The sequence below is a fragment of the Arachis hypogaea genome, chromosome 16, assembly GCF_003086295.3.
Source record: "Arachis hypogaea cultivar Tifrunner chromosome 16, arahy.Tifrunner.gnm2.J5K5, whole genome shotgun sequence".
NCBI classification, from domain to species: domain Eukaryota; kingdom Viridiplantae; phylum Streptophyta; class Magnoliopsida; order Fabales; family Fabaceae; genus Arachis; species Arachis hypogaea.
In genome coordinates this window covers 133,663,838-133,735,926 of record NC_092051.1, presented here as the reverse complement: position 1 = coordinate 133,735,926, position 72,089 = coordinate 133,663,838, and the positions used below count along the sequence as shown (strand labels likewise).

Here is a 72,089-nt window from a genome sequence, read left to right as displayed (position 1 = left end):
GCTGTTTTAAAAGGTCAATGAGCTAGTCACTTTCCCACCTGCATAATTAATTTGACAAACATGGCATTGGTCTAAAATTTAAACTGGATATTATAAGTATACAAAGATTTAAATTGCCATTGGTCACAACCTAATCACTTATCAAAATTAAAAGTTAAGTAAGTTGAAAGTTAATGCTTCTGCAGTAGGAGAATATAATTTTCTGCAAAAATCAACAATTTTCAAAAATTCATTCCTCTCAACCTACTTATTGATAAGCCATGAAATTTTTATGCGGCATCCAAGACACAACAAAGTTTCATAGAAAAATAATTTCATCCAAAATGGTGGTTTGGATTGCTTTCTATCCAAAATGGTGGTTTGGATTGCTCCCAGCATTTGATTCACCTTGCTGCCAGTTATGTAGAAATTCTGCATTAAGCAATTTTAAGAACTTCATATGTCAAATTATATATCTAAGATTAGAACTCTTCTAAACCCATAATTCTATCTTTTTTTTTATTAAACACAGTTGTTAGAATAACTAGTACAGTCCAAAAAACTCAGAATCAATAATTCACAATTTTACAAGTGCATATACATAATTGAACATTTACTTTTCTGCATCATATTAAAACAGAATTTTCATATGCACTTATCATCAATCAAACACATAATGAATCATCAATCCATACAAGCAAACACAGCAGCAAATGTAATATTCTATCTATCCTATCCCTTACTTGGTTGTACCAAAAACTGAGGTGCTTTGCTTCCAAGCTCACCTTCTCGGCTACAACACCTAATGCATTATCATTCAATTTTGTTCATCATCATCATCATGACCATGATCACAAGAAGGAAAAAGATGAAACACTCACCTTCTCTAGTTGCATGGTTCGGTGGTTCAGAGAAACTAGAAGAAATGGCCTTGTTTTTCACAAACTAGAAGAAAGAACAAAGGTTGGTTTGCATGGTGAAGTTAGGAATCGAATTGAAGAAAGAAGAAGGAAACGAAGCTAGCTTACCTAGTGAGAAATTTCAGGACAGCAAAAAATGATGGAGAAAGATGAGAACTACATTCTTCAAGCTTCTATGGAAGTTGAAGAATAGAAGAAGATTGCATGCTAACCGTTCTCTCCTCTTGGGTTGCTCTCGACCTTCTCTCTTTCTCTCTTCTTTTCATAATCAATTCTCTCTTCTAATTCTATCCTAAGTTAATTCAAATTATATATAAGAAATTAAGTAAGTGAAGTGAGAGATAGGTATAAGCAAGCATATGTTTTCGTGGCTCATGCATGAGGATAGAGCAACACATGTACTTAGCATTAATAACTAAGTACTTACTAGGCTAATTAACCATGTGATGTAACCATGGTTTGGGTGTGTTGTCCGTGGTGATTAAGAGAAGAAAAGAGTGGGTTTTTTTTTTCTTAATCATGGTTGAATTATGATTGGTTTGAGTGAGCTAATAGATCGGTTAACTTAAGATTTCATGCAAGGGTGGTTAAAAATTTAATTTGGCTTAACGCATAGCATATATAGGTATTTTGGCCCAAGAATAAAAATTGTGATCATGTACTAATTGATTGATGATACATCTGGAGTTGTTCCTCTTCTAATTCATCATTTAATGAATTAATGAGATGTGGCTAATTTGAAAAAAATTAACTATAGCGATAATTATCTAATTACCAAAATTCGTCATTGGAAAAACTAAAAAATTTTAATGCCACGAGTTACGATTCTAATATATTATCTACACTCTATATATATATAAACCTATGCGTATCGATAGACGTTGTCAAGAATAAGAAGTCACAAATTTCGTGAGGTAGGATTTTTACAAAGACAAACTTTAAATGTTTGAAGATGTTACCTTCTCTTCTTTCTGATTAAACAGTTACTCAAAAGAAAAGTGTAACCTAAAAATTCTCTTGGTCAAGATCCAACCAAGTTGAAAAAAACCAAAACTAAATAAAGTACACATCCATTAATAATAAGTGTTATAGTAACTTTGACTTAGTGTTTCCACCTAAATTTATGCCTCATAGTACATTCACTCTACCATAGAATGAATTTAGTTTATATTTGTCTCTATAGTTGAACATTATATATCATGGCATATTGAATATTCTGTGAGATATAATTTTAAATATATAAAAAGTCATGTCTAAAGGATTGCATTTGTCTATAAATTTGTAACTTGTTAAAGAGTTATATCCTTTTAAAAGAATGTTTCTCTTCGTGAATCTACATATATATAGTAATCTACATACTCAAGCGTATGTGTTTCTGAATACCATCCATAATTAGAATAACAAGAGTCTATCCAATTTTCAGATTTTTAATCTTCTCTATCTTAACACTTTTTCAATTTAGAAGAAAAAACATACACAATATCATCTTGTAAAGTATCATTGGTATAAGAATTTAGTGTGTGATTAAAAATTAAAATCAAGTAATCTTCATTACGTACATGCATTCATTAGAAAATTTGCCTGTGACTCATTTACACACCTCAATTTAGATTATTGGGGAAAATCAAGCCTAAAAAAAAATTGTATATCACGTCCATGAAGGTGCACTATTCTCTTTTCTAATATTCCTATTGCAGATTTGTTCTGCCATTCTCATCTTCCAAGACTCACTACAAAAAAGTTTAAAAATAGTGACCAATTTTAGCGATCAACAAAATTGGTCACTGATTTTGTGACAAATAAAACTTTTCTAGGATTTAAAAAAATCGGTTGCCAAATCAGTCGCTAAATTTCAATTAGCGACCGACTTAGTGACCACCCACTCTTGATTGCTAAATTAATTGCTAAAATAAAAATTAGTGACCAATTTAGCTACCGATGACAAAGCTAATCTAGACGGTCAGTAAAATCAGTTGATATTTTTTAACTTAGCGACTGAATTAGCAACCAAAATAAAAAAAAAAGCTTTTGGGTATGTTGGTGGCTAAGTCGGTCACTATTTTTAATTTAGCGACTGATTTTGTGACCAATAAAAAAGCAAGCTTAATAGTGGTTGGTCGCTAAATCGGTTGCTAAGTGTTAAGATAGCAACCAATTTAGCGACCAACTATAAAATGCTAGTTTTAAAACAGTCAGTCGCTAAATTGGTTGCTATTTTATAATTTAATGACCAAATTAGCGACCGACTTAAAAATAGGTGGATAAAATAGTTGGTCGCTAATTCGGTCGCTAAGGTAGCGGTCATTAAATCGGTAGCTAAGGGTTAATATAGCGACCGATTTTAGTGACCAACTATAATATCTTAGCATTAGAGTAGCTGGTTGTTAAATCAGTAGCAAAACCAACTAAAAAATAAAAGTTAAAAATTAAGTAGTTGCTAAATTGCTCACTATTTTAAAAAACTAGATTTCAAAATAAATTAAAAAAATCCATCACTTTTCAACCCTAATCCTAAGCTTTCTCTTCACACAGTGTCCCTCTCGCCTCATGATAAACTATAATTTGATGGTTTATTTTGTATTAAAATGAGTGGATTTTATCAACTTATCCTACATCTATTTATTGAAATAACATGGTTTTGTGAATTCCTCCTAAAATTGTGCTTAAGATTAAAAACATACTTTTTAAGCTCTTAATTTGCTAAATTTAATTTACTTTAATCCCATTCGATATCTTGATGTGCTTGTTAAGGCAAGGATGGATTGTAGAAGTGAAGAAAAAAGCATGCAAAAGTGGAGAATTCATGAAGAAATAGAGTTTGGAGCATTTCAGGGTCATGAGTACGCACGCCTCATGCGTACGCACGTTTTGGAAATTCGCAAATTCATGTGTACACATGTCTCATGCGTACGCACGATTGCCAGCACGTGAGTTCACTTAAGTGAACATATGGGTCACAATTTCATGTTTTCTTGGACCCAATCCAACTCATTTCTGAAGTATTTCAAGCCAAACTCAAGGAGGATGAAAGGAAGAGCAATTAGGATAGGTTTTGTTATGTTTTAGGTTAGATTTCTAGAAAGAGAAGTTCTCTCTTCTCTCTAGAATTTAGGGCTTTAGGTTTATTTCTCTCCATAGATTTAGGTTTTAAACTTGTTTTGATCTAGTTTCATTTATAATTTCTTGTTTTAGCATCTTAATTCTCTTAGTTTATTTGTTAATTTCATCTAATTTGTTGCTTTTATGTTCATGAACCCTTGTTAATTTTGATTCTATTTAATGCAATTTGATGTCTTTATATTTATTGTTGCTTAATTGAGGTATTATTATTATTATTATTATTATTATTATTATTATTGTTATTGTTATTGTTATTGTTATTGTTATTGTTATTGTTATTGTTATTGTTATTGTTATACAATTGGTAGTTTAGATTTTATTATTTAAGTAATTTATCATGTTTTTTATTTTATGCATACCAAGTGTTTGATAAAATATCTCTTTTAATTTTAGTGTAGTTTTTCATACTCTTGACTTGGGATTGAAGACTTAGGTGACCTTGAGTCATTGATGTCTAATATTAATTGGTAATTTAGGGTTGTTAGTTGATTTGGTTTTCACTAACGCTAGTCTTTCACTAAGTTAAATAATGAGTTGGCTAGGATTTGTGGATTGAGATCAATTATGCCTATTTGACTTATCCTCGATATTAGGATTGACTAATTGGGATTAAGTCTTCATAATTGTCATGTTTGTGGTCAATGACTAAGATAGAAAACCTTGACTCTCATCTCTTGCCAAGAGGTCTTTTAGAATTTTGATTTCTTTAATTGCCTTAGTTTAATTGCTTTTGATATTTAGTTATTTTTCGCTTCTTTAATTTCTTGTTATTTACATTTCTTATTTATTTCAACCAAAATCTCTGATTTTCTTATATCCAATAATTGATCACTTGATTGCATTCCAAGGGAATGGTAACTTCAATGCCAGTTTGAATTATGGGACGGAAAATCAATTGAGGGAGGAGCCGCATGCTTATGCATAACCTTCATGGCAACAACCTCCTCCGCTTCACTATGAGCACAATCCTTCCTATCGTACGCACCAATTCAATGGATATGGTAGATCCTCTATCAACCACCACCATATGCCTATAAATCATACTCTCAATATAGCCTTTAACCACAACATTCTCAAGTCCCATTCTACTATCAATCACCTCCAAATGAGCTTAACCTATATCCACCATGCTACAAACCTTATGTATCTCATGAACAACCGTATGAGCCACCCTTAGAACCACCACCCTTCCAACACCAATACCCTCAAAACCCTTTTGGACACATACCTCCATACTTTCCACCTCAAAACTCTTACCAATATCAACCACCTTCTACATATGAAGACTTTCTCCCAATTGATGAACCTTCTTTCTCTCCATAACTTTCAACGGAGGAATCACTTCAATTATTCCTTTAAGATCAAGAAGAGTACCAAAAGAGGCAAGAAAATATCATGGCTACCTTAGTCGGAGCTCTATCTCACTTAACCTCAATACACTCTTCCAACAATTCAAGCACTTCCACGGATAAAAGTGAAGAACCAACTTTAATTGAAGCATGTGAAATGGGAGAAAGCTTGGAACTTTAAGGTAAAAAAGAGGAGTTGAAGCATGAATGGCAACAAGAGGAGGAGGTTGAGACCAAGGAATTAGAAGTGGTTGAAGAGTTTGGAGAAGTTGAACAAGGAAACAAGCTTGAGAAAGCTTGTCAAGAGTTGGAGATCATACAAGAGAAGCAAAAGGGAGTGGAACTCACATTACTAAAGCCATTGGAAGTCTCTCCTCCTAAGTCACCATCCATTCCTTCATTTAAATGGGTAAAACTCTTAACCTTAAGCTTTATTATCCCGCTTGAATATGGTTTGCTTGAAGCGGATAGTCAACTTAGGACTCTTTGTGGATTTTGGAAAGTAAGAGATAGTTAGGTAGTGGTTAGAAAGATATAATGCAAGACTTATTAAGGTTAAACCCCTAAGATTTGGTTTTCATGATTGGCAGAATACCGAATTGATGGATCTCGGAGGATGTTTGGGTGCTTAAGTGAGAGTTTTGAATGTTTGCCACCCGGATGGAATCTTATGAGTCAACAAGAAAATGGGTATAGAAACAAGATTTGGGATCCCAATATACATCATGTGGATTAATTTTGGGAACTCAGAGCTTGGTTTAACTTTCATCAAAGCCTGGTGCATTTACTTGAGAATCTTGAATATCATTGGAAGTCCAAGCATTGGTGGAGGCTTAAGGATGAGTTCAAGCACAAGCCTTCTTGATAAGATCTCACCAAAATATCCAACTTAAGGACTTTAAATAAAAGTGCTATGTGGGAGACACCCCACCATAGTAACATTCTTCTAACTCTTCTCCTCTTTTAGCATTTGTTTGTGGAATTTTTGTTTTCCTTGGTTATCTTAGTTTGGTAGAATTTTAGTTTTAATAATGTGTTTTTCTGGTAGGATAGGTTTGGGGGTTGAAAACCATGTTGAATATCATGTTTGTGACTTTAGAGTCTTAAAATTTTGCAAAAATAGCATTCTGTGCGTAGGCACACTGTTGTGCTAATAATTTTCTCAAACCATTCATCATAACTACTTCATAAAAATTATTATTGTTATTCTTGCTACAACATTTAAGTTCATAAACACTAAACCAACTTCAAACTATTTCATAAAACTAACAAATCCCAAACAAGAATCACCCAAGCCAATGTGTTTAAAACGGAGAAGAAACAAAACCCAGGTACAATTTAAGAAAGGAAACATCAAATGCCAATTGCAGTTTAAGAAAATAGAATAAGAACTACTCACAACCGATTTGATTCAACTTCAATTTAGAACAATGAATTGGTGAGTCTCTAGTTACCTTTGATTATAAATTTCTAGTAATGCGCTAAGATCAGGGGTGGTAATGGGGCAGGTAAGGGCGTGTTTTTGCCTTACTCGATCCCGTTCCGTGCTACAATAACCTACATAGAATTTGCTCCGCTCATATTCGCGAGTAGTAAAACGTTGAATCCTAACTCGTCCTGCTCCTATAATTATTAAAATCTAATAAATAAAATTAAATTTCAAAATTTATATAGCCATCATCACATACATAACATAAATTAAAGTAAATACAAGGTGAATTTTACCAAATCCTCCTAATTTTAAAAAGTAAGTACCTCTTGCTATATGTCACAATATTATTGGTTAAAATAGCTTAATTTATCATGGTTAAATTTAACCTTTTATTTGATCTAAGTTTTGATAACCCAACTAATTAACTATGGTATAATTCTTTTTGCAATTTATAAACATCATTAAAAAATCTCATTTTGTAATTTATTTTTTCTCAAACCACATATTTATTAACCATTTCCAACAAAAAATTCAAAAGATAAAAAAAAACAAATATAAAAAATTTTAAGAGACATTAAAAATTCTCAAAACACTATATTTTGATCATTCTCTCTTGCTTCCTTCATCTTTTTTAAAAAATTATTCATATATAATATATTTGGTAGTTAGTAGAAAATCCTGCTTTATAATAAAGTTTATTTTCAACTATAGTTCAATTAGAGTCATGTATGTTGAATGAATTTACTGAATAAATAAATTGAGATATATACAAGCACGTAAAATCATAAAATATTTTGAGATAATAACACATTGTATAAAATAAACCTGTTAGAAAATTATTATATGCAATACATATATATTAATTATAATCTCAAATTATACTATTTCATATTAAATGACTTATATAATGGTGATCTCATTTATTGTCATAAATATTGAGTTAAATAAGTCATTATTATTTTTTATTTGGAATTAAATGAGAATAAAATTACGGATTTTAGGGTTTAATAGGTGCCACACTCAAAATATAAATAGTGATTTTAGGATTTTGATTCCCAACGCATCAAAGCTGCTTCCACTCTTTTTCCATCAGAGGAGTTGCGATTCAACCTTATCACGATACAGAAAGCTTTGGTTGAGGGATATCAAAGAACCAAACTCTCTCAATCATGCTCATGAATTGGGGATGGTTCCGCACTCTTAGCTATATTTCTTAATGATTTAACATGAATGGTCTTGAAATTGAAGAAACAAAACATTTCTAACAAGTGGTATCAGAGCCATCCATAATTGAGTCATTGAGAATTTTGTGTGTTTTCTTTATTATTTGAATCTTTGTCATGGATTCAATTTTGGATTAAACAAAAAAATTTGCATTTTTCATATGCAAATATATGTATAACTAAGGAGGTCACACAATATTATGTGATTGTTATATATTGTCACCTATTGTTTTATTACTTTTGTGCTATATAAGCATTTGATTTTGTTACGTAAGAAAATTAGTAATAATTTGGATTATTATACTCATATATTTCATAAAATTTGGTTTTCGAATAAATTGGTTGAACATTAAACTACCAAAGTAGCCTCTTTTGTGAAAACTGATTATTAGGTATATAGTGATATGTAATTCATGCATATTATTAGGTGTTATATATATATATATATATATATATATATATATATATATATATATATATATATATATATATATATATATATATATATATATATATGTTAGAGGGGGAGAGGTCAAGACCCTTGGTATCGTGCACTAAAATTGTCTCTGAGATTCAAATGACACCAATTACGTTCTTAAGATTGACAAAAGTGTATCACATTAGTCCCTGACCCATTTTCCATTAACAACGTGAGAACATGGCTTTGATGACGTAGGCTGTTATTTACACGTGTCACTCTATGATTTGACTAGGTGTAATGATATAATGATCTGTTAACCGGTGACACGTGGCATGCTGATGTGGATGGTTGTGCCACGTGTCACAATGCTAATTGGCCACGTGTCCGTTTGTGCCATGTGTCGCAACAGTATTCATCCACGAGTCATCCGTTATGTCATCATTGTAGATGCACCAAATTAGTCCCTCACTTTGCATTAAGTGACTCATTTTAGTCTCTGAAATTGAATGTCGTGCACCAAACTAGTACCTTCACTAGTTTTTTCTTATTTTTTTCTATAAATTCAAAATTTTCAATATCTTTGAATGCATTAATTTTAATTCTATTTTTTCACATGTTATTTAAATACAAGTGCTTTTATAAAATATTTTTTTCTTGCGGGTTGAAAGAACTGGAAGATTGATGGTTTAGAGGTTATAGTAAACTCTCGTTGCAAATATAGTTACTAAGCCAAGCAATCAACCTTTCTTACAAACGTTTTGGTTGTCACAAGTAACAAACTCCTTTAAAATTGATAACCGAAGTATTTAAACCTCGGGTCATCTTCTCAAGGAACTCCAGGGAAGTATGTTCTTATTATTGGTTATGAAGATTGTAAATCGGGGTTTTGAAGATGAGGAACAAGTAATTTAAATTGCAATTAAAATAAGTAAAAGACTGTAAAATAAAAAAATAACTGTAAAACACACTTTTGGCAAGGTATGAGAAATTGGAAGTCCTATCCTAGTTATCCTTATCAATGATGATGAAAATTGAATCTTAATTCCACTTAGTTAACCTTTACTAGAGCAAGGGAAGGTCAAATGACTAATTAGTTTGATCTTCAAATCCTAGTTAATTCCTAGAAAAAGATTGGGATTATTGAAGTTCAATTCAATTAGCAAAGATAACAATTATCGATCACGTTGAGTTTGATAACTCCTGAGTTACTGATTTCTTAACCAAGACCAAAAGGGAAAAAGTAAATCTACTGGAATAAAAATGTCTTCAGATTGGAAGCAACAGTAACATAAATAAAAGAGAGCAATAATAAACTGAAATACCTCAAATAATATTAATTCAAAGAATAATATGTAACATAGAAGAATTCATAAACTAAATTGAGAAGATAAATAAAAAGGAATGTTGAATCTGATAAAAAGAGATAATCCTGAAAGCAAAAGAAATCCTAATTCTAAATCCTAAAAGAGAGAGGAGAGAACCTCTCCCTCAAAACTACATCTAATTCATGAATACTAACTAATTGGAGACTTTCTTTTGAATGGATGCATTCCTCCACTTCATAACCTCTGATCTGTGCCTTCTGGACTTGGATTTGGGCCAAAAAGGGCTTCAGAAATCGCTGGGAGCGTTTTCTGTAATTTCTGGTGCGTGGCCTCTGTCACGCGTCCGCGTGGGTCACGCGGTCATGTCATTTGGAGTTTTCCTTGTCACGCGGTCGCTTCAGTCATGCGTCCGCGTCAATCACGCGGTCGCGTCACTGCCAGTTTTTTCAAAAACTCCATTTTGTGCTTTTCTTCCATTTTTGTATGTTCCCTTTCCATCCTTTAAGTCATTCCTGCCTTAGAAGATCTGAAACTACTCAACACACGAATCACGGCATCGAATGGAAGTAAAGGGTAATTAAAATAATTATTTTTAAAGCATAGGAAACATGTTTTTCACATACATCACATAATAAGGAAGGGAAAGTAAAACCATGCAATTAACATGAATAAGTGGGTGAAAGATTGAATAAATCACTCAAATTGAGCACAATATATATCATAAAATATGGGTTTATCAACCTCCCCACACTTAAACAATAGCATGTCCTCATGCTAAATCCAAGACAAAGAGTAAGGTAAGGTTAAAGTGGTGGAATCTCATGCAATGCAATCTATTCTAAATGCAACTACCTAAATGAATCATGCAATTCTAATTTGTTATTCCCTTGTGTATAAAGCTTACATGTAGTTGAATTAATTCACATTCTCAAGGAATCTTATATATATATATATATATATATATATATATATATATATATATATATATATATATAGCCAAACCTTAGATAATGATACAGTACCTTTACAATTGAGATGGGAGAGAAAAATATTTTACAATTTTGCAAGACAATTAATAATTTTAGCAGAGATATATGTTGATGAGCTATTGAACCCTCACTGAATTTTGTGTTTACTCTCTAGTCACTCGGTGTTTATTGGGTTAATCACTCTATTCTTCTTTTTATCCTTACTTTCTATAACTTTGTTCTTCATCTAACCAATCAACAATTATAGAATATAGGCATACAAAAATCATGAGGTCTTTAATTAAGGTTGTAATGGGGCCAAGGTAAAGGTAAGGGTATATGTATAAGGCTAAGTGAGCTAATTAAGTGAATCCTTGATTAGTCTAAGATCTCACCTAACATACATATTTTGTAAAGCAAAGCTTCTTTACCTATTTTCCCATATTTTTCTCACTTTTTATGTTACATGCTCATATTTTAATTTTTATTTATTTTTATCCCATGTGCATCGCTTTTTGCATTTGGGGAATTCTTTTGCATTTCCTTTATTCAAATACTGAAAAATAATTTTTTTTTTAAATGCACATGGTAATTAAATTATTTTGATTTCACATGAGCATGCTTCCCAAAACTTTTAAAAATAAAAATTTTTATTCTTTTTAGCTTTCTACCCTTTTGTTTCTATCATCCATGTTCCCATAAGGTTCCCACACTTACACAATACACAATTTCTATCTTAAGCTAACCAAGGATTCAACTTGGGATTTTTATTTTGTTTTTCTGCTTAAGGCTAGTAATGTGGTTATAAAACAAGAGGGGATTTAAAGGCTCGAGGGGGCTAACAAGGGTGATGTAAAAGGTAGACTAATTTGGGAATAGTGAGCTAGAATCAAACAATGGCCTCAATCACTTTCTTGGTATGTATCTATATTCTATAATCGGACATATAGATTAAAACAAAGTAAAAAACACCAGAATAAATAAGAAGGGCGGACCACACAGGAATAAAAATTATGATTTGAATGTAACCATACAATTAAGCTCAAAACTCACAGGCTGTGTATTCTCTAACTCAAAAATCATATATCAGTTATATATGTCATGCAAGTAAAAATTAAGAGTTCCCATTATTCTCAATGTAAATCTTAAGGTGGCTTTAAAGTTCTAGTGTTTTTCCTTGATGAAATGTTGTTAACTAACTAACATGTAATGCTATATATACAAGGTGTGGGTTGTTTTTATTCTGTTAAAGTCTATAGTTTACTTCCTTTTTATATTTTTAATTTAAACTAAGTTATCTTATGCTAAAAAGGGTAAACTATACTAATTAATCCACATTTTCTATAACTAATAAGTTAGAATTACAACTAAACTAAATGGCTAAAATATGAACTAAAGTACAACATGCAGAAATATAGTAAAAATACATGAAAATAGCAATGTATAAGTACTGAGAAAATAAAAATAAAAATAAAGAGAAAAATACAGAAAAATAATAAAGTAAAAAGAGTCTGTAGTGGTTCACCAAAAAATATACGTCAGAGATGGCGACCTCCCCACACTTAATATGAAGCATCGTCCCTGATGCTCACTCAAGCAGGGTGTGAAGGGGTGTCATCACTGGAAGGATGGGTAGCCAAAGTCTCTGTGGTGGTGGTCTGAGGATCTGCCTGCTGCAGAGGAGGTGCTGACTGAATAGGAACCTCTAGGTCTGCAGCCTGAATCTGATGCGGGGCCTCCTGCTGGGGCGCAGCCTGCTCCGTGCCTGCCTGCGCAGCCTCTCTCTGTGGATGGGTCTCCGCCTCGTGATCATCCGCCTCCTCCTCAGATGGTTCTGATGGGGTGTCGGGCTCGAAGGGGATGTCGCTGCCAGAACGGATCATTAGCTTCAGGTGCTCATAGTGTCGCTTGCTGCGACGCTCAGATCTCTCGTATCGCCACCGGTTGCGGCGCTCTATCTGGTCTAGCTGCTGAAACAGGCGGTGCACTAAGTGATAAACTGGCTCTGAGGCATGTGGAGGTGCAGTGGTGGTAGTAGGGGTGGCTGTAGAGGAAGAGGGGCCGGCAGATGGTGTGGCTGTCTTATCAGTAGGAGTGAGGAATGGAGGTCTGTAGCCCAAAGCCAGAAAGTTCCTGCTGTAAGGGATAATTTTCTTGCATTCTGCAGCAGGTGGCTTCACATCAGCATCCTCCCAAGGCACGTCAGCTCAACGGCCAAGCTGTGTAATCAGATATGGAAAGGGGAGAGTGCCTCGGACGTGGACCCTGGCCATGTAGTACCGAATGAAACGTGGCAGGTACAGGTCCTTACCCTCCATCACACACCATAGGAGGGTGATCATAGCGGCAGGTAGCTCCGTCTCGTGAGTACTTGGCATAATAAAGTTGCTTAGGATCTGATGCCATAGCCGAGCCTCATCGTTCAAGTATGCCCGCTTGATTCCCTTAGGCATGGTGGTGTTCTGACCCATGACCCATGGAACAGTCGGGTCAAGGGCTATCCTTACCTTGACGGCATCCCAGTCAAACTTCATGAAGCGCATGTCCTCCTCAGCCTTTTGATAACCATTTGGCTGATCAGATTTAGGCAGGAGCTTCAGAACATCCTCTATGGCCTCTTCAGTGACCAGTATCTGCTTCCCTCTTAGGTGTACTGCATCTAGGGAAGTTTTGAAGTAATTGCAATAAAATTCCCTTACCCAAGATGCATTGACCTCAGTCAGGTTTCTCTCCAGGAAGAACCAGCCTCTTTGTTTGATCTGATCAGAGGTGTATTGCTGGAGTTCTTCTGGGATCTTCAGAGTCCTCTCCAGGTACAGGTTCCTGGAGGTTGCAAACACCGGATACTTCAGCTCGCAGTATCGGTTTGCAAACTTAATGGGATCAGTAGCAGGGAGTAGCTGGTCAGCCTTCTCCTGCGGGGTAAAGTGTTTCTCCCGCCAGGAGTCATCATGCATGATGTCCAGGATGGACATGGAGGATTCTCCTCTTTTCCATTTGCCAGTTGTTGCCTTTCCCTTTCCTTTTCTTTGGGTGTCAGATATCCTGAAAAACAGAAAACCAGGATATAATAAAAATAGGAAAAACAAGTATGCAAATCACAAAATAAGCATATAGTGGCAAAGGAGCAGTGGAGTAATGAAAATGAGTTAAGTAAATGTGCATTAAGGATTGAATAGGAGTTAAAAGTCCGAGAAGAAAAATTAACAATCCAAAATGTATTAGAAATCATGTTAATTAGGAAAAATTATCATCATGCCTTGGTTAGAAGGTTAAAGAGAATAGTGAAAAACCAGAAGAGATGTTTTGAAAGGTTAGGTTGGTTAGGAATGAAAAAAGAGTTTAGGAAGTTAAAATTAGTGAATTAGTAAAAAGTAGGTTAGAGTAAGTGGCATGATGATCATTTTCTAAGTAACAAGCATTCTCAATTAGAAGCTACAGTTAACTCATATCCAAACAAGGGAATCAAGTTGATGATGAATCAAAAATTGGAAGCTAAACATCAAAAATGCAGATTATGAACCATGAAATCAAAAAGAATAAGAAAGCTTGCCCTGGTATTCATGAATTGGGTTGGTAAAAGCAGAGTAAAGCAGAGTTCAAAGTGCCAAAACCAAGGCATGAATGGAAACAAAACAGTTTACAGAAAATTGGGCAGCATTCTGGCTAAAATTGGGTGTTCCCGAAAAATAAACAGTAAGCAGGACAGTTCATATGAATTAAAACAAACTGTAATTAGATATAATTAGCGTGAACAAGAAAGAACATTTGCAATAGCAGCATGAACAGTAAGAACAGCATATGAACAATACTAACATCACAGCAACAGCAGAATTGTGAAAATTATAAAACAAGAAGCACGAACAGCGCAATTAATCAGGCCTAAATCCACTAACCACATCCTAGGCTACCTAACCACCTAGAATCCACTACAACATGCATATCTAACTAGCCTAATTATGAAAATAAACAGAAAAATATGTAATTAACTGGAAATTGAAAGAAGGGTGGCGTTCGGCGGAACCTGGTAGGCGGATGAATGAAAGTGGGGCAGAGAGATGGCTGGGGAATGGTGGTGGTGGCGGCTGACGCGGTGGTTGAGGGTGGCGCGGTGGTGTTGTCTGTTCGGAGGCAGGGGGTTTGGGTGGGGTAATGGGGGTAGGGTAGGGGGTAATGGTGAAGAGGGGGGTTGGAAGAGAGGGAATTTGCGGCGGTGACGGCGCGGTGGGCGGTGGTTGTCCATGGTGGTGGCAGCGGTGTTTAAGGGAAGAAGAGAGAGAGAAAGAGAAGAAAGAGAGGAAAGGGAGAAGGGGGTGGCGCGGCGGCGGTGGGGTCTGGATGGTCGACGGTGGGGCGGTGGTCGGTGGTGGTGGCTGGAAGTGGGTGGTGGTGGTTGCAGAGAAGAGAGGAAAGAGAAGGGGGTTGGGGGGCGCGAATGGGTAGGGTTTCGCGTGGCTGGGGGGGTTATCGAATTTGAATCCACGCGATCGCGTGGGGCACGCGGTTGCGTGGCTGGGGTGGAATGGGGGTTGACGCGATCGCGTGAGTGATGCGATCGTATGGAATGGGTAAAAGGATGAATGACGCGGTCGCGTGAGGCATGCGACCGCGTCGCTAGAAATTGTGCTGAACGCGCAATTCCAACGTCGTTTCAGCGCAACTCTCTGTCTCCTTTGGGGTGTTGTGCAATCCATGCAACGCAATCACGTCGCTCACGCTGTCGCGTGGGATTGGTGTTGTACAAGTGACGCGATTGCGTCATGGATGCGACCGCGTGGATCGTTTTGTGCGAAACGCACAACAGCCGCACGATTCCAGCCCAACTTTCTGGGCGTTGGATCCTTACGCCGATTTCCAGGTCACGTGGCCGCGTGAATGACGCGGACGCGTGGGGGGTTGTTTTTCGCAACTGACGCGATCACATGAGTGATGCGGTCGCGTCGCACGCCTACTCTCTTTTTTTTTATGCAGGTATGCAATTATGCAGTATGCAATGCAAATGAATAATATTCAGGTTCAATTGAAAAGGAAAACAAAAATAAATAACACAAAATAAAACTGAAAAAGAAACGACCATACCATGGTGGGTTGTCTCCCACCTAGCACTTTTAGTTAAAGTCCTTAAGTTGGACATTGGATGAGCTTCCTGTTATGGCGGCTTGCGCTTAAATTCGTCCAGAAATCTCCACCAATGTTTGGAATGCCAACAGCCTCCGGGGTCCCAACTAGGCATGTAAAGCTTCTGAGTATTTTCAAGCAGATTGTCAGGCTCCCGGGGTGACGAATGTCAGAATAGATTCCAGGATCCCAAACTTTGCTTTTAAATCCGCCTTCGTCTTGATCTATATTTTTCCATCCGGGCGGTTTAGAAAGTAGATTTTCACCAAGATGACCAAACGTTTTCCGAGATCCATTCGATTGATCATGATGCCAATCTGTGCACTTCAAATTGAAGCGTGGAACCTTATTGAACCTTGTGCACCAGCTCTGAGTGCGAGCCATTTTCCTCTTACTCTTAAAGCCGCAGAGAGCTCTAAGCTGGCCATCTGTTTCAAGCAAACCATATTCAAGTGGGAAAATAAAGCTAAAGGTTAAGGATTGTACCCACTTGAAGCTTGTATTGGATGGTAATGGCCTTGGGATAGGTGTTTCTAGTGGTTCTGTAAGATCTACTCCCTTGTGCTCTTCGGTGAATTTCTTCACTTCCCTGCAGACTTATTCAATTGCATCCATGTCCTGATCAAAGCCTTCTATGTCTTCCTCGTCACTTAAGTCATAAACGGGAGGTTGAGAGAAATCTACCTCCGCATCATCTTCGTATTCACTTGGGGAAGATTCTTCGATCTCAGAGAATTCACTTGCTGATACAAGTTCATTACTGGGAGAACTTGACTTGAGATTATCATCATCAAGGAAACTTGCTTCTTGGATTATTCTGTCTAGTTCTTCATAAAAGACTTGCTTTGGGAGTTGTGCATATCCTCCTTAGCATCAATTGTAACGTTTTTGACAGAATTCTCCATAACTCTGGATTCCCATGGAAGTTCAGCGTCTCCTAAGTCTTCAACCAACTCTTCTTCGTTTACAATGACAGCTTCCTCTACTTGTTCCAGTATGAAGTCATGCCCTGTTCTGTCCACTGGAGTTTCTAGTATCTCCTTCATGCTACGCTCTTCTTTAGATTGTCCACATGGGGCTGTGGGAGGTCCTTGAATGTTCGAACATCTAGAAGATAATTGACTTACAGCTTGCTCCAGTTGAAGAAGGGTTGCTTAAAGTTGATCTACTGTTTCCTTGAGGCGAACCTCTGATTCTCGGAGTGATGAATTTGGACGTGGTACATGGAAAAGTGGTGGTGTTTGGGAGTAATTGGATTGGAATTGGAGTAAATGAGGATCATATGGTGGTGTATGGTGAAAAGGAGCTTGTGAGTGTGGTGGTTCGAAGTTACGTTGAGAGGATGGTCTATAAGCACAGGGTGGGACTTGTTGGTAACTACAAGGTTGTCCACCATGTCTATTGGCTTGGTATGCATTGTAGAATGGTCTTTGTCCATGATATCTTGGAGGGTGTTGTTGCCTAAAGGGTTGATCAGATCCTCTTAGCTCCATCCATCTTTCATTGCTCTGACCTTGATGCATGTTCCTATTATAACTTTCACTCCTTTCAACAATATTAGAACCAAACTCAAAGCGAGAGGGGTGAGAATTCATAGTAGCTAATAAAAATAAAAGGAGAAAATAAGAATAAATAAACAAGTAAAAGAGAAATATTTACAATAACCAATAATAAGGCACACGATTGCAGTTTCCCGGCAACGGCGCCATTTTTGAAAGAACTGGAAGATTGATGGTTTAGAGGTTATAGTAAACTCTTGTTGCAAATATAGTTACTAAGCCAAGCAATCAACCTTTCTTACAAACGTTTTGGTTGTCACAAGTAACAAACTCCTTTAAAATTGATAACCGAAGTATTTAAACCTCGGGTCATCTTCTCAAGGAACTGCAGGGAAGTATGTTCTTATTATTGGTTATGAAGATTGTAAATCGGGGTTTTGAAGACGAGGAACAAGTAATTTAAATTGCAATTAAAATAAGTAAAAGACTGTAAAATAAAAAAATAACTGTAAAACACACTTTTGGCAAGGTATGAGAAATTGGAAGTCCTATCCTAGTTATTCTTATCAATGATGATGAAAATTGAATCTTAATTCCACTTAGTTAACCTTTACTAGAGCAAGGGAAGGTCAAGTGACTAATTAGTTTGATCTTTAAATCCTAGTTAATTCCTAGAAAAAGATTGGGATTATTGAAGTTCAATTCAATTAGCAAAGATAACAATTATCGATCACGTTGAGTTTGATAACTCCCGAGTTACTGATTTCTTAACCAAGACCAAAAGGGAAAAAGTAAATCTACTGGAATAAAAATGTCTTCAGATTGGAAACAACAGTAACATAAATAAAAGAGAGCAATAATAAACTGAAATACCTCAAATAATATTAATTCAAAGAATAATATGTAACATAGAAGAATTCATAAACTAAATTGAGAAGATAAATAAAAAGGAATGTTGAACCTGATAAAAAGAGATAATCCTGAAAGCAAAAGAAATCCTAATTCTAAATCCTAAAAGAGAGAGGAGAGAACCTCTCCCTCAAAACTACATCTAATTCATGAATACTAACTAATTGGAGACTCTCTTTTGAATGGATGCATTCCCCCACTTCATAACCTCTGATCTGTGCCTTCTGGACTTGGATTTGGGCCAAAAAGGGCTTCAGAAATCGCTGGGAGCGTTTTCTGTAATTTCTGGTGCGTGGCCTCTGTCACGCGGTCGCTTCAGTCATGCGTCCGTGTCATATGCGTTTCGCTTATGGCGTGTGATCGCGTCAATCACGCGGTCGCGTCACTACCATTTCGCGCTGGCATGCGGCCGCGTCGTCCATGCGATCGCGTCACTGCCAGTTTCTTCAAAAACTCCATTTTGTGCTTTTCTTCCATTTTTGTATGTTCCCTTTCCATCCTTTAAGTCATTCCTGCCTTAGAAGATCTGAAACTACTCAACACACGAATCACAGCATCGAATGGAAGTAAAAGGTAATTAAAATAATTAATTTTAAAGCATAGGAAACATGTTTTTCACATACATCACATAATAAGGAAGGGAAAGTAAAACCATGCAATTAACATGAATAAGTGGGTGAAGGATTGAATAAATCACTCAAATTGAGTACAATATATATCATAAAATATGGGTTTATCACGGGTACCCCTAACCGTCGTCTTGGAGTTGACGTGAAGATATTTCAAGCATCTCCACTATCATCTCCGACCTCTTTCGTCTACCATCTCCGACCTCTTTCGTCGACCTCTTTCGTCTAGACTGAAAAGGTCGGAGATGGTAGTGAGGGTGCTTGAAGTGCCTTTAATTTGATCCATTTACACACAACGAAGTGTATTCCATAAGAATCGAAAAAAAGTGTATTTTAATTCTTGATTTCTTGTTAAAAACACGTTTTTTAATTAAAAAATGTGTCTAATAAATCATATAATTCTTTTTTTATAATAACATATTTATATATTAAAAATTTACCAATATTAAATTATTATAAAAAATTATATAATTAAAACTAAAATCTAAAATTTTTGTAAAAGCACTTGTATTTAAATGATATATGAAAAGATAGAATTGAAATTAGTGCATCCAAGATAGTTAAAATTTTAGATTTTTAAAAAATGAGAAAAAACTAGTGAAGGGACTAGTTTGATGCACGACATTTAATTTCAGGGACTAAAATGAGTCACTTAATACAAAGTGAGGGACGAATTTGGTACATCTACACTGATGACATAGCGGATGACACGTGGATGAATATTGTTGAGACACGTGGCACAAACGAACATGTGGCCAAATAGCATTGTGACACGTGGCACAAATAGACACATCAGCATGCCACGTGTCACCGGTGAACACATTATCATACTATTACACGTGGTCAAACCATGGAGTAACATGTGTCACTAACATCCCACGTCATCAAGCCATGTCATCACGTCGCTAATGGAAAATGGGTCAGGGACTAACATGGTGCACTTTTGGCAATCTCAGGGACATAATTGGTGCAATTAGAATCTCAACGATGATTTTAGTGCATGATGCCAATCTCATGGACCATTTTAGGGTTTAACTCTAAAAGGGGACTTAGACAGAACCCTTTGTCCTAACAACACCAATGCAATATGAAATTAGAGAATAAACTATAGCAGAAGGATGGGTATCATATATATGAATTTTCATAGGCAGAACCTGACCCTGCTTAGCCAGACAATCTGCCACCAAATTTGATTCCCGAAGATTGTGATGCCAAATAATCTCCTGAATGCGACGAGATAGAACGAGGATATCCTGGATGAGGAGAGAGCATGGATGATTTGAAGAGCGCCCATTCTTAATCATGTTGATAGCCATATGAGATTTCGATTCTATAATAATGTGATTTAACTTATTTGCCACAGCCAATTGTAGCTCTTTAATCATTGCCCATAATTCTGCATGCATTATAGAACAACTTCTCAGGTTGCAGGAGAATTCTTTCACAAATCTTTCTAAGGAATCTCTAAAAATACCACCAAAAGTCACATTGTTGTGAGTATAGAAGGACCCATCAACAATAATCTTAATGAACATTTCTTGAGGCAATTCCCAACCAATCAAACACTTTGACTGATTTTTGAGCTCCTGGGTTTGAGCAACTTAAACGAGATGCTTTCTATCTAATTCGATCGAGCCTGGATGGAGTGAATAACCACATCATGCAAGGTGTATTTCCCATAAAAAATCAACATATTTCTTGCGTACCAAAGGGACGGAACAACAATACCAAAAATCCTCTCCCAAACTGTACAATTATTGGATAGATTAGAAGACAACCAAGCATAAAGATTAAGGGTAAAGAAATATTCCTGTGCTCATGTGGGATGAGACATTCCCATATCCCTTTAGCAGAAAAACAGTCTGGAAGCACATGCAGAGTGGTTTCATCTTCAACATTACATCTCGGACAAGTAGAGTCCATAGTCATATGTCTTCTTCTTCTATTATTATTTGTTAAAATAGCATCATTTGTCACAAGCCACAGGAAGTATCACACTCTTTTTGGCCCTCTCCATCTTCAAAAAGGTTGAACATAGGGTTAGAAAGGGAGGAGTCTTCGCATAAGGCATTATATGCTTATTTCAGGTTAAAAGACCCATCGTTCGAAAGACCCCACACGATCTAATCATCATCTCTCCAAGGCGAAGGAGGAGCCATAGCCATTATCCTTATTAGTTTTATGAAATAGTTTGAAGTTGGTTTAGTATATGTTGGACTTGAATTGTGTAGTAAGAATATTAAAGATAGTTTTAATGAATGAGTGATTTGAATGAATGGTTTGAGAAATTTGACAGTTATATTATTGATGGATTAAGGAGAGAGTACAAAGGCTAGTGGAATTTGATAGGTTTGTTAGTTGATTACAATGAGTTCCATGATGGCTTATTTATAGGCCTCACAAGTTGGTTCATTATAATTTCTAGATATTTCTAGATACTAATCTTAGATATTTCTAGTACTTGATTTATTTACTTGACTTCTAGACTTCTCTATCATAATATCTACATATTTATTTTTATGAAAAAAGATCATGAAAATTCTAGAAAATTTCACAAATGTGTAGCATAATCAACACTCCTCCTTGAGCACATTTGTGTAACTCCAAGCATCTCTCCAAATAGTTTAAACTTTGATCTTGGTAGTGCCTTGGTGAAGATATCATCCAGCTGCTCATCTATGTTGCAATACTCGATCTTTATCTTCTTCTCCAATATGGCTTCTCGTAAAAAATGATACTTAATAGCTATATGCTTGGTCCTACTATGATGGACTGGATTGTTTGCCATTGCTATTGCTGACTTGTTGTCACACAACATAGATGTTGATTCTTCTTGTTGCTCTCTTATGTCTTCGAATATTTTCCTTAGCCATATTACTTGACTAGTAGTATTTGCGACTGCAACATACTCAGTTTCAGCAGATTATTAAGCCACAGTTTTTTTTATGTCTAAGATAATACTCCTGATCCTAGTGTAAATGCATATCCAGAAGTACTTTTCATGTTGTCAATTGATCCTGCCCAATCACTATCGGTATATCCAAGTAGTTTTGGATCTTCAGTATTGTGAATGCTATAATCCTTTGTACGTTGTAGATATCTTAAGATTCTTCTTACATCCTCATAGTACTTCTGACTTGGCTTTTGCATGAATCTTGATAGTAGACTTGTTGCATACATGATGTTGGGTCTTGTAGTAGTTAGATAAAGGAGACTTCCAATGAGACTTCTGTATTGTGAAGCATCTGCCTCTCCAAATCTATCTTTTTTTTTTGTAATTTCTCATTTTGGACTAGAAGAGTAGATACTACTCTGCAATTATTCATCTTGAACCTTTGTAGCAAATTTTGACTATATTTCTTTTACGAGATAAAAATCTCAATGCCAAGAAAATAGTGCATCAATCCTAAGTCAGTCATCTCAAATGTCTGCTTTATTTCTTCTTTGAATTCTTTGATCATGGTCTCACTGTTTCCTTTGTAGATAAGATCATCCATGTACAAGAAAACTATCATAGTGTTTGAATTACGTTGTTCTTGATGTAGAGTGTAGGCTCAATTTTACTCCTCCTGAATTTATAATCAATGAAATATTTGTCAATTCGATTGCACCATACTCGCGGAGCTTGCTTGAGTCCATAGAGCACTTTCTTTAGTCTTAGCACCTTGTCTTCATGTCCTTCTACAATGAACCCTTGTGATTGATCAACATATACTTCTTCCACCAGTTCTCCATTTAGAAAGATAGATTTCACATCCAGTTGATAGATCTTCCATTGCTTTTGTGCAGCTAGTGCAATGAGCATCCTCATTATATTTAGGCGAGCTACGGGTGCAAATGTCTATATAATCTATCCTAAAAATTTGTGCATATCCTTTAGCTACGAGCCTTGCCTTATGCTTCTGAATAAATCCATCGAGATTGAGCTTAGTCTTGTATACCCATTTGACTCCAATGATATCTTTATTTGAAGGGCGATCTACCAGTTCCCCGATCATCTTGATTTCTTCTTCCATAGCATTCCTCCATTCTTCTTGCTTTTCTGCTTCTTCAAAGCTTGTAGGCTCGATCTTGACAAAATCACATATTTCATATACATCTTGTAGAGGTTTAATTTTTCTTGGAAGAGAATTAGTGGTTGTTTCTACTGTTGGAGTAGTTGTGTTTACTTCTTCATGTTCTTGTTCTTCTAGTCTTATAGGTGATTGTTGTGATACTTCAATGCTTCCTTTCTCGACTTTTTCATCTTTCCAATTCCATGAAGCATTTTTGTCGAACTCCACGTCTCAACTGATTATGAGTTTCTTTGTTTGCAAGTTATACACATGATATCCTTTTGATTGTGTACTATACCCAAGGAAGATTCCTTTTTCTATCTTTTCATCGAGCTTGATTCTTTCTTGTATAGGAATGTGGGCATAGCATATGCATCCAAAGACTCTTAAATGCTTTGTGAAAGGTTTTCATCCACTCTATACTTCGATTGGAGTTTTACTTTCTACTGCCTTAATGGGACAACGATTTAGTAGGTATACTGTTGTGTAAACAGCTTCTGCCCGAAGTTGTTTGGTAGATTTTTCTCCTTAAGGATTGAGCGTGCCATCTCTATCACAGTTCTATTTTTCTTCTCAAATACTCCATTTTACTTAGGAGCATATCCCACTATGAGTTGACGCTTGATACCCTATTCTTTGCAAAATTTATTAAATTTTTTGGAAGTGTATTCAGTTCGTCTGTTGCTACAAAGTACCTTGATGTTACAACTACTTTATTTCTCCACATGTTGCTTGAACTTCTTGAGGATGCCACAAATCTCTGATCTTTTACGTAGAAAAGATATCCACATCATTCTAGTATAATCATCGATGAAGAGAATGAAGTACTTGTTATTGAATGATGGAGTCTTCATCAGACCACAAACGTTAGTGTGTACTAATTCAAGCATCTCCTTGACTCGCCAAGCTCTTCCAAAAAAAATAGTTGACAATGTTGCTTGCCAAGTAAGCATCTTTCGTAAGATTGATTAATCTCTGTGATACTTGGTAGATCTCTCATTAGTTGCTTTTGATGTAGCAGCTTTAATCCATGAAAGTAAAAATGGCCAAATCTTTGATACCACAGCCATGAATTATCTTCTTGTGCCTTTAATGTAGTTTTTATGATATAACTCCATTTTAGTAGAAAGCTCCTATTCTTCATTTTGACTATTGCTAGAAACCTTTTAGTTTTTTTTTTTTTTTAAGTTATGGTGCATGAGTCTTCTTCAAAGTATAATACATAGTCTTTTTTCATCATTTGGCCAATACTAAGTAGATTTTGAGGTAGTTTAAGAACTAACAAAATGTCATGAATATTCTTAGTTCCTATCCTGGTGTAAACGGTGATTGTATCTTTACCATTCACCTGTGCGATCGTTCTGTCTCCAAGTCTGATGCCAGATCGAATAGATTTATTGATGTCACTAAATAGGCTTTGATCACCTATCATGTGATTACTGCAGCCACTATCAAGATATTATATGTCATCTTTCTTCTTGCACTCTTCTTGTGATGATGCATAGAAGAGGCACTCTTCTCCCTGCTTTTTTTCAGAAAAGTTTGTGCGATAATTGATCTTCATCCTACAGTCTTTTTTCATATGTCCAATTCTTTTACAATTGCAGCCCTGTGATTTTCCACGATGCCAACAATCTTTTTTTAAGTGGTTAGTCTTCTTGCATATGTCATATGAAAAATATTTTTTTTCTATCTTCAGTTTTTTTTCTAGAAGTGTCTGAACTTCTAGAATTTTCTTGTCTTTTTCCTCCTCTTTTATTTTGATTATGAGATTTTATATTGAGCTTAGACCGAAATGTATTTTCTACTGAATTTTCATCATCTCGACTTGCCAGTCTTTGTTCAAAAGTATGTAATGAGCTTATTAACTCTATTAGTGTTAACATTGACAAATTCTTAGTTTCTTCAATTGTAGACACTTTAGGATCAAATTTGGAAGGCAAACTAATAAGTATTTTTTTTACTATCTTTTTATCGGGTAAGTAGTAGTCCTCCCCATAAGCTTTCATTTCATTTACTAAACTCATTAATCTTGTATAATAACTTTTTATTTTTTTTTTAGAATCTTTTATTTTCATATTTGCTATTGCTTCCTTAGAGATTGGAGGAGGATTGTGCGTATCTTTGTGTCGCCTCTGAACTCTTGTTCCAAGTTTTTCCAAACTTCTTTAGTTGACAATATTCCTCTTATCCTTGAAAAAATTGTCTTCCTTACAGCTTATTGGAGGAAGCATAGAGCAATATAATTTCTTTGTTACTCTTTTATCAATTTTTTCTTTTATGCAGTGAAAAGTGTTGCTTGATTCTCTGGCATGATGAACCCTTCGTGGATACCATCGCACAAATTTTGAGCTTGTAGAAAAGTTTTCATTTGAGAATGTCAGTTGTCATAATTGTCTTCTGACAATATGGACATGAAAATATTTATAGTTGAGATAGTTATGGTTATGGAAAAATTTGTTTGAGTGAGTTATAATGTGGTGGATTTGTATAGTTGATAGGTTAAGAAGAAAGATTCTACACCCAATAGATGATTGAATGTAGCTCTGATACCACTATTAATTTTATGAAATAGTTTGAAGTTTGTTTAATATATAATGGACTTGAATTGTGTAGTAAGAATACTAAGGATAGTTTTAATGAAGGAGTTGGATGAATGGTTTGAGAAATTTGATAGTTATATTATTGATGGGTTAAGAAGAGAGTACAAAGACTAGTGAAATTTAATATGTTTGTTAGTTGATTACAATGAGTTTCATGATGACCTATTTGTAAGCCTCACAAGTTGGTTTATTATAATTTTTAGATATTAACTTAAATATTTTTAGTATTTGATTTATTTACTTAATTTCTAAATTTTTTTATCATAATATCTATATATTTATTTTTATGAAATAAGATCATGAGAATTCTAAAAAATTTCACAAATACATAGCATAATCAATAGTCCTTTTCACGGTGTCTTCTGGCAACTAGTCACTTAGCTTCCTTTCATCCTACGTACCTGAAACTGAGAGAAAGTCATTAAAAGATAAATTAGAATTAAAATCATAACATACCTTAATAGCATGATGTTTGAAAAATCAATTTTTGAACTATTCCAAAACCTCCAAATCATGTTGCATTCCACTTTATTCCAAGAAGAAGAGCAAACTCCCTTCCATAAATTCGAATCATTGCTCCTTCTTCGAACAACAGGAAGAATATTGTTTCCGCACTTGTATTTGGACCTAAGCACCTTGGCCCAAAGACTATTATTCTTCTCAACTAAACCTCACCTAATTTTCATCATGTAAGCCGCAGGTTTAACTCCCTTGCATGGTGAACTCTAAATCCCCAGAATATATATTACTGTCAATTTGACATGTAATGATGATCATCTATAATCCGAGGCGGATTTAAGGGGGGTCTAAGGTGGCCATGATCCCCCAAATTTTTTTTAAAATTAATATTATTAGTTTATTATTATTATATAATTAATATATATATATATATATATATATATATATATATTATATACTAAAAAAAATTTATATGTTAATAACTTAATATATATAAATTATAATGTGTATTATACTATATTAGTAACAATTAACAAATAGATTTAATAAACAATGAAAGTGTATAAATATATAAATAATTGAAAAGTTATTGAAAAAAATAGGTTTGGATTAATGTAAAAAAATAATAACTATAAAAAAAATTTCTTGTTTTGATTTTTTTATGACAACAATAATAAGTGAATAGACTTTTTAAATAATAAAAATTATTAAAATAAGACTTTAAAAGAAGATGAAAGACGAATTTTTAGCAGATTATATAATTGTATATGTTAAAAAAAGAGAATTCTTCAAAATTTATTTCAAATGGTAAATTGATATTTTAGTTATATGAAATATCACAAAACAAATTTAAAAATACCAAAACCCTAAAGTATATAGTTAAATGTTGATTTCTGTATATTAATTTTGATCTATATACTATAAATTATATTTTGTTAATTTTTTATCATGTTATATTTAATTTATTTTATATTTAATTTAGTCCTCCTCTTCTAAAATTTCTGGATTTGTCACTGTCGATAATGTGAATTTTTTTAAATAAAAAAAAGCTCAATACATACAACACTTTTATGATAAAAGAACAATAAAAATATTAAAACTTATTTCTTTGTCATTTTTTATATTATTATCAACAACTAAATTTCACTCTTTGTAATTCTTAAATGACTTATCAAATAATTCACTATATTTAGTGTTTTATATTAGAATATCTTTTTATTTTTATCCAACTAAGTATTTTAAATAATAAAAAAGAATTTAATCAACTACTTTTTAAACTCTTCTTTTCTCGTGTAAAAGCTGATATTTAATTCTTAAAATATTGCTTAATTGTACTTAAAGTAATCCAAGGTCTACCAAAATCAAATATCTAAGCGCACTGCAACGGACAAATAAACTCACAACCAACCAACAAGCAAATGTTGAATGTTTCAATACTGTGAGCTCTTGACCTTTTGTTGTGTCAGCTATGGTAGGATTAAATGAAAATAATATATAATACAATATTCTGAAAATTCCTTTAAAAAGAAGCAAATTGAAAGTTGTGCTATGCAATATTAGCAGAATCCAGCAGTAGTATCATCAGAACTAAAAGAAGGTGGGATAACAAAGTGCCAAAGCTTATTAACAACGCTAACTCTGTATTTCATGCACAGAAACTCCTGCGCGTATTGCTGCTCAACCCTCCCATCCACGTCATGGAGGAACACGTGCGTCACGCCCGGCCTCTTCCTCTCACGCGCCATCACCGCCACCGAATATATCACCGCCATCTTCCCCGGCGACGGATCCTCTGTCCCTCTAGGCGCGTCGATCATGATCATATCCCAATCACGATCGTACGCCTCTTCCGGCAACCGGCTCAGGGCAAGCGGACAATGCTGGTTGCCCTTGAGCGTTAGCTGATTCCCCATGCATTGCGCCTTGTACGTGGACAAGAGCGTGTCTGCTTCGGAGATGCGCGTGGAGTAACGCACCGTGTGGATGTTTAGGATTGGAAATCGCTTCATCGCCGAGAGAGTCCACCTTGGATTCTCCTCGATGAATAGCGTGTTGCCACGTGGATTTAAAGCGTCCCACATCAGCGAGTCATGACCAACGCCAAAGATGAGGAAGTTGCATGGAGTGAGATATTGTATGACGTCGACCAGCTTTTGGATCTCGTTAGGGGATTGTGGGGGAATAGTACGCGCCGTCGCGAAGTGGAGGATGCTGACGAGGGGGCTCGCCGTGGAGCTGAACTCCTCGGCGATTATTACCTCGTTTTTCGTGAGTGGCACGAAGGTGGGCTCTCGGTTTTCAGGACAAGTAGTGGTGTTTTTGGATTTGAGAAGGGTCCGATGGAAGAAGAACAGGAGGACGATGGCGACGGCGACGAAGGCGCAGGCAAGGATGGGAAGGACGTGCGGGTTGCCGGAATTTGGGTATCTCTTCCTGGCGTCCCTTCTGTTGTAAGGTTGGTATAAATTGAAAAACAAAGGTTGCATGATTGTTGTGCTATTGTTTTTTTGCAAGGGAGAAACCTAATTAATTAATGAGTACAAATAATACATTTCTCTCCACTATGTCGTGGGACACAGGTCTGGTGTGATTGATCTTGAATGGATGTGTCGTGGAGAAAGGTTCATGGAGATGATGAAGTACGATGTTGTACTTATTCAAGTTTGACGTGGCACTCCTTGGTTGATTGGCTTGACCCATTGTTTTCTATAATTAGCTTGATCTACAGAGACATTTGTCACCCACCTGTGTGTTAAAAATAAAATGTGAATCAATGTTAGATATTGCTGCATCTTCTTTCAAAATTAAAAAAACTACAAAATCATCGAATGTTGCCTTGCTTATAGGCACATGTCTTTTAGAAACGTTTTACCTGCTCCCAGTAAGAGAGAGATCATTGTTCCAACTTCAAAATTTTAATGTACAACATTGGCTCATGTCTCCAAAATGTCAATGTGGCTGTTGCATTCACCTCAATAATCAGAAACGCTTGGTTCATGCAACGTATCGGTAGATATACAACTAATAATGTTTTTAAGATAGGATTCATCACTAAAATTCTTATTTAAAATATATTTATATTATTCTCTTTGAATCCACAGTGCTCTAGGAAGTAGGATTTAGGAACACCTACAATTTCTCATAAATTTTATATTTTGCTAATCAGTCCATATTAACTCACTGTTTATGGAAGAAATTTTGGGGAAAACCCAAAAAAGTAAGTCACGTTTCTATGTAAAAATAGTTTTAGTTGTTTTATAGTGGCAATCACTATATTTGGGAAATATAATGGTCATCAAAAGGTGTAAAGGTTTTGTAAAATTCTTCTCAATTAAATATTGGTTTAATTGAAAACCTAAGACCTCATCATCTTATGAAACATATAGTTGCATAAGCGCATGGCACAAATTAGGCAAAATGTGTTTATGAACATAAAACGCAATCTAAAAGTGCAAATTTGAGTTAGAAGGGAAACCACATCAAATTCCAAAAGATAATGAAATGTAAGTTGTCCATATGTACCCAGATTTGATGTAGAAAAGTCATTATCTTATGGGGGCCCAACGTGAACTTCAACTTAATCAGCTTCTTCAACCTTTTAGCCGAAGAAAACCACGGATTTTATAAAGGGGCAACATATCAAGAATTAAAGATTGAACATTTAGCAATTGTTAATTCAAATTGGTTTAAAAAAAGCTAATTATCTCTTTGCTGGGTTTTTTGCTGAACAACTCGAGGAGCAAAGGTCAACCCTTTGTTGCGGCGACCAAAGCTGATAGAGGAAGGAGTAGAGTCAGAAGTGCTCATTCTAGAGACTGCTGAAGTGAGGTCATCTATGGCTGCATTTTCGACTTCCATTGTTTCTGATGCATCCTCCTTCTGAACAGATTGCTTGCGCTGAGACTTTAACCTCTGTTTCTTTGATGGTCGAGACTTCTTGAAAAAATCGAATGAGGTTGGGAATTTGTGCTTGTCAACCAGATGCTGCTGCCTGCTACTGTAGGTTTTGAATTTCAAACCACAGCCTTCCACTAAGCATTCATACTGTTAAGGGGGGAAAAGAGTATTAGATAGTAATGAGATGATCCTATAAAAGAAAATAAAATAGATCATAACAAGCTAACTATGAGCTCTAGAAAAGAAATAAGAGACATAAACAAGCCAGAAAGTTCACGTGCAAAGCCCAAAGAAGATTTAATCATGATCTATTGTATAAAACCAAATAGTACATGAGGCTTCCCTGTTGACATTTGAGTTTATAAATTTATGTAAGAACAACAAGGTGCAATGCGATGCTTTCTTAAAGAAGTTACATGTCATTGTTAAAAGAAACATAAACAAAATGAATATCTCATGATGATGAAGCGAACATAATTGTAATAATTAGTCAGTTGATAAACAGAGAATCATAGTGTCAGATAGTTGCAAACTGCAAGGAATCATTTCATGCTACCATAATGAGTGACAGATGCCTATACCACATCATAGCCGCGTGCAAGTTTCGCCTGGAAGAAAGAATCATGAACTTCAGATAAGTGTATGCTGAGCAGACGAGAAGTTGGGTAGACTCTGGAGCAAACTGAACAGGATGCAGTATGCCTTGCATTATAGTGATTTTCAAAATCCTCGATTGAAGTCAGGCGTGTTCCACAACCAACAATTGGGCAAAAAACTTCCCTACACAAAAATGACAGCTTCAATAAAATATTCAATAAATGACAGTTAACCACGATCTTATTGCAAAATGCATGTTCTTCAATAAAAGTAACGTATTGAGTTTAATACAAATAAAAACAGGAGGAGAAAAAAGGTAGAATTAAAAGGCAAGGAAAAATATTTAACACTGAGAAGCAAGTAAAGAACCACAAAGAACACAAAATACATCACTCGCTGCTCAAAAAAATGACTAGTTTCAGCTGCTTCTAATCACATATGTCATGCACATTGTTCTTCTTTCTTTTTTTTCTTTTTTTTTTTCACTACCTTTTATTTTTATTTTTTAGCAAATGGATGCTTTAATTAAAATTGGTACATGATGCCACATATTGTGAAACATAGGGAAGGAAAAACAAGTATAAGCACTTAAAGGATCAATACCTTCCATCTTGGATGCAATCCTCAAGTTGTTCATTCTCTTCCGTTAATTCCAACGCAACCTTTTAAATTAAAGACGAAAAACGAAAGAAAGAAAGAAAGAAAGAAAGAAAGAAAGAAAGAAAGAAAGAAAGAAAGAAGGAAAAGGAAATAAGAATTACAGTTCAAAACTTGGAACTCAAGTTCACAATCATAAATCATATGGACAAAAAACCTAGAGCACTGTTAAATAAATTCCAAAATTGTTATTTTAGAATAATAACTATTTCTTCTTTCGTATCCCTCATAATCTTATATGATCATTGTCAATGGCGAACACAAAAATGCTGATGAAATGGAAGCAGATAACATTGGGCAATGAAATTCTGTTAGCAATTAAAGAAAGCTTGATGCAAGCTCATCACTGCCTTACATGTAGCTACTACAATTACAACTCATATCTAATTGTCCAAGTGAAGTGCAAGTTCGATTCCCACTTGAAAGTCACCACCATTGATGAGAGCAAGGTGCTGGAAGATTATAGAAGTTCCAATGTTACTACATACACATGATTAACCGGCAAGCATGTGACACGTCAAAGAAGTTGGATTAACCCTATCAAATAACAGCTCATGTTTGAAAGTCAAGAAAACCGAATCAAGTGATGCACCACCATTTGACTTGATCGCCAATCCATATATAAAGGATTTGAAGATTCATGGTTTGATAAGTGAAGTTCATAAATTGACATGGGTTTAGATTAAGTCTCTTCACTTCCTCTCCCATTAAGAGAATTAATAGAAGGAAAAGTCTAGGGAGCCAGCAACTTTTATATTTTCTAGCCAGCATTTAACCATCAAAAGAAAAGTGAGTGATTTCTCACCATTGGATGTAATCTGCCATTAAAAACACTATTGATGACCAATTGATGGTTACAAAATACAAAAATTGCTGGCCCCTTAGCATTGTTGTCCCTCTTCCTAGTACGTTGTTATGTTATTGTTTAGAGAAAATTATATTGAGATCATCTGGCAAATAAATTGTGCGTTTTTAAACTTATAAGTTCAAATTTCCGAAAATGAAAAATAAGGGAGATGAGAGAGAGAACCTGTTTGGCTAGCAGTTCACGTTGGAGGTTGCCAGAAGCGAAGAAAGGAGAGTCAGGGTTGAACCTACGACGAAGGGGTTTCCAGAAGGAGAAGGATGTTAACTCAAGATTAGGGTCAACCTCCATGGCCATCGCTGCCTTTCTTCCTTTCCTTCTTCACTAACAACAAAAATCAATTCAATAATTCAATATATCACATGTATATGAGAAGAAATCGCATAGCAGAATCAGGGATTCAATCATTCTGGACTCATAACAGAATAGCACAGCGGCGAATTGAGGATGCCTACCTGAACTGACGCAACGGAAGCACCAAGACAGCGGCGTGCCGGCGATGACGCCGTGGAGACAGAGAGAAAGAGAGAAGAATCTCGACGAAGGCGACACTCGAGAACAGCGACGACGAGGAACTCCGGCAACTCGGCGAGAGCAGAAGAGAGGACCAGAGGCAGAGAGAACCCAGCCATCCAGGGTTTCAGTACAGAAAGGGGCGAATATGGGGCAAATCCCGGTTTACGGGTGCACCGGTTAATTTCGGGTTGGGCCTCCGTTTCATTTCTTTGAGTAAGACCCGTTAAGCCTTTTTTTTTGTCATGACCCGTTAAGCCTGAATATATCAAAAAGACAAAAAGGTATTACTTACGAACTATAGATGTGTTCGTTTGCTTTTTTTTTTTTTAAGAAAAATATAGATACACAATGTAACTTTTCTCTCCTTTCTTTGTGAAACACCTGATCTCAGCCACCGTCATGAGGGGCGGCTTTGTCCGTGGAGGACACTCACGGTCCCATGAACCTAGAAAATTCACTCGGAAAGAAAATGATCAAGTGCAACCGAACGTTAAGAAAGTCAGAACAGAGAGTGACGGATGTGAGTTCATAGGGGAAGAGCTGTTGGTTCCCAGGGAGGAAGATTGGATGGTGGGAGAGCAGGAGGGAGCACCAGCAACCAACCGTCCTCAGCGCTTGTTTGTTGATGCAGTCAAAGGAGGTAGAAGGCCATCGGCAGCAATGGAAGCAGAGGACCAAACCCAAGAATCTGATGATGTGGAAATGAATTCAGAAAAGGAGCACTCTGAAAGAAGCAAGACACAAGGCCAGAGTTCTAAGAACGTTGAGAAAGACACTCCTGAGATAAGAGTAGAGAAAACTGATGGAATCTGCAATGTAGTGATCAATGAAGCGGCCTTGAAACAGTTAAGACACCCATGGTGGGATACACTGATAGTGAAGTTGTTGGGTCGAAAAATCTCTTTGGCAGTGTTAACCAGGCGACTGGAGGCCATGTGGGGAAAACAAGGCAGTATAGAAGTTATTGATCTTGGAAATGACTTTTTCATTGTGAAGTTTTACTCCCAAGAAGATCTCGATTTTGCGCTAACAGGAGGCCCATGGAGAATCTTTGATCACTATCTCACGATTAGTTTTTGGAAGCCAAATTTCAATCCAATGGAAGCATCTATTGAATACACAGCAGCATGGGTGAGACTTCCAGGATTAGCGATTGAATATTACGAGACGAGTATGCTAGAGAGAATTGGTAACATTATAGGAAGAACTATAAAAGTAGATTCTAACACTGCTGATATATGCAGAGGAAAATTTGCCAGGCTGTGTGTGGAATTAGATCTCACAGCCCCCCTGGTTTCACATTATGCCATTAATGGGGTGAAGTATGTAGTGGAATATGAAGGCATACATAATATTTGCTTTTCTTGTGGAATGGTAGGGCATGAGAAGACCAACTGTCCCAAGAAAGTCCAAACCCAGAAAGCCCCAGAAAGCAATAATGGTGGAACTGAGAAAAATCAGGGTAGCCGAAGTGACAAGGGGGAAGGGGGTAAAATTGGAAATAATTGTGTGAATGAGGGCAAAAAAGTCTCAGAAAGAAATGAGGATGAATCCTACGGCCCGTGGATGGTCGTTCAGAGGACAACGCGTGGAAAGAAAACTGACAGGAATGCAGAGGCAGCAAGTAGTGGAGGAAATGGAGCGAGAGACAATCAGAACGTACAGGTTAGTGGGAGTACGAGGTTTGATGCTTTGCAAATGATAGAAAAGGAGAATTCAAATGATGAGAGAATAGCTGCCAATCATCACAGTAAGAGGAACCCCATGCCTAATAAGACAATTATCCAGTCCCCATTAGAGACAGCTAACCCGAAAAACAAACAGCCCAACCCAAGGCCCAATTTGGATAATCACACTAAAGCCCCAACTCTAGCTTTCCAACAAGAGATCACATCTGGCCCATCTTCTAGTAAGCCACAAAAGACCGATAAGGATAAGAATAAAGGAATATCAACTGAGTCCTCTAATGTTTCCCCAACTGTTAACCCAAGCTGTGAACCCAACTCTATGAATCCCACTACTACCAACACAAACAGACTACCCCTTGTTCCCAATAACCAGAGCAACAACGTCATCTCACAACCCCCATCCCCTTCTGATTCCTCTCGCACCATGAACAACATGGCCCCCAACATATGCTCCCAAGAAACAGTGATACCTGAAACTTTACCAATGGATGAGGATGTGGAGGCCGTGGAGAATCCTGAGCCAGAGCCACCAGATTTTAGCTCCTTAGAACCAGAGCTTATGATGGAGGCAGCCAGAAAGTATGAAGAATGTTGCCAAAAAGGATGTACTGGAGAAGACGACATAATGCAATTGGAAGGAGAGCATATCTGTGGAGCAAATATGGAAGCAGGACTCCCCGGAGAGGGGGGGATGTTGGAGCCCATGGTTTAATCTGGGGTAAGATCCTCTTGTCGTAGACTAAAATGATTTTTATGTCGTGGAATTGTAGAGGAGCGGCTAGCAAGGCCTTTAGTCGCACTCTTAGAGAATTAACCAAGGTGTATAAACCTGATTTAGTTATTCTTATGGAGACTAGATGTAGTGGTGATAATGCAAAAAAGGCTATCAGAAGTTTTGGGTTTGATTTTTATCATATAGAAGAGGCTCAGGGATACAGCGGAGGTATTTGGATTATGTGGAAAGATCCAAATTTGGACATAAGAGTTGTCCAATCCAGAATGCAATTTGTTCACATGACTATGAAAAATGGCTCTAATGAATCTTGGGCTCTAACGGCTGTGTATGCTAGCCCCCAAGAATCAAGGAGAAAGGAGTTATGGGCAGAGTTGAAGACTATAAGTGTCACCTTAACTGGAGGGTGGCTGGTAGTGGGAGATTTTAATGATATTGCTCACCCAACAGAGAAGAAAGGAGGTAGTAGAGTTGACATGGGTGCTTGTAAGAGATTTAAGAGTTGGATAGAAAGTTGTTCGCTCATTGATTTGGGGGCAGTAGGAGCCAGATTCACTTGGAGAGGTCCCCTGTGGGAGAACCTCGACAGAGTATTCAAAAGACTCGATCAAGCACTCTCTAATATTGACTGGGGTTTGATGTTCCCGGAAGCCAGAGTTGATGTGTTGGCCAGAAGAAATTCTGATCATCACCCGTTGCTGATCAATACAAAGCCTCAAGCTAATACGAGAATAGAAAAGCCTTTTCGCTATGAAGCCATGTGGAGTATGCACCCTGGACATAAGGAATTCATCAAACAGGCTTGGGAAAGCAACCAACCACTGACAACAGCGCTTAACGGGACAACGAGGCATCTGATAAAGTGGAACAAAGATGTGTTTGGACATGTTGGAAGGCAGAAGAGAAGACTTATTAACAGGATTGAAGGCATACAAAGAGCTTCCAGCTATGGGAAAAATCCATTCTTAGAAAAACTAGAGGCGAAGTTAAATGAAGAATTAGAAGACATTTTAGACAAGGAAGAAGTTTTATGGATGCAGAAGTCTAGAGATCTTTGGGTGGTGGATGGAGACCGCAATACCCGATACTACCACACTAGAACAGTGATTAGAAGAAGAAGGAATAAGATCTTGAAGTTGAAAGACCAACAAGGAGATTGGATCGAAAAAGATGAAGATTTGAAAAGACATGCCATTGATTTCTTCAAATGCTTATATGAGGAAGAGAATGAAACTGGTGGTGGCCTTGTGACTCAAAGCCAATATCCACCTTTGGAACCTAGCATCAAAGAGCAGATTTACAAAAAACCAGAGAAGAATGAAGTGAAATATGCAATTTTTAATATTGGTTCGCTGAAAGCGCCAGGACCGGACGGATATCCAGCCCTCTTCTTCAAAGAAAACTGGGATATTGTTAAGCAAAATGTTTTTGATTATATCCAAACTGTGTGGTTGAACCCAGACACAATAAGAGACAACAATGCAACCCTCATAACCCTTATCCCGAAAGTGAAACAGCCGGACTCAATCACCCTTTTTCGTCCCATTTCATTGTGCAATGTGACTTACAAGTGTGTATCGAAGATAATAGTAGAAAGGCTCAAACCGACCTTGAAGGATAGAATTTCTCCGTATCATTCAAGCTATGTTCCAGGGAGAAAAATCCATGATAACATATTGATTGCTAAAGAGATGACACACATTATGAAAAAGATGAAGGGGAGACGAGGATTCATGGCTATAAAATTTGATTTCGAGAAGGCCTACGATAGAGTTCGCTGGAGTTTCTTGAAGGAATGTCTAGACGGTTTCGATGTGGGAGCTCAATTAACAAATCTCATCATGGAATGTGTCTCTTCAGTGTCCTATAACTTGCTGTGGAATGGTGGGAAGACTGAGAGTTTCAGACCGACAAGGGGAATCAGACAAGGAGACCCCATCTCGCCTTACCTCTTTGTTATTGTCATGGATAAGCTCTCTCACTTGATTGAAGACCTTGTGGCTAGCGAGTCTTGGAAACCTATAAGTGTCGGAAGACAAGGACCGAAGATCTCCCACTTGCTCTTCGCAGATGACTTACTAGTGTTTGCGGAAGCAAACGAAGAACAGATACAGGTTGTGATGAATTGCATGAAGACCTTCTGTGAAGCATCAGGCTTAAAGATTAGTATTTTAAAAACATCGGTGGTGTTTTCATCAAATGTCAAAAAGGGAGAAAAAGAAGCAATTTGTAAAAAATGCAACTATCAGGAAAAATCATGTCTGGGTCGATACTTGGGAGCAATGCTAACAAATCACAGGAGAGGCAAGGACAAATTCAAAAATGTTGTAGAAAGGATGCAGAGTAAGTTGAAGGGCTGGAAAATGAATTGTTTGTCATTGGCGGGCAGGATTACTTTGACAAAATCGGTTCTTAGTCCGATGACCAATTTTGAAATGCAACATTCAAAACTGCCAAAAGGTCTTTGCAATGAATTAGAGAGAATGCAGAGAAGCTTTATTTGGGGAGAAGGGCCAGACCAGAAAAAGATTTATCATCTCAATTGGAACACCTTATGCCAACCGAAGCTACAAGGAGGTTTAGGAATGAGGAAGATCCAAACTATGAATGATGCTTTTTTGTTGAAATCAGTTTGGAGATTTATAAAAGAGCCTGAAGCGTTGTGGTCACAGGTGCTTATACACAAGTATAAGGAGGGTCCTTGCTTACAAAGCAAACCCACTGATTCTCCTTTTTGGAAAGACATTACAAAATTATGGCCTACTTTAAAAGAATACTGCTCAGTTGCTATTGGAGATGGCTCTACTACCTCCTTCTGGAATGATGTTTGGGTACAAAATGAAGGATACCTCAGCAGCAAAGCTCTCACACCCATTCCAGAGGAGCAAAAGAATTGGAAGGTAGTTGAATACACAAATGGCAGAGGCGAATGGGATTTAGAGAATCTCGTGGCTCTACTTCCCACAGAAGTCCTAAACAAAATTAGATCAATACCTCCACCAAAGGACAGTCAAGGTGAAGATAGAATAAGATGGAACCACACGGCAAATGGAGATTTCACAGTAGCTTTGGCCTACAGAATATTAATAAATCACTCATCCATGGAGACTAAAAGGATATGGAAAGTCATATGGAGGTGGAAAGGACCAGAGAGGATCAGAGTGTTTATGTGGCAAGCAGCACATGGAAGGCTCCTAACAGCAAGTAGAAAATCCCGCATGATGAGAACAGACCCAAACTGTCATAGATGTCATCGAATACTTGAGACTGGGTTACATGCTCTAAGAGATTGTCCATATGCAGCATCAATTTGGGTCGAGTTGGTTCAACCTAGTGCAATTGCAGTTTTCTTTGGAATGAATCTGGCTGAATGGTTAGACTTTAACCTCTCAAATCAGATCGGAAAATCATCAAATCACAACTGGATAGATGAATTCTTTGTAGCGTGTTGGAGAATATGGAAGTGGAGAAATCAAGACCTCTTCTCACAACAACAAGCTACAAGGCCAAGGAATGCGGTAACAATCATTAGGGACTCAGTGAGCAATTATAAAGAAGCAGTTAAGAAGAAGCTAATTAAAGGGGAATCTGAGAATATTCAAAACCGCCGGCAAGCCTGGGAACCACCACCCAGGGGTTGGGTGAAATTAAATACCGATGGATCAGTCAAAGAAGAAGCAAAGAAAGCGGGTTGCGGGGGACTTTTGAGAACGCAACAAGGGGAGTGGATTGGGGGTTTCACTGCAAACTTGGGATACTGCCAGATAACACAAGCAGAAATGTGGGCAGTTCTATATGGATTACAAATGGCATGGAATTTAGGAATGAGAAGGGTGATTGTGGAGATGGATGCCATAGAAGTTTTAAAAGAAATCAACACACACCAATCAACTAAAACAATAGATCCAATTCTAAGGGAAATAGAAGAGTACAAAGAACGTTCTTGGGAAATTAAGTTCCAGTATGCAAACAGAGAAACTAACCAATGTGCAGATTGGCTTGGAAAAATCAGCACTAACCATCAATATGGATTCAATTTCATTGATAATCCACCGGCGGACATAAAGCACTTGCTGCAAATAGATGCTGCAGAGATACAAACTTCTTGTAGTTTGATAAATTTGTAATTTTCTTTCTTTGGGCTTAGGCCCCTATGTTTACCAAAAAAAAAATAATGTGAATAATAGATATATCGAATGTGTGGATAGTTATTTTAATATTAAAATTTAGGTGAATAATTTAAAAGTATAATTGTTTTGATTTAATTGATAGTTATTCATATTGTTTAAAAAAATTATTAGTTATCTAGCATAACTTTTTTTTTAATATTGTGCCTTTTGTTTCTATTGTTTTATTTCATAAAATTTCAACAATACAAAATACTCAAAGTACAAATAAAACCGATTCTGAGTTTTCTGAAGGAAACGTTTTTGGAAAAAAACATTATTTTTCCTGCTTGTTGGGCATTGAGAAACCACCAAAAATATAAAAGAAAACCCAGCGGTACTTCCCTACTTGGTACCGAACAAAAATAAATTATAATCAAATTGGGTTGGTCTAATAAGAATAAATTATCATTTGTATTTATGAAAGATACAAACGTTGATAAATATATCTATATAAGAATAAAACGATAATTGTATCTATAGAAGATAGTTTCCGTGTACCAAGAATACCCTAACGGACTAATTATGTAACCAACATTCGGGTACTCTTGGCATACGAAAACTATATTCCGTAGTTATAATTATCGTTTTATTCTTATATGGGGACATTTGTCAGCATCTGTATCTTTTATAGATACAAATGGTAATTTATTCGGTCTAGTAATTAGCTCCTAGTTTATTTAAATAAGTATTAGAGGTATAAATTTCGCCTTTTACAATCCTTGATCTGTCCGACTAAAAATTATTGCAAAAAAATAAAAAAAAATAAAAAATAAACTCCATTGTCCCACCAACTTATTTATAGTCATTAGTCAAGATACGTTTTACTAATATTTCGAATCAAGTTACTGCAAGGCCAATAGCAAATAGGGGTGGCGAAACTTGAAACAAAATTTTGGGGTTAAAAATTTAATATAAAAATTTAAAGTCAAACTCATCTGATGCAACTTTTTAAATTTTTTAAGGTTGTATCTCACTTTTTTCGTGATTCATTAAAGTAGAAGAACTATTTATAGGTATTGATATTGTAGAAGTTATATGTTCTCCTTCTTGAATATTAGTCTTTCTCTTAAAAAATGCATCATTTTTTTTTATTTTTCTTCATTATTTTGTATAAAAATTTGAATATATATCCTGTAAAATATGTAAAAAAAATAGAAGGATAAATATTAAAATTTACAATATTTATTGATTTTTTTATCAATTTATACAAATACAATAATATCAATACTTATTAAATATTCTAATATTTTTTATCATACGAAAAATTAAATTAAATAAATAAAAAATATCTAATTTTAGAATGAGAAGCAAAGCCAACAAAGGCCCACTCTAAAAATTATTATGCAATAAAAGCATTAGATAGGAATTAAACCTAGGTACTCTTAGTTAAAATAAAGCATTTTAACTAATTGAATTACTTTTAATTTTTTGAAGAACTACTACTAACTCTTTTATAAAAAATTTGGGGGGTCATGGCACCCCATTTGCCTAGTTAAACTCCGCCACTGGCAGTAGCCAACTTAAATCAACTTTTTTAATTTAAAAAAAAAATCATTTCAAAAAATATGTATTCAATTTTTATGTTGGACACGTCGTTTTTTTCTTTCTCAATTTTCTTTTCTTCTTCTCCCTCTTTTTCTTCTTCTTCATCAAATTCACCCTCTGCTACACACACGCAAAGTCGCACTATAATCTCTTTTCATCGTCCGCACATCCATTGCGAACGAAGCAATGTCGCATCACAACTTTCTTTTGTCGACCACCGCCGTTCCCTTCGTCACAACGAGCAGCGCCTTCGACCACCGCGGTTCCCTCTTCGTGTCGCACAGCCTCGTCAATCACTCCTTGAGCTTTTTTTATTTGGATATTTTTTTTCATAACTTTTAGATGTTTTTTTCTTATGTTTTGGATGTTTTTTGGGTTTTTTAATAATTTTATATGTTTCTTGTTTAGTTTTTAGATTTTTTATGTTTTGTTTTATTATGTTTTAGAATTTTTAAAATAATTTTGAATACCTCGTTTTTGTTAGATTTTGAACTTTATTTTGTTACATTTTGGATGTTTTTTTTTATAAAATTTTTTTTAAATATTTTTAAAATTTTTAAAATGAATTTACAATGAATTTGGAGGTTTGTTATTATTTGATTTAAAATATTTTTTTATTAGATTTTGAATATCTCTTATAATAATTTGAATTGACGTTCTCTCCCAAAAAAAATTTAAAAAGTTTTTGGATATCTCATTTTTTTTTGCTAAGTCTCGCTAAGTTTCGGATGCTTTTTTTTATGTTTTGGATATTTCGCTGTTTTGGATTAATTTTTTAATAGTTTTAGATGTTTTTTTTTTAGTTTTTAGATTTTTTTTTCAATTTTTTTTATATCTCGTTTTGTTAAATTTTAAAATTTGTAAGATGATTTTGAATTTTTTAAAAAATTTTAAAATTTCTAAAATGATTTTACAGTGATTTTAGATGTGTGTTGTTATTGGGATTATTGAAGTGCAATGTATGGAAATATTCATTTTTTTTTAAACGTCTTTTGAAAGGGGGAGAGAGAGATTTGGAAAGTGATTCAAATGAAACATTCCCATTTCCCAGGCAGCATTGATGAAAGGTATCATCAACTCGTCATCGTGATATTGGTAATGTTAGTGCCAAAAATGGTTGTTACATAATGAGATCATGCATGAACACGCGTCAATGAGCTTTGGAAGCTTACATGCTACATAAATATAAAACAGAACGAAAGTTAAATGGAAATAACTTCCACACCTAATTAATCTGAGATTAATAATAATCACATAGCTCTGAGGATATTATTGTATTATGGATTTAAAACTTTATACTATTGATAATCTTATCTCACGTCTTAGATAAATCCTTGTATTTTTGTATTATCATTATTACTAGAAGTAGAACTAAAGTTGATCGAAGACGCCGTGCCAAGGATGCATAAGTCACGAGTCAAAAGCCATTTTACATCTGATGAGATCGGTTAAGGCGTCACAATCAAAATCACCATCCAATGAGTAACTTGTAAACATTATTATATTGAATACATTCCATTGGTGTGACGCTGCACTCTGCAATCTTTTGATCCTTTAAAATTCAACTAAAATGAGCAAGTGACAGCTAATAATTCCACATACAATTACGTCATTCATTAATAATTATACATGATCGGAACCCAAGCTGAGCATATCCGGTTGCGAAGTTTGACACGAAGGTTTCAATTATGGTGGATACTACAATGAAGATGGCATAATTGTCTTCATATGAGTATATTTCTTTTTGACCTTTGGATGATGGATTGTATGGTTAGATTTTGATATTTATAAATGTGTTGTTTTTGTTTAAAGTGTGGCTAAATAAATAAACCACACTTTTAACTAAAGCATCTTCATGAGAAGATATTTTTGCCATCTTCATTGTAGTATCCACCTTCAATTATTACCATAGAAAGAGATGAACCAATGTAACACGGAATTTTTTTTTAAATAAATAATTTATAGTGTATTTATTATTTTGTATCATATGATTTATCTGTATAAATAAGATGAATTTGTATGTACTTGTTTATACTGTAAATAAAATAAGTTAAGTTTTATTTTGTACGTATTTTGTTTGTAAGCGAAATATTTAAAAATAAAAAAATACATATTTCGTTTAACGTATAAAAAATTACAATTAAAATAATATTAATAATTTAATTTTTTAGCATCTGCATTTAAAAAAATTGGTAAAAAAGATTAAAACGAAAGACATGTTTAAATAATTAATATTCAAAAAGAGTATATAAAAAATTTTAAATTAAATTAAATTTTAAATTCGATCTATAATTTAATCTATCAAATTTTTATGTATTCTTTTTTGAATACTAATTATTTAAACATATCTTTCGTTTTAATCTCTTACACCAATCTTTTTAAGTACTAATTGTACGTTAAGAATTTAGATTATTTATATTATTTTAATCATAATTTTTTTTTATAATAATACACATATCTTTTTTATACTGTAAACGAAATAATTATGAATGTATCTCGTCCAAATATCTAGTTTGTAAACGAGATACATCTAAAGTAAAACTTGGCTTATCTCATTTACATTATCTCATTTACATTGAAAACGAGATAAGCCATATGATGCAAATTGGTAAATACGCTATAAATTATATATTGTAGTAAATAAAATAATTAAATTATTTATTTGAAAAAAATCCATGTAACACGAGTATTGATAAGAAGTTCTTAATAAATGTATCTAATAGGTATAAAATTGTAGAGAGTAGGTTGGAGACACCATGTACCATCCTCCTATTCCGAGTTTCTAATGTCCCGATGGTGGGAGGTGTTCTGGAAGAATTTCAATACTCAAATTAGCATGGGTCACAAGAAGAACTAACTTAGAGATCATACCTTAGTATACGTATTTGAAATAGTGCATATATTATAAGGTTATGATGTTATGAAATTCTCTTATGTGGTTGCTCTTTTCATGAGCTATTCTAATCATAAAATACTTGATGTCTTGTTGTGGTCTCCCTTTATATGATGCTCTTAGGCCTTTATATAGGCAATATTGTAACATTCTCCTTTAATAGTAGAATGATGGTTACAATGTAACAATTAACCTCATAAAATTGAGTTATTAGGCATTAGAATGAGTTATGAAGAGTTAGTGTCCTCTTTGTAACATATTATTCTTTGGAATCCGAGATAATACTTAATTATCAAATCGGTTTCTTAGAACTTTTTATACTCTTGAACCCAATTTTTAATATTGGACCTAAAGAAATATTTCAGAACAGATCTCCAAACTCGGTATGTCTTTCTTTTGAAAAAGATTTTTTGAGTTTTAAATTTCAATCCAAGTGTCTCATCCTTTAAGGTGGAGCAGCTTTTTATTTTGCTTACATTTTTATAAAGTCCAAACTCTAACCATAACTTTTATCAATCGTAGGTTACTATCTCGATTCATGAGTTTTGGAGTTAGATGTTTTTTAATCAAAATTTGTATATTGTGATTCTAGAATCAAGAGTTAATGTTCTCATTCCTTGAATGCTGAAATGATTTTTTTTTATTCAGTTTCATGGACTTCACATGGTGGGTATCCCTAATACGTAGCTTATAAACTCGAACATCCGAGTTTTCGAGATTCCGATAAAAACATATCAAAATAAATTCAAGTTGTCAAAATTGATAATTATTAAATTTATTATGCATAAAATAGTAACTCAATCATAAAAATGTTGAGTTTAAAATAAAGAAATTATTTTTCTTAAAACAATTACTTGATGAATTTTTTTAATACACAATTATTCAAAGATTATTTCTTTATTTCTACCACAAAATTTCATATTATTATTTTTTAAATAATAATATGTTCTAAAATATTTTAAAAAATTTAAATAAAATAAATTATACCTTTATGTGTTTAAGTATGAACGTGGTTTAGCTTTAAGGAGCTTAATTAGAATTTTTAACATGAGAACGAGTTTCTGTCTTCCGACTTTGTAAACTTGATATGTGGGTGTCAAGTTGTATTTTTTTGTGGTAAATTTATAATTTTTTTTCGATTTCTTACTTCACAACTTTTACGTTGTTGCTAAGCCTCCAAATCATTGACCATTTAATTGGTTTAGTAATTATAAGCATTTGAAGCATATAGTGATATGGTCACAAATTTAAATTTATAAACTTTTTTTTATCTTTTTAGTGAAATTTTTATATTTTGTGCTTTAATACTTGTCTTTTGTGATCATGCATTTTTTACTCTTTTTTTTACATTGTTCATCTTGTGAACATGTCTCATGTTAAAGTCATCTCAAGGTAGAACTTAGAAAGAAGAGAATATGACAAGTGACGTGTCTTTATAGACGATACCATTATTTAGAAGTGTTTTTGTTTTTTCGAGTTTAGGAGTTACCTAAACAAAATTGTAATGAGTAGGTTAGAGAAACGATATATTGTTGCCATTCTCTTATTCCGAGTTTTTAATGTTTCGATGGCGGGGGTGTTTCTACAAGGACTCCAGCGCTCAAGTTTTTGCGCTAAAGTTTTTGTTTTGGAATATTTCTATAGGCCCAATACAAAAATTGGGTTCAAGAGTATAAGAAATTTTAAGAAACCGGTTTGATAATTAAGTATTCTCTCAGATTCCAAAGGATATGTTATTTACAAAGAGGAGACTAACTCTTTAAAACTCATTTTAATGCTCAATAATTTAATTTTATCATGTTAATTGTTACATTGTAATCATTATTACGATTAAAAGAGAATGTTATAATATTAACTATATAAAGGTCTAAGAACATCATATGAAGGAAGACCACAATAAAATATCAAGCATCTTATTATGAGAGTAATTCATGAAAGATGCATTTTATGGTGTCTATTTATATTTGCCTAACTTATTAAAAGAAAATAAAAATTAATATTTAAATTAAAAAATATAAAAATAAATAATTTTTTAATATTTAAAACTTATCATACAAGGTAAGTTCAACAATTTCGACACCAAAATTATAGGTATCATAAAATTTGCCTTCATAAAAAGAGCAACCCACATAAAAAAATTTCATAACATCATAATCTCGTAATATATGCACATGCACTAAAATATAATCTCTAACCAGAGGCAGAAAACAAAGGCACATATGCTTAAAGGGGGCAATGGCTTCCCAAAAATTTAATTTTTGTTTAAAAAGTAAATTTAATAGAGATGACCCCTTTTTTTATTATTCTGTCCTTTTGTATAAATTTTTTTTGTTTAAATTATAATATATAAATATAATTCATTAATAACTTAGAATAAGTCTATTTTTATATAGTGTTAATAAAATATAATAATCCTAGGTCTAGTTTACTTATTTAAAAAAAAATATGTATTCCTATTTTTTTTTAATATCCTCATTGGCTCAAAAAATCTCCATTTTCACTTTGCAGCAATAACCCTTTTTATCTTATCTTTTTCTTTTTGATTCTTTTTTTTTTTTTTTTGTAAATTAAAAAAAAATTCTAGTTCAACAAGTGGTCTCCCACTCTTCTTTTCATAAAAAAAGTTTTACTCTTTTTTATTTTAAAAGAATTATTCAACTAACAACTTAGACACATAGTCATATAAAAGTAGAACATGTTTAATATTTTTTTTTACTATTTTTCTGTTAGTCTTATTTAATTTTTTTATATTTTATATATTTGAATATTTTCTTAATTTATTATTATTGTATGTTATTATATGTTAGTTTGTATATTTAGTTTTTTTATTAATTAACTATTTAATTATAATTTTGTATTATTTAAGATGACTGATGAATTTTTTGTAGATAATTTGATCATCTACATAGAAAAAATTAATAGTTATTTTGACACAAATTCAATAATAGATAATTTTAAAAATAGAAAAAATATCGAATAACTTTTTCATGATACAAATTATAAGTGATAACTTTTATATATTATTATCTTACTTTATTTCTGATATATATTCTTTTTACTTATAAAATTATTTTGTTATTTTGTAGAAAAAAATTATGTAATAAATAAGTATTGCATATACATGTTAACAAAAACAAGGTTAGTAGGATGTCTTTTATTTAATTGGATATTAAATACATATAGTTATATTTTTGTATGAATATTTGATTGAGATTATATATTTATTTTTTTTATTTTATCATTAGAAATAATAATATAAAATATTTTTAGTAAATTATTAAACATAGTCCTCTTAAATAATTAGTCTAACTCTGCCCCTGTCTCTAACTTAGTTTCTCTTATAATTTATGCTAATTTGAGCGTCAAAGTCCTTGCAGAAATACTCCACCATCGGGACATTAGAAACTTGGAATAGAAAGATGACAGCAACATCATATCTCCAACCTATTCTCTATAATTTAATTCGGGTAACTCTTAAACTCAAAAAAATAAAAATATTTTTGAACAAAAACTAAATTTTAGGGCATATTATGAGATATTTTTTTATTATTTAATTAGAATCTCGTTAATTTTTTTTTTTTGGTGACTAGAATCTCGTTAATTAAGTAATAGGAATTAAATAAGATTTTTTTGGGGGTAAAATATACTTTATCCTATAAGCAGAATTTATTTTGAATCTACAAATTCAAAAATCGTTTATCACTTTTTGAGTTGAGGAGTTAGAGAATTATTTTTATAAAATTATAGATAAATTAAAATAAGTTGAAAACATAAGGTCATTGTCAATTTTCTTGTTCCAAGTTTTCGTTGTTTTGAGTTTTTTGTTTCCAATAATAGAGATGAGTCTAACGTTCAAATTAGTATGAATTGTGAGAGCCACAAAATTTCTATAAATATATTAATTTTTCAATTAACCAAAAAAATAAAAACAATGGTTATTTTAAAAGGGAGTGAGTAATTATGGTCTATTATAGAACCAATTAAGGATAGATATGGTCCAATTTTATGTATGGAGTATCTCTGCTCATGATAAGATTTTAGAAAAGTATAGGGTACTAATGTATTATTTGTCAATTTATTGTCAATATTAATTAATTATTATATTTTAAACATATGTATAAAGAGACACATTTAAAAAATATATTTATAAAGATACTTTTTGTTAAGTCTAAGTTGATTTTGGGTATTATAAATGATGACAAATATTTCTTTGAGTTAAAAAGTCTAATACTGTTTAATGGGTGTTTTAATTGTTGCAGGCCCAATTATTCAAGTTCATGCTGCACCAGTCTAAACCAGCATAAGCTTCAGCAAATCAACATGCTAAAGCTACAACACTTAGTGCTCATGTGCTCCTTAATGTTCCAAGAGTAATAAACAAACCCAATGCTTCTCAAAGCACCGTTCAGCAAATTAAATGGCTATGCATTTGCTAAATATCATAAGAGGACAGCTGGATCATGCAAGGACAGGTGTGGTTTTGTGAAAGCAAAAAGGACACAAGGACATCTCCACTCTCTTAGCAGAGCAACATTCGGTTAGTGGGTGAGCAAAACACAAAAGCAATAGCAGCAGGAAAATGGAGCAAAATGAAAAAGGAGAGCATGCCAAGGAAGAAAGAAAAACAAAGGACAGCAGAGGTAGTGGAGCATGATGAAGAAAGGACTGCATGCCAGCAGTGACAGCTCCAACGAGCAGCTGGTACAAGGAAATGGAAGAGACAAAAATGAAGGCAAGCTGAAGACATATAAGAAGCCTCACTCCATCATTTCAAAGCAAGAAAAAGAGTGCACACATTCAGAGCACCATCTCAAACATTGAGCTGAAATATTTTTCTTCTACTCGAGCTTAATTTCTTATCTTTGTGTTATGGATGTCTTGTGTCATTTTCTATTTTGAAAAGGCTAATATTGGGAGGTTGGAAAGTCAAGAGAGAAAAGGCATGAGTGATGTAGAATAGCCATTGATTTCTGATGTATTGAGTTGTTGAACTAGGATTAGTTCCCCTTTGCCAAGTTGGGTGAGCACTTGGTGAGTCTGAATCTGTTTAGATTCCCCTTTCTAGTTGGGTCAACACTATGGGAAGCTAAGCTTTGGTATAGAAAGCTTAGGGGTAGATACTAGTTGAATTAGGGAGTAATTCAATAGTATTGGTGTATGTAGTCTGATAATTTTAGTAAAAATTTCACCATTGTTTGTGGTGGAGACTGGACGTTGGATTCATTGCACGTTGAATCCGAACCAAGATACATGCTGGCCTTCATCTTCTCATCCCTACTCTTTACTTATTCTGCACATGAGATAAAATGAAATAATCTCCTGCAACTCGAGCAACAGCTGAAACAGAGTATGAAATTTAAGTTTTAAGCCAACTTGATTCAACCCCCCCTTCTCAAGTTCAATTAGAACCATCAATTGGTATCAGGAGCAAGGTCTCAAGGAGTCAAACTTCACAGCTTGGAGTAAAGATCTATGGCCAACAACATGAATCCCAACATCGTGGCTTTCACTCTTACTGAAGGGCAGTCTAATAATAGACATCCCTACTTCAATAGTAGCAACTATTCTTACTGGAAAGAAAGAATGAGAATCTTCGTGCAGTCAATCGACTACAACATCTGGAATATCATCCTCAACGGACCAGACGATCCTACAAAGCAAAATACTGATAGAGAAGTTATGGAAAAAGAAGACAATGAGTGGACAGAGGAAGAAAAAAAGAAGGTTGAACTAAATGCCAAGGCTTTCAACCTGATGCACTGCGCAATCAGTTTTGAAGAATTCAGAAAAGTTTCAAGGTGCAAGATGGCTAAAGAAATATGGGACAAGCTCAGACTCACTCATGAAGGCACTAAGCAAGTGAGGGAAACCAGAATCGACATGCTGATGAAGGAGTATGAAATGTTCAGTATGAAGAAGGATGAGAGCATCGATCAAATGTTCGAAAGGTTCTCAATAATCATCAACAATCTGGACGCCATGGGAAGAAACTACTCTGAAAAAACCTTAGTAAGGAAGATCCTGAGAAGTCTTACTAAGAAATGGGAAGTAAAAAGCATAGCCATCTCTGAAAGGAATGATTTAATCAAAATCACCTATGATGAGCTAAGAGGCAAGCTGCTGGCTTATGAAACCACTCACATGTCTCAAGACAAAGATGACAAAAAGAAAAGTATAGCACTAAAATCAAGAATGACAGACAAAGAAGAAGAATCTGATGACAGTTTCTCAGATGAAGAAATGGTGCTCTTTGCAAGAAAAATGAGAAGATTACTGAGATTCAAAAGCAAGGGCAAAGGAAGCTCTTCATCCAAAGATGTCAAGAAGAATCAAGTCAAGTTCACATGTCATCACTGTAAGGAACCAGGTCACTTCAAGTCAGATTGCCCTCAACTTAAGAAAGGCAAAAAATTCAAGAAAGACAAAAAGAAAGTGATGATGGCAACATGGGAGGACTTGGAGAATGACACCAGCTCAGAGAGCTCAGATCAAGAAGCTCAACTATGTCTAATGGCAGATCATGATGTTGACGATGAGGTAGATCTCTCTGACTTATCTATTGATGAACTGCACTATATTATCAAAGATATTTCTGTGAATTCTAAGAAACTCTTAGATAAGTATGCAAAATGTGAGAAAGGAAACGAGGCATTGAGGACAGAAAATGATCTTCTTTTGAAAAAGGTCAAGGCTACCGAAACTGGTAATGAAAATTTTTTAAAAGAAGAAAATAGTGCTTTGCGAGCTGAATTAGAGAAATTCAAACTCAAGCATGAAGTTTCAGCTTCCACTGATTTGATTTCTGAAAACAAAAAGTTGAATGAACAAATAAAAAATTTGAATGAAGACTTAGCAAAGTTTGTTCAAGGTTCTCAAAATCTGAACAAACTGCTTGCTTGTCAAAGGTTTGGGTCTGAAAAATCTGGACTTGGATTCAAAGAGGAAAATAAGACTGTTTTCAAACAAAACTTTCAAAAATCTGAAGCATCCTCATCCAAGTTTTTCAAACCAAAAGGATTCAGCAAACCTCAGAAATCAGTGGGCAGGAATCATTGCTACAAGTGCAACAGAAATGATCATGATCCTCCTCAATGTTTCATCTTTCTTAAGTCTTTTGGTAATGATGGTAAATTATATAAAGTTATTCATGATTTTAATGCTCTTGGGCAACCAAAAAGATTTCACATCAAAGGATCCAAATGGATTTGGATACTTAAGGTTAGTTGAAGAACATGCATGTTTACCTTACATCCAAGAAGAAAATGGACATGTGGTATCTTGATAGTGGAAGTTCAAGGCATATGACTAGAAGGGATACTTTCTTCATTAAACTCAACAAGTATGATGGAGGATTTGTCACTTTTGGAGATAATGGTAAAGGTAAAATAATTGCCATTGGTAAGGTTGGCAAATATTTTTCTACTTGTATTGATAGTGTCTTTTTAGTTGATGGGTTAAAGCATAATCTATTGAGCATAAGTCAATTGTGTGACCTTGGATATGTTGTAACCTTTAGAAAATCTGATTGTAGAGTCATTAATGAGAAAACAGGAGCTGTTTTATTTGTTGCTAAAAGAAGTGACAATGTCTATGGTCTTACACTAGATGATCTCAAAATTCAAAATGTAACTTGTTTCTCTTCAATGGAATCTGAAAAATGGATGTGGCATAAGAGATTAGGACATGCTAGCATGTTCCAAATCTCTAAGCTTGTAACAAGTGGCTTAGTAAAAGGTCTTCCTAATATAAAATTTGATAAGGACATCACTTGTGATGCTTGTCAAATGGGTAAGCAAATAAAAACCTCTTTCAAACCCAAGGAAGACGTCTCAACTAAGAAACCATTGGAGTTGTTGCATCTTGATTTGTTTGGACCAACTAGGACTCAAAGTCTTGGAGGAAAAGGCTATGGTATGATAATTGTGGATGACTATACTAGGTTTGGTTGGGTGTTCTTTCTTGCTCATAAACATGAGGCTTTTTCTGTTTTTGAAAAATTCAGCAAAAAGGTTCAAAATGAAAAAAGTTTAAAAATCGTTTCAATTAGAAGTGACCATGGTAAAGAATTTGAAAATCAATACTTTGAATCTTTTTGTGATGAACTAGGCATATCACATAACTTCTCTTATCCTAGAACACCTCAACAAAATGGTGTTGTAGAAAGAAGAAATAGAAGTTTACAAGAAATGGCTAGAGCTATGTTATGTGAATATGCAATTCTCAAGTTCTTATGGGCAGAAGCTGTGAATACAACTTGTTATGTTTTAAATAGAACCATCATTAGGAAGTTTTTAAAGAAAATCCCATATGAACTTTGGAAAGGGAATCCTCCCAATCTTAGTTACTTTTATGTGTTTAGATACAAGTGTTTCATACTGAATATCAAAAAAAATTTAGGAAAATTTGATCTTAAAACACATGAAGGCATTTTTCTGGGTTATTCCACTCATAGCAAGGCATATAGAGTTTATAATAAGAACTCCAAAACTGTTGAGGAAACCATGTATGTCACATTCTGTAAGTTTAACACTGTTTCTAGTGTTTGCATTGATGATAGTCCAGGTTTTGAAGCTGAATTGTCCAAGAATGCTGAGTCAGTTCCACAAAATTCAAGTTCTCATGAAGCTGCACCTGTTAGCAGCGAAATCCAAATTCTGCAGGAGACAATTTGGAATTATCTCCTGTTGCAGTTGCTGATGCAGAGGCCATTGTTGATCAAGAAGAACCTGAATCCTCAACCCAAAATAGAAGGCCCAGGGAATGGAAGTTTCTGAAAAACTATCTTGAGAAATTCATAATTGGTGATCCATCCAAAGGAATATCAACTAGATCATCTTTGAAAAGAGCTGAAATCAACAACTTAGCTCTTATATCAAAGATTGAACATCAAAATGTTCAAGAAGCTCTTGCTGACCCATCTTGGGTGTTAGCTATGGAGGAGAAATTGCAGCAGTTTGAGAAAAATCAGTTCTGGACATTGGTGCCTCACTCAAATGGGAAGAAGGTCACTGACACTAAATGGATTTTCAGAAATAAGTTGAGAGAAGATGGAACCATTGTCCGAAACAAAGCCAGATTGGTAGCTCAAGGCTATGATCAAGAAGAAGGGATTGACTTCGATGAATCCTTTGCACCAGTAGCTCAAATGGAAGCTATTAGATTGCTCCTTGCTTATGCACCTCATTGTGGCTTCAAGCTCTTCCAAATGGACGTAAAGTGTACTTTTCTCAATGGCATAATAGATAGAGAAGTTTATGTGGCTCAACCACCTGGGTTTGAAAACAAATATTTTCCTAACCATGTTTTCAAACTAGCTAAAGCCTTATATGGTTTGAGACAAGCTCCTAGAGCTTGGTATGAGAGGCTTAGCTCATTTTTATTAAAAAATCAATTTCAAAGAGGAGCCATTAACACCACTTTATTTATTAAGAATTATAATTATTATTTTATTCTTGTGCAAGTCTATATTGATGATATTATCTTTGGTTCGGCTAATGAGGATTTGTGTGCAGATTTTGCTAAGCTTATGACCAATGAATTTGATATGAGCATGATGGGAGAGCTCAATTTCTTTCTAGGCTTGCAAATAAAGCAAACTGCAGAAGGCATATTCATTCATCAAGAAAAATATGCAAAGGAACTTGTCAAGAAGTTTGGGCTGGAATATGCCAAGCCAATGGGAACCCCATACATCCTAATATCAAGCTTGATAAGGATGAACATGCTAGAGATGTTGATGAGACACGCTATAGAGGGATGATTGGATCTTTGATATATCTAATCTCCTCAAGGTCTAATATCATCTAAAGTGTTGGAGTATGCTCGAGGTTTCAATCAAAGCCTAAGGAATCCCATCTCTCAGCTGTCAAGAGGATCATCCAATATGTGCTTGGTACCACTGATTATGGTTTATGGTTTCCTAAGACTGATTCATTTTAATTAGTGGATTTCTGTGATGCAGATTTTGCTGGAGACAGAATTGATAGAAGAAGCACAAGTGGCATGTGTTGCTTTCTTGGGAAATCACTCATTGTTTGGTTAAGCAAGAAGCAAGCTACAGTGGCACTTTCAACAGCCGAAACTGAGTATATTGCAGCCTCCTCTTGTTGTTCTCAATTATGGCTGAAAACTCAATTAGCTGACTATAAACTGAATGTCTCTAATATTCTATTATTTTGTGACAACATGAGTGCTATTAATATTTCCAAAAACCCTATTTTGCACTCAAGAACAAAGTACATTGAAGTTCGATTTCATTCCATAAGAGAACATGTGCAAAATGGAAATTTAGATATTCAGTTTGTTAACTCTGAAGGTCAGCTAGCTGATATTTTCACCAAACCATTAATAGAGGAGAGGTTCTGCAAGTTACGGACTGAACTGGGCATTCTTGCTTTATCTTTGTTTTCTTAATAACTCTGATAATGAGATCTTTTGTGTTTTGTCTCATAAATCGCGATGAGATTTTTTGGCAGATGATGCGTAGGCTTCATTAACTCATTGTGATGCTAACTGGATTTGTTGAAGGCTCGTTAGATTTACTGGACCTGGTTTGTTTGCTTGTTTATCATCAAATGGGCCACCTTTTGTGAAGCAACTTGGGCCTTATGTGGACTTGGTATCTAAAAGTTACCTTTGCTCCCAAAACCTAACATTATACAACATCTGCTTTTCAATTTTAATTTGGGCCTTCCTTCATATTGCATCTTTTTAATTAAAATTTTCAAAACTAAATTTTCGGAGGTTACAGCTGTAAAATTCAAAGGTTTTCAAAGGCTTTCATTTTTATCCTTTTCAAGATGAAACATTGACACATTGATTATGTTTGCTTTTCTCTCCAAAATTCCAATTTCTTTTGCTTACTTGTTAGTGAGACACGTGCATGCTTGTGTTAGTTCTAAAAATGATTTTTCTTATGCAATGCTTCTCACTAAAATTTTTCAATACTATAGTGTTGATTTTGGGGTTGAGATTTTTAGAGATTGTAACTCTTACATCAAAAGGGGTGGTGCAGTCAAGAAAACAGCACCCAGACGTCGCCAGACTGATGATAGCACTGATGTTCCCTCTGTTGATGAGGATCCTCTGATCTCCCTTCCACCTCCACCACCATCAAGGTCATGACACACATTCTGAAGAATGTGCTTGAGGAGTTCATCAATTTGACAGACCTTCTTCTCACTCATGGTGCCGAGCGCAAAAGGAACCAAGTTATGGAGGAAAATGCTCTCAAGAAGACCAAAGGGAGAATTAAGATTCTGAGAGACTTTGTGGAGGATGTAGTGGTTGGACTCACAACTACTGACTATGAGGGGGATGACGATGGAACCTCTGATGAATCCAACTCTGATGCCTAGCCCTTTTTTCACTCATCTGTGACTGGTGCATGAAAATTACTTCACACTATATAATTCCGCACAACTAACCAGCAAGTGCACTGGGTCGTCCAAGTAATACCTTACGTGAGTAAGGGTTGATCCCACGGAGATTGTTGGCTTGAAGCAAGCTATGGTTATCTTGCAACTCTTAGTCAGGATATTAATCAGTGGCTATCAATTGACTTGCAAATGAACAAGAGAGCATGAATTAAAGGTTACTTGTTATGCAGTAAATGAGAATATGTTGGAGTTTTGGAGATGCTTTGCCTTTTGAATCTCTGCTTTCTCTCTATCTTCTTCTTCATGCACGCACGTCCCTCCTATGGCAAGCTGTGTGTTGGAGGATCACCGTTGTCAATGGCTACCATCCTTCCTTTCAGTGAAAATGGTCCAGGTGCGCTGTCACCGCACGGCTAATCATCTGTAGGTTCTCGATCATACCGGAATAGGATTCGCTATCCTTTTGCGTCTGTCACTACGCCCAGCACTCGCGAGTTTGAAGCTCGTCACAGTCATCCAATCCCAGAATCCTACTAGGAATACCACAGACAAGGTTTAGACTTTCCGGATTCTCAAGGATGCTGCCAATGGATTCTAGCTTATACCACGGAGATTCCGATTAAGGAATCTAAGAGATACTCATTCAATTTAATGTAGAACGGAGGTGGTTGTCAGGCACACGTTCATAGGTTGAGAATGGTGATGAGTGTCACGGATCATCACATTCATCATAATAAGGTGCAAATGAATATCTTAGATAGGAACAAACATGATTGAATAGAAAACAGAAATACTGGCATTAACTCATCGAGGCACAGCAGAGCTCCTCACCCCCAACAATGGAGTTTAGAGACTCATGCCGTCAAGAGGTACAAAGTTCAGATCTAAAAATGTCATGAGAGATCTAAAATAAATCTCTAAAAGTTGTTTAAATACTAAACTAGTAACCTAGATTTACAGAAAATGAGTAAACTATGATAGATGGTACAGAAATCCACTTATGGGGCCCACTTGGTGTGTGCTGGGGCTGAGACTAAAGCTTCTCACGTGCATAGGGCTGTTTTGGGCGTTCAACGCCAGCTTTGGATCCAATTCTGGCGTTGAACTCCAACTCCTAACTTGTTTCTGGCGCTGGACGCCAGACAGCAGCATGGAACTGGCGTTGAACGCCAGTTTACGTCATCTATCCTTGAGCAAAGTATAGACTATTATATATTTCTGGAAAGCCCTGGATGTCTACTTTCCAACGCAATTGGAAGCGCGCCATTTGGAGTTCTATAACTCCAGAAAATCCATTTTGAGTGCAGGGAGCTCAGAATCCAACAACATCAGCAGTCCTTTTTCAGCCTGAATCAGATTTTTGCTCAGCTCCCTCAATTTCAGCCAGAAAATACCTAAAATCACAGAAAAACACACAAACTCATAGTAAAGTCCAGAAATATGAATTTTTCCTAAAAGCTACTGAAAATAAACTAAAAACTAACTAAAACACACTAAAAACTATATGAAATTAACCCCAAAAAGCATATAAAATATCCGCTCATCACAACACCAAACTTAAACTGTTGCTTGTCCTCAAGCAACTAGATAAATAAAATAGAATACAAATAATTTAAGAAGCAATAATATCTCAGAGTTTTTGAGTGAAGCTCAGATTCTAACTAGATGAGCGGGACTAGTAGCTTTTTGCTTCTGAACAGTTTTGGCATCTCACTTTATCCATTGAAGCTCAGAGTGATTGGCATCTATAGGAACTCAGAATTCAGATAGTGATATTGATTCTCCTAGTTTAGTATGTTGATTCTTGAACACAGCTACTTTATGAGTCTTGGCCGTGGCCCTAAGCACTTTGTTTTCCAGTATTACCACCGGATACATAAATGCCACAGACACATAATTGGGTGAACCTTTTCAGATTGTGACTCAGCTTTGCTAAAGTCCCCAATTAGAGGTGTCCAGGGTTCTTAAGCACACTCTTCTTTTTGGTTTGGACCTTGACTTTAACCGCTCAGTCTCAAGTTTTCACTTAACACCTTCACGCCACAAGCACATGGTTAGGGACAGCTTAGTTTAGCCGCTTAGGCCGGGATTTTATTCCTTTAGGCCCTCCTATCCACTGATGCTCAAAGCCTTGGGATCCTTTTTATTTACCCTTGACTTTTAGTTTTAAGGGTTATTGGCTTTTTGCTCTTGCCTCTTGGTTTTAAGAGCTTTTGGCTTTTTCTGCTTGCTTTTTCTTTTTCTTTCTATTTTTTTTCTGCAAGCTTTGTTCTTTGCTGCTTTTTCTTGCTTCAAGAATCATTCTTATGATTTTTCAGATTATCAATAACATGTCTCATGTTCATCATTCTTTCAAGAGCCAACATATTTAACAGTCTTAAACATCAAATTCAAAAGACATATGCACTGTTCAAGCATTCATTCAGAAGACAGAAAGCATTGCCACCACATGTAAATAATTAGAATGTTCTTATTAAAAACTCGAAAATTATTGCCTCTTATTCTGAAGAAATTCTTCTATTTTATTCATGTTTGATGATGATGAAAAAAATTAAATTATAGCTTAATTGGAGATAAAATCAAAAATATAGATACTAATTACTACTATATGACTCCTAAGGTAAAACTAGAATAAGAACAGTTATCACAGAGTTAAGGCTAAGATTGGAATTTAACAACCTTTGTTATGGGGAGTGGATGTTCCTCTAATCTGCGGGGTGCTTGGTCCTTCAAGAGATAATTTCTGGCGCTTCAATTCCCTTAAGTCGCGCCCTTGCTCCTCCTGTTCTTTAATCAAATAGCAAAGAATGCTACTTTGTTCCTTCTGTTCTTTCATTATTTGTTCCATAGCTTCTTGCATCTTGGTAACTGATGTTTCAAGATACTCCCAGTATTCAGATTGAGGGATTTCTGGGAGAAATTCCTGTGTTTTCTTCTTGATGGGGTCATCCTGTGCTTGTTGTTTTTCCATTGATGCTTTGGTGATTGGTCGCTTAATTGAGATATACTCAGTTATTCCCATCCTTACTCCAACGTCCTTGCAGAGCATAGAAATCAAGCTTGGATAAGCCAACCTGGCATCTTTGGAATTTTTGTTTGCAATTTTGTAAAATTCAGTTGAAATTAGTTGATGAACTTCCACTTCTTTTTCCATCATGATGCAATGGATCATCACTGCTCTTCTAATAGTGACTTCAGAACGGTTGCTAGTGGGCAGTAGAGAATGCCCAATGAAATCCAGCCATCCTCTGGCGACTGGTTTGAGATCTTCTCTTTTGAGTTGAATTGGAACACCCTTCGTGCTGGTGGTCCACCTGGCTCCAGGGATATATATATCCTCTAGAATCTTATCCAGGCCCTTGTCTGTTCTCATCATTCTCCTATTGAAGGAGTCTGGATCATCTTTCAGCTGAGGTAGCTTTAAGATCTCCCTGATCTTGTCAGGATGGGTATGAACAATCTTTCCTCTGACCAAGGTCCGATAGTCATAGATAGCAGATCCAGATAGTCTTTGCCTGTCTGTATGCCACATGTTAGCATAGAACTCCTGGACCATATTCCTTCCTACTTTCGATTCAAGATTAGCTAGGATCTCCCAGTTCCTGATTCGAATTTGCTCCTGGATCTCCGGATATTCGTCTTCTTTCAGATTGAATCTAACTTCCGGGATCACTGATCTTAGACCCATTATTTTGTAATAATGGTCTGAATGTTCTTTAGTTAAGAACTTCCCTTGATTCCAAAGTGGTTTTGGAACGCTTTCTTTCTTGCCTCTTGGAGTGGGTTGTTTTCCTTTAGGAGCCATGATCTTAGTGATCACGGATAAGCACACCAAACTTAGAGGTTTGCTTGTCCTCAGGCAAAAAGAAAAGAAAGGAGAGGGAGAGAAGGAGAGCTAGGTGCAATGGTGGATGGGAGGGGAGGGAGGCCGAACCCATATTTAAAGGGAGAGGGGGTGGGTTTTCGAAAAATAGGGAGAAAGATAAGATAGAATATATGTTTTTTAGAAAAAAATATGATAAGAAAAGATATGATTTAAAATTGAAAAGATATGAAAGATATTTGAAAAAGATAGATTTGGAATTTTGAAAAAGATAGTATGGATATTTGAAAAAGATATTGCTTAGTTGAAAAGATTTTTGAATGAAAAGAGAGAGATTTGTTTTGAAAATTTTGAAAAAGAGTTGAGTTGGATTCAAAAAAAAGGATTTGTGCTTATGGATTAAGATACATTTAATATTTTTAAAGAAGGATTTTTTGAAATTAGGGATTTTAGAAATCAGGGTTCTTAACATGTTTATGCAAGAAATCATGAATTGGAACATGAAAATTAGGATTAAAATGAAAAATATGAAAAAAAAAAACAAATTTACCTCCTTCCCACCATCCTGGCGTTTGAACGCCCAAACGCTGCATGTTTTGGGCGTTCAACGCCCAAATGCTGCTTCTCCTGGGCGTTCAATGCCCAGCTGCTGCTTATTTCTGGCGTTGAACGCCAGGAAGTCCTTTATTACTGGGCGTTTTTCTGAACGCCCAGAACGCTGTAAATCTGGCGTTAAACGCCCAGAAAGAGCTTCTTTCTGGCGTTCAACGCCCAGATGGCTATCCTTACTGGCGTTCAATGCCCAGTGGATGCTTCTGTTGGGCGTTGAACGCCCAAAACAGACTTTTACTGGCGTTTTCTTGCCAGTGAGCTCTTTTTCTCTGTTTTGCGTGCAGAATCCTTCTGTAACCTTGTGAACTTATACAATTGACTCTTTACCTTAGGATCAATGAACTTTATATAAACAAATAAAATCAAGAATAGGGCAAAATGCTTAGAGGAAGTGATGCCCCATGGCTGGGTTGCCTCCCAGCAAGCGCTTCTTTATTGTCTTTAGCTGGACCTTGCTGAGCTTTTAATCTAGCTTCAGCCTTGAGCACTCTTGCTCAACATTGCCTTCAAGATAGTGCTTGATTCTCTGTCCATTAACAATGAACTTCTTATCAGAATCAATATCTTGAAGCTCCACATAACCATATGGTAATACACTTGTAATCACATATGGTCCTCTCCACCGGGACTTCGGTTTCCCGGGGAATAGCCTGAGCCTAGAGTTAAACAACAGAACCTTTTGTCCTGGTTCAAAGATTCTAGATGACAGCTTCCTGTCATGCCATTTTTTTTATTTTTCTTTATAAAGCTTGGCATTTTCGAAAGCAGTGAATCTGAATTCCTCTAGTTCATTTAGCTGGAGCAATCTTTTTTCTCCAGCTAATTTGGCATCAAAATTTAGGAATCTGGTTGCCCAATAGGCTTTATGTTCCAGTTTCACAGGCAGGTGACATGCCTTACCATACACAAGTTGGTATGGAGAGGTCCCTATAGGAGTCTTGAATGTTGTTCTGTATGCCCACAGAGCATCATCCAAGCTTCTTGCCCAATCTTTTCTACGGGTACTTACAGTCCGTTCTAGGATTCTTTTTAGCTCTCTGTTAGAGACTTCAGCTTGTCCATTAGTCTGTGGATGATATGGAGTCGCTACCTTGTGGCGAATCCTATACCGGACCATGGCAGAGTAAAGCTGTTTGTTACAGAAGTGAGTGCCCCCATCACTGATTAGTACTCTAGGGACCCCAAACCTGCTGAAGATATATTTCTGGAGAAACTTCAGCACTGTTTTAGTATCATTGGTGGGTGTGGCAACGGCCTCTACCCATTTTGATACGTAGTCAACAGCCACCAGAATATAAGTGTTTGAGTATGATGGTGGAAAAGGTCCCATGAAGTCAATTCCCCATACGTCAAACAACTCAATCTCCAAGATTCCTTGTTGAGACATGGCATAACCATGAGGCAGATTACCAGCTCTTTGGCAACTGTCACAGTTACGTACGAACTCTCGGGAATCTTTATAGAGTGTGGGCCAATAGAAGCCACATTGGAGGACCTTGGTGGCTGTTCGCTCACCTCCGAAATGGCCTCCATATTGTGATCCATGGCAATGCCATAGGATCCTCTGTACTTCTTCTCTAGGCACACATCTCCAGATTATTCCATCTGCACATCTCTTAAAGAGATAGGGTTCATCCTACAAGTAGTACTTTGCATCAGTAACTAATTTTTTCTTTTGTTGCCTGTTGTACTCTTTGGGTATGAACCTTGCAGCTTTATCGTTTGCAATGTCTGCAAACTATGGTGTTTCCTGAATGGCAAATAAATGCTCATCCGGAAAAGTCTCAGAGATCTCAGGAGAGGGGAGGGACGTCCCTTCTACTGGCTCTATCCGGGACAGATGATCAGCCACTTGGTTCTCTGTCCCTTTTCTGTCTCTTATTTCTATATCAAACTCTTGCAGAAGCAACACCCATCTTATGAGCCTGGGTTTTGAATCCTGCTTTGTGAGTAGATATTTGAGAGCAGCATGGTCAGTATACACAATCACCTTTGATCCTACCAAGTATGATCTAAACTTGTCAATGGCATAAACCACTGCAAGTAACTCTTTTTCTGTGGTTGTGTAATTTTTTTGGGCATCATTTAAAACGCAGCTAGCATAATAAATGACGTACAGAAGTTTGTCATGCCTCTGCCCCAGCACTGCACCAATGGCGTGATCACTGGCATCACACATTAGCTCAAATGGTAATGTCCAGTCTGGTGCAGAAATAACTGGTGCTGTGACCAGCTTGGCTTTCAGCGTTTCAAACGCCTGCAGACACTCTGTGTCAAACACAAACAGCGTGTCAGCAGCTAGCAGATTGCTCAGAGGTTTTGCGATTTTTGAAAAATCCTTTATAAACCTCCTATAGAATCCTGCATGCCCCAGAAAGCTTCTGATTGCCTTAACATTGGCAGGTGGTGGTAATTTTTCAATTACCTCTATTTTTGCTTGATCCACCTCTATTCCCTTGTTTGAAATTTTATGCCCAAGGACAATCCCTTCAGTCACCATAAAGTGACATTTTTCCCAGTTTAAAACCAGGTTGGTCTATTGGCATCTTTTCAGAACTAGTTTCAGGTGATCAAGACAGAAGCTGAATGAGTCTCCATACACTGAGAAGTCATCCATGAAGACTTCCAGAAGTTTTTCCACCATATCAGAGAAAATAGAGAGCATGCATCTCTGGAAGGTTGCAGGCGCATTACACAGCCCAAATGGCATCCTTCTATAAGCAAACACTCCAGATGGACATGTGAATGCTGTTTTCTCTTGATCCTGGGGATTTACTGCAATCTGGTTATAGCCTGAGTAGCCATCCAAAAAGCAGTAATAATCATGACCTGCCAGTCTTTCTAGCATCTGGTCTATGAATGGTAAAGGAAAATGATCCTTTCTGGTGGCTGTATTGAGCCTTCTGTAGTCAATACACATGCGCCACCCTGTAACTGTTCTTGTAGGAACCAGTTCATTCTTTTCATTATGAACCACTGTCATGCCTCTCTTTTTGGGGACAACTTGGACAGGGCTCACCCAGGGGCTGTCAGAAATAGGATAAATAATCCCAGCCTCCAGTAATTTGGTGACCTCTTTCTGCACCACTTCCTTCATGGCTGGATTTAGCCGCCTCTGTGGTTGAACCACTGATTTAGCATTATCCTCCAATAAGATTTTGTGCATGCATCTAGCTGGGCTTATGCCCTTAAGGTCACCTATGGACCACCCAAGAGCTGTCTTATGTGTCCTTAGCACTTGAATAAGTGCTTCCTCTTCCTGTGGATTTAAGGCAGAGCTTATGATCACTGGAAAAGTGTCACCTTCTCCCAGAAATGCATATTTCAGGGATGGTGGTAATGGTTTGAGCTCGAGTTTAGGAGGTTTTTCCTCTTCCAGAGGAAATTTCAGAGGCTCTTTCATTTCCTCTGAATCCTCCAAATCAGGCTGAACATCTTTAAAGATGTCTTCCAACTCTGATTCGAGACTCGCAGCCATGTTGATCTCTTCTACCAAGGAGTCAATAAGATCAACTTTCATGCAGTCTTTTGATGTGTCTGGATGCTGCATGGCTTTGATAGCATTCAACTTAAACTCATCATCATTGACTCTCAGGGTTATTTCCCCCTGTTGGATATCAATGAGAGTTCGTCCAGTTGCTAGGAAGGGTCTTCCTAGAATGAGAGTAGCACTCTTGTGCTCCTCCATTTCCAGCACTACAAAGTCAGTGGGAAAGGCGAATGGCCCAACTCTGACAATCATGTCTTCAATCACGCCTGATGGGTATTTAATGGAGCCATCAGCAAGTTGGAGACATATCCGGGTTGGTTTAACTTCTTCAGTTAAACCAAGCTTTCTGATAGTGGATGCAGGTATTAGGTTGATGCTTGCCCCAAGATCACATAAAGCTGTCTTGGTGCAATTAACTTCTAATGTGCATGGTATCAGAAAACTCCCAGGGTCTTTAACCTTCTCAGGAAAGCTTTTCAGAATGACTGCATTGCATTCTTCAGTGAGGAGAACTCTTTCAGTTTCTCTCCAATCCTTCTTATGACTCAAGATCTCTTTCATGAACTTGGCATAAGAAGGTATTTGCTCTAGTGCCTCTGCAAATGGAATCTTTATTTCAAGAGTCCTGAGATAATCTGCAAAGCGAGCAAATTGCTTATCCTGCTCCTCTTGGCGGAGTTTTTGAGGATAAGGTATCTTGGCTCTATATTCCTCAACCTTAGTTGCTGTAAGTTTATTTCCTACAGAAGTGGTTGAAGAAGCCTTTTTAGATGGGTTGTTATCAGCACTTGTGTGTGTCTGATCCCTCACTGGCAATTGAGTACCAGAGTTAGAAGCTGGAGTGACGTTAGACGCCAGCTCCTCATCTGTTCCTGGCGTTTGAACGCCAGAACTGTGCCTCTTTTGGGCGTTCAACGCCAGATCCTTGCTTGTGTTCTGGCGTTGAACGCCAGTCCTGAGCATGGTCTGGGCGTTCAGCGCCAGCCTTCCACCCAACTTCTGGCGTTTTAGTGCCAGCATTATTTTTTCCTGGGCTCTTACTGTCCTCAGATGGATTTTGGGTGGTTTGCTCATTTCTTGGTTTCCTGCTGCTTTGAAGTAGGGTAGTTAGTGCTTTCCCACTTCTTAGTTGAACTGCTTGGCATTCTTCTGTTATTTGTTTTGACAGCTGCTGCCTTGTTTGCTTTAATTGTACTTCCATGTTTATATTAGCCATCCTTATCTCTTGTAGTTTATCCTTGAATTCAGCTAACTGCTTTGTTAGAAAATCCAATTGCTGATTGAATTTAGCAGCTTGCTCTGCAGGACTGAGTTCAGCAGTTGCTGTTTTAGCCTCTTCTTTCATGGAAGGGTCACTGCTTAAGTACAGATGCTGATTTCTAGCAACTGTATCAATGAGCTCTTGAGCTTCTTCAATTGTCTTTCTCATGTGGATAGATCCACCAGCTGAGCAATCTAAAGAGATCTGAGCTCTTTCTGTAAGCCCATAATAGAAGATGTCTAACTGAACCCACTCTGAAAATATTTCAGAGGGGCATTTTCGTAGCATCTCTCTGTATCTCTCCCAGGCATCATAAAGAGATTCATTATCTCCTTGTTTAAAGCCTTGGATGTCCAGCCTTAGCTGTGTCATCCGTTTTGGAGGAAAGTATTGATTCAGGAATTTTTCTGTCAGCTGTTTCCATGTCCTTATGCTAGCTTTAGGTTGGTTATTTAACCACCTCTTGGCTTGGTCTTTTACAGCAAATAGAAACAGTAATAATCTGTAGACATCCTGATCTACTTCCTTATCATGTACTGTGTCAGCAATTTGTAAAAACTGTGCCAGAAACTCTGTAGGTTCTTCTTGTGGAAGACCAGAATACTGGCAGCTTTGCTGCACCATGATAATGAGATGAGGATTCAACTCAAAGCTACTGACTCCAATGGAAGGTATGTAGATACTACTCCCATATGAAGCAGTAGAGGGGTTAGCATATAACTCCATAGTCCTCTTGGACTGTTCATTTCCACTTAGATCCATGATGGAGAAAGGGAGATGATAAAAAAATATTTATTTTTATTTATTTATTTATTTATTTAATTATTTCAAAAATAAAATAAATTAAAACAAAATAAATAAAAATAGGTGAAGATTTTCGAAAAAAATGAGGAGAGAGAAAGTGGTTAGGAAGTTTTAAAAAAGATATGATTTGGAAAAGATTTTAAATTTTGAAAAAAAATCTGAATTTTTTTTTTAAAAATAATTTTCAAAATTTTGTTTTAAAAATAGAGAGAAAAGATATTTTTGAATTTAGTGAGGAAAGAGAAAAACAATAAAATAGCACAAGATTTAAAATTTTTAGATCTAATGCTCCTAGTTTTCGAAAATTTTGGAGGGAAAACACCAAGGAACACCAAACTTAAAAATTTTAAGATCAAGACACAAGGAAAACTCAAGAACACTTTGAAGACTCACAAGAACACAAGAACATGAAGAAAGAACACCAAACTTAAAATTTTTAGAAAACCAAACTAAAATTTTCGAAAAACAAAGAAAAATCAACAAGAAAACACCAAACTTAGAGTTTGGCACAAGATTTATTCAAAGAAAAATTATTTTTGAAAAAGATTTTAAAAAATAGGATAGCCAATTACCAAGAACACAAGCACCACGCTCTAACTAATTGAGCTATAAATTTAAAGTATTTTAACAATGTATAAATAATAAAAGACTCTAAACTAAAAAGAAAAAATTTTCCTAATCTAAGCAACAAAATAAACCGTCAGTTGTCCAAACTCAAACAGTCCCCGGCAACGGCACCAAAAACTTGGTGAACAAAAATTACTTCACACTATGTAATTCCGCACAACTAACCAGCAAGTGCACTGGGTCGTCCAAGTAATACCTTACGTGAGTAAGGGTTGATCCCACGGAGATTGTTGGCTTGAAGCAAGCTATGGTTATCTTGCAACTCTTAGTCAGGATATTAATCAGTGGCTATCAATTGACTTGCAAATGAACAAGAGAGCATGAATTAAAGGTTACTTGTTATGCAGTAAATGAGAATATGTTGGAGTTTTGGAGATGCTTTGCCTTTTGAATCTCTGCTTTCTCTCTATCTTCTTCTTCACGCACGCACGTCCCTCCTATGGCAAGCTGTGTGTTGGAGGATCACCGTTGTCAATGGCTACCATCCTTCCTTTCAGTGAAAATGGTCCAGGTGCGTTGTCACCGTACGGCTAATCATCTGTAGGTTCTCGATCATACCGGAATAGGATTCGCTATCCTTTTGCGTCTGTCACTACACCCAGCACTCGCGAGTTTGAAGCTCGTCACAGTCATCCAATTCCAGAATCCTACTAGGAATACCACAGACAAGGTTTAGACTTTCCGGATTCTTAAGGATGCTACCAATGGATTCTAGCTTATACCACGGAGATTCCGATTAAGGAATCTAAGAGATACTCATTCAATCTAATGTAGAACGGAGGTGGTTGTCAGGCACACGTTCATAGGTTGAGAATGGTGATGAGTGTCACAGATCATCACATTCATCATAATAAGGCGCAAATGAATATCTTAGATAGGAACAAACATGATTGAATAGAAAACAGAAATACTGGCATTAACTCATCGAGGCACAGCAGAGCTCCTCACCCCCAACAATGGAGTTTAGAGACTCATGCCGTCAAGAGGTACAAAGTTCAGATCTAAAAATGTCATGAGAGATCCAAAATAAATCTCTAAAAGTTGTTTAAATACTAAACTAGTAACCTAGATTTACAGAAAATGAGTAAACTATGATAGATGGTGCAAAAATCGACTTCTGGGACCTACTTGGTGTGTGCTGGGGCTGAGACTAAAGCTTCTCACATGCATAGGGCTGTTTTGGGCGTTCAACGCCAGCTTTGGATCCAATTCTGGCGTTGAACTCCAACTCCTAACTTGTTTCTAGCGCTGGACGCCAGACAGCAGCATAAAACTGGTGTTGAACGCCAGTTTACATCGTCTATCCTTGAGCAAAGTATGGACTATTATATATTTCTGGAAAGCCCTGGATGTCTACTTTCCAACGCAATTGGAAACGCGCCATTTGGAGTTCTTTAACTCCAGAAAATTTATTTTGAGTGCAGGGAGCTCAGAATCCAACAGCATCAGCAGTCCTTTTTCAGCCTGAATCAGATTTTTGCTCAGCTCCCTCAATTTCAGCCAGAAAATACCTGAAATCACAGAAAAATACACAAACTCATAGTAAAGTCCAGAAATATGAATTTTGCCTAAAAGCTACTTAAAATAAACTAAAAACTAACTAAAACACACTAAAAACTATATGAAATTAACCCCAAAAAGCGTATAAAATATCCGCTCATCAGTGACTATGACTCATTTTTATTTTCTTTGAACTTTTTATGTTTTCTTTGGATGACTGTAACCCATAACTAAATTACTACTTGATAACTTTTTGGACAGCCACTAACAAATTTTGTGCAGGTTTCTTCCTTTCCTCCCTTGATGACAAAAGAGGGAGAAAAGAAAAGAAATATGTTAGCATTGGCTTAGGGGTTAACAGTGTTAATTAAGAACAAGCATGCGGGATACTTATTACTATGATTAACTTTGATTTGTCATGGTTAGTGTTAATTTCTTGGTGTTTAAAGTCACCATTACTGTGATAAATTGCTTGGAAAAATTGGTATTGGCTGTTTGTTAAGTTTTGTCCAGGTGAAGCTGTGAGCCATGATTAAGGGGGATAGAACTGCTAATATTGAGGGGGAGTACTATACACCTTGGATGGTCATCAAAGGGAAGTGCTCTCATCCCATTTAATTCTGTGTTAAATTTTAATTCCCATCTTTTTATCATGTTTGTCATCAAGGGGGAGATTGTTAAGTCTAAGTTGATTTTGGGTATTATAAATGATGACAAACATTTCTTTGGGTTGAAAAGCCCAATGTTGTTTAATGGATGTTTTAATTGTTGCAGGCCCAATTATTCAAGTTCATGCTGCACCAGCCCAAACCAGCATAAGCTTTAGCAAATCAACATGCTAAAGCTACAACACTTAGTGCTCATGTGCTCCGTAATGCTCCAAGAGTAATAAACAAGCCCAATGCTTCTCAAAGCACCGTTCAGCAAATTAAATGGCTATGTATTTGCTAAATGTCATAAGAGGACAGCTGGATCATATAAGGACAGGTGTGGTTTTGTGAAAGCAAAAAGAACACAAGGACATCTCCACTCTCTTAGCAGAGCAACATTCGGTTAGTGGGTGAGCAAAACACAAAAGCAGTAGCAGCAAAAAATGGAGCAAAATGAAAAAGGAGAGAATGCCAAGGAAGAAAGAAAAACAAAGGACAGCAGAGGTAATGGACGAGCTCTTCATCCAGCAGAGGTAGTAGAGCATGATGAAGAAAGGACTGCATGCCAGTAGTGACAGTTCTAACGAGTAGCTGGTATAAAGAAATGAAAGAGACAAAAATGAAGGCAAGATGAAGACATATAAGAAGCCTCACTCCATCATTTCAAAGCAAGAAAAAGAGTGCACACATTCAGACCACCATCTCAAACATTGAGCTGGAATCTTTTTCTTCTACTCGAACTTAATTTCTTATCTTTGTGTTATGACTGTCTTGTGTCATTTTCTATATTGAAAAGGCTAATATTGGGAGGTTGAAAAGCCAAGAGAGAAAAGGCATGAGTGATGTAGAATAGCCACTGATTTCTGATGTATTGAGTTGTTGAACTAGGATTAGTTCCCCTTTGCCAAGTTGGGTGAGCCCTTGGTGAGTCTGAATCTGTTTAGATTCTTCTTCCTAGTTGGGTCAACACTATGGGAAGCTAAGTTTTGGTGTAGAAAGCTTAGGGGTAGATATTAGTTGAATTAGGGAGTAATTCAATAGTATTGGTATATGTAATCTGAGAATTTTAGTGAAAATTCCACCATTGTTTGTGGTGGAGACTGGACGTAGGATTCATTGCACGTTGAATCCGAACCAGGATACATGCTGGCCTTCATCTTCTCATCACTACTCTTTACTTATTCTGCACATGAGATAAAATGAAATAATCTCCTACAACTCGAGCAACAACTGAAACAGAGTGTGAAATTTAAGTTTTAAGCCAACTTGATTCAACCCACTCTTCTCAAGTTCAACTAGTATTTTTATTAGACACATCTACAAAGACACTTTCATTAAACATAGTTATAAACAAGAATTGATAGAAGTTGGCAAAAATGCTATTAGTAACGTAACGGAATTGTTATTCATTTATATTTTATTCCTTCATTCACATTTTTTTTAATATTATTTGTCTTATTCATTGTTTGTTAGTATTAGTTGTTAGGATCCTTCTAGAAGATGATAACTCATTAATTTGTTAGTTATTTTTATTCCTCTAGAATCTATTAATTAGATTTAATGAGCTATGCACTCCGTGTTGTACATATATGTAACAATTCAATCATTTGATGATGAGCAATAGAATATACAGTCTTTACATTCAATATTTTTTTTATATTCTCGGTGTCGGTATTCTCTTGAATCTGTATTTTTTCTTTCATCTCTCTAAGTGCCACTAAAAAATTATTCTGTCTTTTGTATTCTAATTTGGAAAAAAGTTTTTTTCAGAGGTTAATAGATTCTCACAATGGCATAATTCCATGAGAGTTGAAATTAAGGCACTGGAATCAAATTGAACCTATTTTTTGGTGGACTGTCCCCCTACATATGGTAAAACCAATTGGATACAAATGGGTTTATCAGATCAAGTGATGTCCTGACGTTTTTGTCGAATGTTATAAAGCCCGTTTGGTAGCGAAAGGCTTTACACAAACAAAAGGTGTTGACTTCCTTGAGACATTTTTACTGGTAGTTAAACCAGTGATCATCTACATAGTTAAGAGTTAAGACACTTGCTTTAATCAAATACTAACCAATTCAACAATTAGATGTGAATAATTCCTTTCTGCATGGTGAATTATTAGAGAAAGTATATATGGCATTACCACCAGGTCTTCATTCTTCTCAACTAGGACAATGTTGTCGCCTGCTTAAATCCATTTATGGTCTCCAGCAATCTAGTCGTGTTTGGCATTATAAGTTGTCTCATCTTCTTTTATTTTGTGGGTATCAGCAGACGATTTTTTACGACAACTTGTTTGTTAAAATGGTTGGTTCTAAAATTTGTATTTTATTAGTCTATAACATCGTATCAATTACTAACTCTGTTTCTGAGATGGCCTCTATTAAAAGAATTCTAGATAGTCAATTCAAGATTAAAGACTTCGGCATCTTAAAATATTTTTTGGAAAAAGAAATTGCATATTTTACTCAAGGGATACTCTTTCTCAATATAAATATTACTTGGACTTATTGACTGCCTCTTGTTTATTGGGGGCTAAGCCTGCTTTATCACCTATGGACAGTGCCATCAGATTATCCCAAGATAGCAATCTTTTGCTTCTTGATCCAATGGTGTACCATCGTCTCGTTGGTCATCTTCATTATATCACAATATAACACGGCTCGACATCACCTACGCAAACCAACAATTAAGTCAGTTTATGGCCTCTCCAACTCACACTCACTATCGTACTGCCATCAGGGTGCTTTGCTACTTAAAGAATAGCCTAGGAAGAGGGCTTTTCTTTTCCAGAATCTCTACTCTACAATTTTCTGGTTTCAGTGATTCAAATTAGGCTGGTTGTCCAAATATGAGATGCTGATTTTTAACTGGTTTCTGCTTTTTCTTTGGTGATTCCTTAATTTCTTAGAAAACTAAGAAGCAAATGACAGTTGCTCGTTTATCAACTGAAGCTGAATACCATGATCTTACTAACACAACTTGTGAACTCCAATACATCTTGAATTTGCTGAAAATTCTAAATGTATCATGCTGCCGAGCTCCAACATTATATTGCGACAATCAAAGTGCCCTTCCCACTGTAGCAAATTCTGTTTTTCATAAACAAACCAAGCACCTTGAAGTTGTTTGTCACCTAGTTCGTCAAATGATTCAAGCTGGTGTCATAAAACTCTTCCCGTCTCTTCCTCCAATCAACTAGTCGACATCTTCTCTAAACCTCTTTCTTCTCAACCGTTGCACACAAACTTGTTCAAACTGAAAATTCTTAACATTTTTCATCTTTCAGTTCAGTTTGTGGAGGCATATTGAAACACGATGTACAAATAATCCACCACCTAGAGAATACACATGCCTAAACAAGATAATTATTTATTCATATTTCACTCCTTCATTCACATTTTTTCTTCTGTTATTTGTCTTATTCATTGCTTGTTAATATTAGTTGTTAGGATATCCTTTTAGAACATGATTATTTTTTTGTTAGTTATTTTTTATTCTTTTAGAATCTATTAGATTTAATGAGCTATGCATTCTGTTTTATATATATATATATATAGCCTTTATATAGCCTTTATATTCAATTTTTTTTTTTTGCTATAAACCTTATTAATTACTATTCTGTTGGTTGAGAGAGTGATTTACATGCATGTGCTGATCACATGAATGATTATGGATATTCAGACTTAAAGCTATATTGGTGGCCAGAAAGGAGTTTTTATAAAATTTATTATTTATTTTATTTTAATTTGTTTGAATGTTATGTTCTGAACTTCCGCCATATTTTTGGTAGATTGAAATTCTTCTTAAAAAAAAAATAGTTGTAACATCCTAAGATTTTGAAAATTAAATAGTTAATTTATTTATGAATTATTATATTTGTTGAGATTTTATTTTTAAAAAAATTATTTTACCAAAAGTAATTAAATAGAATTTTATAATTATTAAAATTTAACTTAATTATATTTATTCTATTAATCTGAACTATTTCTTAAAAATTATTTTATTAAGTAAAATTAAATTGATTTTTATAATAATTATTATTATCATTTAAATTTGGATAAATTAAGGTTATTATATAATTTTTCTATAATAAAATATTTTACATAATTGATTTTATGATAATTAGAATTTAAATTAATTAGAATTTTTATATAATTTTTATTATAACAAGATATTTTGAAAAAGGATAAAATTATTATTAATATTTTTTATTTACTTTGATTAAAATAAAGTTTAGTTAATATTATTATTATCCAGTTCAAAATCCGCCGATATGAGTAAATATCGGTACTTTTTGGTGAATTTAGCTTTACTAATGCTTTACCGTATATCTTTTATTGTTATGTTGCTAATGTCATTTATATTAGT

General features: G+C 35.5%; 4 protein-coding genes across 11 annotated transcripts; 2 read left to right on the top strand and 2 right to left on the bottom strand.

The window, feature by feature from the left end:
- Nucleotides 1–27,565: 27,565 nt before the first annotated feature.
- LOC112757607 (arabinogalactan O-methyltransferase 1-like) lies at nucleotides 27,566–28,090 on the bottom strand. Its single transcript, XM_025806163.1, has one exon. The coding sequence runs from the start codon at nucleotides 28,088–28,090 to the stop codon at nucleotides 27,566–27,568; it is 525 nt and encodes a 174-aa protein (XP_025661948.1).
- Nucleotides 28,084–28,792, top strand: LOC112755085 (uncharacterized). The gene is made up of 2 exons (XM_025802985.3): nucleotides 28,084–28,464; nucleotides 28,589–28,792. Exons 1-2 carry the CDS (start codon nucleotides 28,100–28,102, stop codon nucleotides 28,674–28,676), a joined length of 453 nt encoding a protein of 150 aa, XP_025658770.1. The 5' UTR covers nucleotides 28,084–28,099; the 3' UTR covers nucleotides 28,677–28,792.
- Nucleotides 28,793–29,471: 679 nt separating this feature from the next.
- On the bottom strand, nucleotides 29,472–39,095 carry LOC112755083 (uncharacterized). Of its 8 annotated transcripts, none has more exons than XM_072221251.1 (6): nucleotides 38,982–39,095; nucleotides 32,481–32,797; nucleotides 32,191–32,349; nucleotides 31,107–31,165; nucleotides 30,488–30,686; nucleotides 29,472–30,053 (listed from the first exon to the last, which is right to left on the bottom strand). In XM_072221251.1, the coding sequence occupies exons 3-6, from the start codon at nucleotides 32,320–32,322 to the stop codon at nucleotides 29,706–29,708; spliced, it is 738 nt and encodes a 245-aa protein (XP_072077352.1). In that variant the 5' UTR covers nucleotides 32,323–32,349; nucleotides 32,481–32,797; nucleotides 38,982–39,095; the 3' UTR covers nucleotides 29,472–29,705. The 8 variants fall into 8 exon arrangements, with proteins under 8 accessions (XP_072077352.1, XP_072077350.1, XP_029149819.1 ...); XM_072221249.1 differs by having other exon boundaries at nucleotides 38,946–39,086; XM_029293986.2 differs by having other exon boundaries at nucleotides 32,191–32,344; nucleotides 38,946–39,086.
- A 9,946-nt stretch (nucleotides 39,096–49,041) lies between these two features.
- On the top strand, nucleotides 49,042–54,693 carry LOC140180252 (uncharacterized). Its single transcript, XM_072220705.1, has 8 exons — nucleotides 49,042–49,741; nucleotides 49,937–50,695; nucleotides 51,016–51,480; nucleotides 51,967–52,182; nucleotides 52,230–52,898; nucleotides 53,031–53,174; nucleotides 53,531–53,927; nucleotides 54,522–54,693. The coding sequence occupies exons 1-8, from the start codon at nucleotides 49,042–49,044 to the stop codon at nucleotides 54,691–54,693; spliced, it is 3,522 nt and encodes a 1,173-aa protein (XP_072076806.1).
- The last annotated feature ends 17,396 nt before the right edge of the window (nucleotides 54,694–72,089 follow it).

Bases quoted from the DNA above. Each gene is read 5' to 3' on its own strand.
- LOC112755085 (XM_025802985.3), top strand. From the start codon at position 28,100: ATGACCAACGCCAAAGATGAGGAAGTTGCATGGAGTGAGATATTGTAT. The intron at 28,465-28,588 runs GTTGGTATAAAT...CGTGGGACACAG, and splicing joins GGCGTCCCTTCTGTTGTAAG to GTCTGGTGTGATTGATCTTG.
- LOC112757607 (XM_025806163.1), bottom strand. From the start codon at position 28,090: ATGTGGGACGCTTTAAATCCACGTGGCAACACGCTATTCATCGAGGAG.
- LOC112755083 (XM_072221251.1), bottom strand. From the start codon at position 32,322: ATGGCCATGGAGGTTGACCCTAATCTTGAGTTAACATCCTTCTCCTTC. The intron at 31,166-32,190 runs GTTCTCTCTCTC...TTAATTTAAAAG, and splicing joins GTGAACTGCTAGCCAAACAG to GTTGCGTTGGAATTAACGGA. The intron at 30,054-30,487 runs GTATAGGCATCT...CCCCCTTAACAG, and splicing joins TTGCACGCGGCTATGATGTG to TATGAATGCTTAGTGGAAGG.
- LOC140180252 (XM_072220705.1), top strand. From the start codon at position 49,042: ATGGCCAACAACATGAATCCCAACATCGTGGCTTTCACTCTTACTGAA. The intron at 53,175-53,530 runs GCATATTCATTC...TCTGTGATGCAG, and splicing joins AATAAAGCAAACTGCAGAAG to ATTTTGCTGGAGACAGAATT. The intron at 53,928-54,521 runs GTTCTGCAAGTT...TCAATACTATAG, and splicing joins AAACCATTAATAGAGGAGAG to TGTTGATTTTGGGGTTGAGA.